The following is a 60,824-nucleotide window of genomic DNA, read 5'->3' as shown; positions in this document are numbered from 1 at the left end:
GAGGAAGGGTCCAGCCCCACCCTTTCCCTACCGTGAGCCTTCTGGAGGCCCCTGAGCTGCTCTGACCTCCAGTTAGACTTCCAAGCCCGGCCAGTTCCAGGTTAGGACCCCAGACTTCGAACGTTCTCGTTCCAGTCCCACTCCATGTCTCTTCCCGGTGTGGGTTGCATCTACGAGCATCATCTTATGATTCAATATTCATTGAGCACCTACTATGTATTGGATACAAGAGGCAATAAAATCACCATTTTATGCTTCAGAGCTTTCACTCTAGAGATTCTGTAGGCACATCGATAGATGACACAAGACAGTAATTGAAAGGTGGGCAGACAGGCAGGCGAATTCTGGTTATGGGCTGAGAATGGAACTAGTCAGCTTAAATGTACCAAATTAGAAGGAAAATATTTTGAATGATGTGGCTTCCACTATTAGCACCCCTTCTGGTCTGGGGACAGGAACCTATCCCTGGGAGTTACCCATCCCTTCTCATTCCTAATCCCCATTTGTGATCCTGTTTCTCTGAGCAATGGATTGCCTCCCTCCCTCCCTTCTCTCCTTCCCGCCCTTGTTTCTTTCCTTCTTTTGTTCTTTTTTTTCATTCTTTCATTCTTGTGCTGGTTCCTCTTCTGACATGATCCACCTTCTTCTCTTTACCTTTGGAAAAATTTGTCTTCCAAGGACCAGTATAATATATTTTTAATTTTTTAATTTTTTATTTATTTTAAATTAATTTTTTTATTTTGGTGTCATTATTAATCTACAACTACATGAAGAACATTATGTTTACTAGGCTTCCCCCTTCACCAAGTCCCTCCCACACATACCCCTTCACAGTCACTGTCCATCAGCATAGTAAGATGCTATAGAATCGCTACTTGTCTGCTCTGTGCTGCACAGCCCTCCCTGTGCCCCCACCCACACACTACACATGCTCATTGTAATGCCCCCTTTCTTTTTCCCCATCCTTGTCCCTCCCTACCCACCCATCCTCCCCAGTCCCTTTCCCTTTGGTAACTATTAGTCCATTCTTGGGTTCTGTGATTCTGCTGCTGTTTTGTTCCTTCAGTTTTCCTTTGTTCTTATACTCCACATATGAGTGAAATCATTTGGTACTTGTCTTTCTCCGCCTGGCTTATTTCACTGAGCATAATACCCTCTAGCTCCATCCATGTTGTTGCAAATGGTAGGATCTGTTTTTTTCTTATGGCTGAGTAATACTCCATTGTGTATATGTACCACATCTTCTTTATCCATTCATCTACTGATGGACATTTAGGTTGCTTTCATATCTTGGCTATTGTAAATAGTGCAGTGATAAACATAGGGGTGCATCTGTCTTTTTCAACCTGGAGTGCTGCATTTTTAGGGTAAATTCCTAGAAGTGGAATTCCTGGGTCAAATGGTAAGTCTATTTTGAGCATTTTGAGGAACATCCATACTGCTTTCCACAATGGTTGAACTAGCTTACATTCCCACCAGCAGTGTAGGAGGGTTCCCCTTTCTCCACAACCTCGCCAACATTTGTTGTTGTTTGTCTATTCGATGATGGCGATCCTTACTGGTGTGAGGTGATATCTCATTGTGGTTTTAATTTGCATTTCTCTGATGACCAGCGATGTGGAGCATCTTTTCATGTGTCTGTTGGCCATCTGAATTTCTTCTTTAGAGAACTATCTATTCAGGTCCTCTGCCCAGTTTTTAATTGGATTATTTGCTTTTTGTTTGTGGAGGTGTGTGAGCTCTTTATATATTTTGGATGTCAACCCTTTATCGGACATGTCATTTATGAATATATTCTCCCATACTGTAGGATACCTTTTTGTTCTATTGATGGTGTCCTTTGCTGTACAGGAGCTTTTTAGCTTGATATAGTCCCACTTGTTCATTTTTGCTTTTGTTTCCTTTGCCCGGGAAGATATGTTCATGAAGAAGTTGCTCATGTTTATGTCCATGAGATTTTTGCCTATGTTTTTTTCTAAGAGTTTTATGGTTTCATGACTTACATTCAGGTCTTTGATCAGTATAACCTTATTTATCTGTAAATTTCCTGACAATGAGAAAATCTTCCAGAGTATGTAATGCTTGCATACATATAATTTATTATCACACAGTTTTTAAAAATGTGAAATTGTAGACATTCAAGTGTGGGGCTATGTCTCACATATCTTCTGTTCACTTTCAGTGTACATGATAGCTCATTGCACATACTAATTATTAGTTTTAAAAAAATCCCTGTCACCAATATTTGAAAAAAAAATACAGTTTACAAAATGCTTTCTAAATGTTATGTCCTGATTTGATTAATTTCAGATGGATATGAACTCAGGCATGACATAATCAGACACTTACAGAGAGGTAGCATTTCTCCATTGCACAGTGGACACCTTGACTACATTTCCTGAATACTATGATATTTTACTTACAAGGTGCCAAGGAACTTAGTTTGGAGGGAGTATTCAGGAAATTTGTGTCATGACTCCCATGACAGGTAGTTCTTATTTCAGAACTCAGTCCTGCTCTTGTCACCTGGTGTGACATCCTTGCTTATAAGCAGGGCACTATACTGGGGTGGCGACCTCTCATCTTCTTGTGTGGCACTGCCCCTCCCACCACAGGTTCCCTACCGAAGTGAGCTGGGGACAGGGGGGCACAGAAGAGACTGACCTCTTTGATGAAGAAAATATTAAAAAAAAAGTTTTTTGAAAAAAAAAGAACAAAAGGACAATGGAACATTAAGTCCATCCTTGCTGACAATTTATTCTACTGATATTGAAACCAAGCATTTAGATGCTTGTCTAGGTTAACAAGCCAGTCATCATAATACTATATTCTTGGGTACAAGTCAGGACAATTATTGACTTGGTTACAGTCTTACTTGGAGGAAAAACCTAGTGCCAGAAGATCTCTTAGCCCTTCTTAAGAAAACAAGAAGAGGTTGTTGGTCCTTGAGAGAAATATGTTAACCCACAGGCAGCTGGTTCACTGGAGAAACCAAGGAAAGTGAGGGTTAAATAGTTCCCTCTTGGGTTCAGAACAAACCCCCAAAACTTGCCTCAAAGACTAACTCTGCAGAGGTGAATCTAATTGGATCAGATCAATGGAAAAATTTGACAGCCCAGAAATAAACCCATCAATGTATGAGCAATTGATTTTTGACAAGGTGTCACGATATTTCATTGAGAAAACAACAATCTTTTCAACAAATGGAAGTGGGCCAGCTACACATCCACTAGCAAAACAATGAAGTCGAGTCCTCCTGCCTATACCACTGAAAAATTAACTCAAAATGGATCAACCTGAGGTGCTAAAAGTGCAAAACTCCTAGAAGAAAATACACAACAAAATATTCATGGCTTTGGAAGGAAACAACCTCCACTTTCAAGGAAATCTGGCCTGAGATACGTGCATAGCACCTGTCATTAGGTGGCATACAGTCTAAGGGGTGAGAGCCCTGGACCTTAGATGCACCTGGTCCCCACAGACACATCACACTTCTCAGGGGTACAAGATCCTCTGTCTGGGAATTCCTGTTTAGATGGCCTGGTGGTTGTGTTTCTTCAGCCACGGCTGACTCCACACTCATCACATGCTCGCTGAGTCTTGTGGAGGAATCCTCAGTATGTGCAGGGTTTGAGCGCCTGTTACTGAGACCAAAGGGCACATGTCCTACTTCCAGCTTCCTGGAATAGCCCAAGCGGGGCCATATGCCAAGGGTCAGCATATATGACACCCCTCAAGGGACTTAAAATTTTGAGTGACAGACTAAAGACACTAAAGAGACACCTAGAGGTCACATTAATCACGGGAGCTGTGAGGTGTGAACTGCATGGTTCCAGTGCTTCTGCTGTCTGCTCCACAGCACACCTGGATATTTTTAAGGATTTAAATATAAATTCAAGGTATTGGCTGCTACCAGATTTATAATAAGACTTTCAAAGCATAATAAACTAAAAGTAAAACTATGACTAAATCTCATGTGAAATTTGTCATTGAAAATATTTTGATGAAAAATCGACTTCTTTACAAAATAAAGAGATGAAATATTTGACCTGAAATATTGGACTTGGGACTTAGGAATAAGAAAGGGAGTGGTGACTGATTTTTTTTTAAGTCCCCGATTCCTTTTACAGGCATTTCAAATTCTTATGATCTGTCACATGTTATATGAATATTTCTAGTTAGAATGAAGTAATATTCATGGTCTACTTTCAGAAATTTTGTGTATAGTTTTCCAAACAAATTTTTTGCCTGAGGAGAAAGAAATTTGAAGGTGAGTTGGGCCTGTATCACAGAATGGAAGGAGGGATGGGGCACCCAGTCACCTCCCTGCTTTGCCCAGGATGGGGCTGACCCTGAAGAAAATCAGGTCCAAGGCACTGTGCTCACGAGAGGCAGCAGGAGGCAGAGCCATTTCCCTTCCCCAACCCCAGTCCCAGCATGTGACTAACACATATTTCATTCCCAAGGTTTCTAGGTGGCAAAAGAATAGAGACCAGTGGAAAGAATATTGGGACATAGGCAGGCAAGAAGCAAGACTGTGGGCACACTTCTTTTATTGTTTCACTGGAGGCCGCCCACTGCTAACAGATTATCTGGGCAGTATACTGGGCTCTGTGGGCTGGGGATCCCAGGGCAGACAACGCAGTGAGTGTCAGATATCAGCACATAGATTTTGGGAGATGATCTAAGCTTCTGAAGCCCAGGGAAGATGAAACTTTAAGCGCAGAGCTCAGAACCTTCCCTGGGACATCTCAGGACCACAGGCAAGAACAGGGAGAGCAGCAAAAGGAAGTGTCTGTCCATTTGCTGCCCCAAGTCTGCTCAGGTTAGCGCAGATCCGCTTCAGCAGCAGCCTCCGGAGGACTGACCCACACCCCCTCCGCAGCAGCTGGAGCCCCCCGAGGGCTGGCTGCAGCAGTCAGCAGGTTTGTGGTGCCTGCGGTGGCAGTGGGCTCTGTGGTGCCTGTGGTGGCCCAGGAAGCAGCCGCCAGCCCCGGAGCTGGGGCCACAGCAGCTCCCTAGGCTGGGGCCACAGCAGTCCCCGGAGCTGACACTACAGCAGGAAGAGGCTGGAGGGCACTTTGGGGGACACTTTGGGGGGCATTTAGGGGCAGGACACTTGGGAGGGGCCTGGCACTGCTGTTGGCTCTGCTGGCAGGACATCTTGGCGGTGAGGGTTCTGGAGCTGGGGGAGAAGCAGACAGCAGGTCAGACCCGGCACACGGGGGACACCCTGCCCCCTCCCTCCAGTGCTCTCAGCAGGAGTTCTTGTCCCTCAGTTTTGGTGTCTGTTCTGTGTAGTCCTGTTAATTCCACGCTCAAAGTTTCATGATTTACAGTAGTTACCCATGAGTTCTCACACCATTTTCTTTGAGTCTCAGAATGTCTATTGAAGATTGGCAGGGATTATTTTATCTTTTACAAAGAAGGAAACAGTGGCAAAAATCAGTAAGAAAATACCTGCCATAATCACATGTCTAATAAGTGAAGGAGGTAATCTCGCCCCTAACGGGAACCTGAAACTCCCATAATCTCTCCCATAACAAGAACCGTGAAAACTGTCCAGTCTGCAGCCCAGTTCAGAAAGTAAATATTCGCTTCAAGAAAGGAAATAAAGGATTGCCACTTCCTACGTGATTTTGCTCTGTAGAGACGTGCAGAGACTGTAAATGGTCTGGGAGGCTGGCTGTCCTCCCTGCTTACTTTGTTACTGGGGAGGCTGACGAACAGTTCGTTTGCACACGTGCGGGGCCTGAGCTTACGTATCCCGCTCCCGGCTGAAGCTCTGCCATTTTCAACATCCCAGGACCTCACACTAAATGCCTTGGCCCAGTGATTCCCAGCTTGTGTCTGGCTTCTTAAACAGAGACCCAATTCCAGTTCAGACACAGAGAGATGTGGTCTGTGGTCAGCCCATGGCACCCTGATGAGCTCTTTCTCTGTTGGCTGAGAACCACTATCCCCAGCTCATCCTTGCAGGGAGGGTGGTGATGTGACTCTGCAAGGTCGCATTCTCTCATGAAAACTGTTCTAGTGCAGCCAGAGGGTCCGTGCTTCTGTTCCCTCTGCCTGGACAGCCCAGCCTGCTCAGCTCAACTTGGTGCAGCACAAAGGCAGAGACATCCACCTACCCCGGTCCCAGTTGGCCCAGTCCCCTGTGCACACCTTCCCTCAGTCTTCCTAAGGCCTCCCTCCTTGTGTCCACGAGGCTGTGGTGCCTCAGGGATCTGCCGCCTGCCCCTGTTCTGGCCTTCCTCCCTCTGGGGAAGGCCCTGCTGTGGTACCCAGGGGACACTTACCAGACACACGGGCCGCAGTGGGTAAGTCAGCACCTCAGGAGGGCGGTGGATGGAGCGGCCCTGCCCCAGCGCCCTTTTATCCTGTCCTCGGGCTCTGCCCAGCCAGTGAGACAGGGCCTGGGCACGGGAGGCCTGCCCGCTGACACCCACATGGTCCTGTGACTGTGACAGGTGATGACTGGCAGCTCCTCCCTGCTGTCCTCCTGGGGCCAGTGCAGCTGCCCCCAGGCAGGAATAGGGCTGCTCAGTAATGGGGTGGGTAGGAAAATCCCTACCATCATTTCCTGCCTTGAGGACACCTCCCTTGAGTGCTCTCACTTCTCATTCTTGGAATTCCTCTCCCACACCAACACTTACTTTCTTTCCTCCCAAATGTTAATTTAATGACTACATACAACCTGGTTTCAACCAAGTTTATAACAATTTCCCTCTTGTTTCATTCCATTCTGATAACCCTGACGCAGTATGTGTTAGAGTGTATGTGGTTCCAACATTGTAGAAATGGCACCATACTTGAGGTGCTCAGCTCTAACTTCCTCTCTTCTTTAGACATTATCTTTCTGAGTCACTCAGGGTGATCCATGTAGTTATAGCTTGTTCATCTTTACAACTGTGTCGCATCCATCTGATGAGCACAGCCTGATTTCTTCCTCACGTCTCTTTTGCATAGGCATTCAGGCACATTTGTGTATGGATATTGCACTAATGGGAATTTGTGTGTTTCTGCTTGCATGTACATTGGAGAGACTCTCTAAGCTCTTACATGTGGAACTGCTGAATTTTACATGGTGCCCATCTCTCCAATTTGCTCTTGTCAATTTCTATTTCCACTAATAAAGTAAAAGAATTACTCTTTCTGCACATAGTTGCTACACCTAAATAATGCCATTCAATGCACATCAATGTTTTCCTGCTTAGAAATGACTGAAAGAAGAGAGGGGATGCGAACTCAACAGTCCAAGCAGGTTTATTGCTAACCTGAGAGGGACCCCTCTGTCCTGGCCAGCAGAACAAAGGAAAAAGAGGGTCTCTGACAGGTCCAATGCTTTTTTTGGCCAGGGATTTTGGCAGGCTCTTTGAGGGGAGGCGTCAGGGGAAAGGTGGGCTTGTGGCTTGCTGATGTGTCCTCTGGAGAATGCTTGTAGCCTAGGTAAGATGACACTTAGGTCTCTCTGGGATGGTGGGTGGGCTTATTCGAGAGGTGCTACTCAGGTCTGGATTCTATCAAACTTTAACTCTAATTATTTAAATTTCCTATAGCAATCATTCCTATGCATGTATTTTTCTTTGCAGAATTTTTTATCCTTTGATTACATTCTTAGAAATTCAATTGCTGGATAAAAGAGTTTGCTAATTTAAATTTTTATTTGTATAAACAACAGTAATTATTTGTTATACAATGAACACTAAATTTCCATCCAGATGTTTATTCCAATTTCTCTTTGCAGCATTTCATAATATCCATTTCGGATCATGGTCAGCAATAGCGAGTTTTTAAAATCTACTGTAAGTCTTCTAGTTCAGTACAAAGAAACAAATCTGATAGGCCTCATTGCTGAAAAGTCTTCCATGTTTTATATGTAGTTCTTTGGTTATTGATATGCAAAAATGCAAAACAAGAAATTTCAAAATTTATTGCTCATTTGTATTTCTTTCTAAACTGTTCATCTGTTTATGAACTAAAAATTAATGGTTTACCCATTAGTTTGTAAATAGCTTTATTTATTTTCCATTAAATTGCAAGACCTTACTGTTTATTATAAATTTTAATTATCTTACTGACTGTGTATTTTATTTTTGCTCATCTGGTTATTTTTGCTTCCATCCTTTTTTTTTTTTTTTATGATTCCTTTCTTCCATACAGATTTTGTTTTCTATGTGCTGAAATAGATCTATTCTTTTTGCCACACTTAAAATATTTTACCCAAATACTAGTATATAAAGAAACAATTAGGTACATATTCTAGTAACTCTGAAGTGTTGATTTATCATTGTTATTATAAATAGAAATGTGCAGTAAAATTCACTAGATCTGAATTCATTCTCACAAGGTCTCAGCACTCTTCCCTCCTGGCTCCTGTGGTTATGAGATCCTGACAACATAACAAACATACTCTTCCAGAAAACCTACCCTTTGCTAGTGCACAATGCTTCTATTGAAACAGTGCCCCAGCCACTGGTCTCTAATGCCAGTCCTCTGGGTGTTACGTCATGCTGCTGTCTTACCACCTAAACCCAAGTCACACTAACTGATGTTGTAGGTGCTGCTCTTCGAGGTGACTGAGGCATGGACAGAATAGCTTCTAAGTCTGATCATCCTTGGAATGCACAGGCTGGGCTTCTGAATCAGATCTACCAGTGGGCGCCGGGTATTCAGTATCTTGGCTACACTCTCATTAAATACACTCTGAAACAAAGTGGGCCCATACCCAGGTAATTCAGTGGCAGACTTCTGCTGGGGGATAAGTGCGCTGTGACATGAATATCTGAGAGTGAGAATTCTGGTGATGATGGCTTAAATCGCAACCAAAGTAAAGTTAATGCTAATAGTAAGGAATAGGTTTTTGAACTCATTACCCACTGAATGAACAGCCCTGTGTTAGGAGCTGATGAGGGATACAGAAACAGAAGACCCAGGCTGAGGATTCAAGGAGAGTTTAAAAGTGTATTGGAGAGAAAAAGACTCATACAGGAAAACACAGCAAGTTATGTTTGGGCAGCACAGTTTGAGAAGTGCTTGAATCATGGAGTAAAGCATAGAGTTTGATAGGAAGGAGCAAATTCAAAGAGAAGAAATAGGCTCTCTCAGCTTAAGAAGCTTTCTAAGAGGAAGTACTAAAACCTGAACTGGAGAGGTAGCAAGATGTCATACTCCACAAATACTAGTGGGTAGAGATTGGAGCTCATGGGGTGGCAGGGACCCGACATGAGGCTTCCTTAGTGGCTGGAGCAGTTATTCGTGAGTGTGGAACAGCCCAGTGAGGAAGGGAAAACCGGAGAAACAAGGCAGAGAAGACGGACAACAATTTAGGGAAGACTGGACACCAGGCAATACCAGAAACTGAGAGTAACGGGGTAGGATAAGTGTGTGTGCTCCCGCACACACACACACACACACACCACACTCACATATAAGAGAAGAAAGAGCTGGAAGAGTCTATGAAACCTGGTTTAAAACAGATTGCTCAGAGCCACTGAACTGAGATTTGGGCGACAAGGAAGGAGAGGCTGGGATTCACACTCCAGAATGAAGCAAGGCTCCAGGGAGAGAGCTGTCGAACAATGGCGGGGAATTTTCTCCCTGTCTCCGTTTCTAAGCAGCCCTATTCCTACCTGGGGGCAGGAGCCCTTGTTGGGAGGGAGGGAGGAGCTGCCAGTCATCACCTGTCACAAGTCACAGGACCATGTGGGCGGCAGGAGGCGGGCCTCCCGTGCCCAGGCCCTGTCTCACTGGCTGGGAAGTGCCCAAGGCCAGGATAAAAGGGCGCTGGAGCAGGACCCCTCCATCCACCGCCCTCCTGAGGAGCTAGCTGACAGACCCGCTGCTGCTCGTGTGCCTGGTAAGAGATCCCTGGGAGTGGAGCAGGGTCTTCCCCAGAGGGATGGCGACCATGGCCGGGGCAGGTGGCAGGGCCCTGGGGGTGGGAAGAGGGTGAGGCTGGTCCATATTAGCAAAAGAACATGTCTGGGAGAAGGGACATTGCGGAAGGCTGGGACATGAGGAGGAGGTGCTGTGTAATTGTGACTTAGTTCGCTAGAGAAATCAAGTCCATGTGTTGGCGCTGGGTCTCTGGACTGTAAGATTTACAGCATTGACTCAAACAGGGACGTTTCTTTGCAACCATAACAGCACCTCCTGAAAGAGCAGAGACTAGAGCAGTGATGCTCAGCCAGGAGGGAGGAAGTCACAGCCAGACAACTGTCCTCAGTGCACAGACTGCTGGGTCTGCAGAGCAGGCACAGCCCAGTGCTGGTGCTGAGGTGTCAGTCGGAGATGAGCACCGCCAAGAGTGTTCAGGTGCTGGGCTGGGTCAGGCCTGGGTGCAGGGGCTGCCTGCACAGCATCCTTCCCCAGCCAGCTCTCCCAGTCAGTGTCCAGCATCTTTCGCACTGGTGAGCTTCTATGCCGCCACGAGGCATCTAGGAAATCCTCCAAGAGGGAACGACTGTGTCCTAAACAAACGATTTCATTTCCAAAATGCTTCCTGCATTGTGTCTGTGATTCTTGTGGTGTAAGTGCAGTAGAATATCTTATCTACATAGTAGGAGTTTGATTTTGAGACTGCTTTCTTTACACCTTCTGGCCTCAGTGTTATAATGCCTAAAAAGAACATGAGGTTCAAAAGAGAGGATATGAAGACATTTGGGCCACAATTGGAAGAATTGAACTTTGAGCGTGGAATTATCTAGGACTACATTGAGCACATACCACAAGAAAGGGGAAAGAACTCCTGCTGAGAGCACCGGAGGGAGGGGGCAGGGTGTCCCCCATGTGCCGGGTCTGACCTGCTGTCTGCCTCTCCCTCAGCTCTGGAACACTGACCGCCAAGATGTCCTGCCAGCAGAGCCAGCAACAGTGCCAGCCCCCTCCCAAGTGCCCTGCCCCTAAATGCCCCCCAAAGTGTCCCCCAAAGTGCCCTCCAGCCTCTTCCTGCTGTAGTGTCAGCTCAGGAGGCTGTTCTGGCCTCAGCTCAGGGGGCTGCTGTGGCCCCAGCCTAGGGAGCTGCTGTGGCCCCAGCTCCGGGGGTGGTGGCTGCTTCCTGGGCCACTACAGGCACCACAGAGCCCACTGCCACCGCAGGCAACACAAACCTGCTGACTGCTGCAGCCAGCCCTCGGGGGGCTCCAGCTGCTGTGGAGGGGGCGTGGGTCAGTCCTCCGGAGGCTGCTGCTGAAGCGGACCTGACCTCCTCTTCCTCTGAGCCCCCTGAATGCAGACAGGTCTGGGCAAAGGCTTGAGCTGCAGCCGGAACATCTCCCTACCTTGGTGTCCAAAAGCCCAAATGATCTCCCTAAATGCCAGTTATTGACATTCGCCTTATCTGTGCCTTCTCTGGGAACTCCAAAGCAGACCTTATGTCCTTAGACAACTTCTGATACTGCCGACTGCTGCCTCAATTGAAACAATAAATATGGAATCTGCTCACTTACTTGGTATTGGCTGGTTTAATTTTCTGTTTTTGTCACCATTGTTCTAGTCTCCTCTCTCCTCTCCTGGTGGTTTCATAAGCTTCAGTGGACAGAGGACAGTGTCAAGGATCAGGAGGGAAAAGTTAATATTTTTGTATGTGTGCATTTTCCCCTAATTCTTTGTTTTCCATTTTAACAAAAGTCCTGAAGCTACCTTAACCGTGAACATTGCTCCAGTGACTTCTGGTCCGCATCAGATGTGTAAGTCTGTCCTTAGGCACAGCCAAGAGACAGACATCATCTCACTGTGATCTCCCCATTCGCCATGTTTCTCCTAATCGGTCTCTACCTGCCACCTTCAACATGCACACACACATACACAGACAAATATGAAATACATCCCTATTTAAGCTTGAAAATCACTTTGACTGATGCATAATTTATACACAATACATTCACTAAGGTTTAATATACAATTTAATGATGTTGTCAAGCATAAGCTGTCGTATAACCACAAATACAATCAATACCCTTAAAGTGTGGTTGTAGTTAATTATTATTCAGAGAAGTTTATGAGAATAAATCAAAATCTACAATATATAAAGGAAAGTGTGGATATACGTAATCAATGGGATTAAATGTGGAAAAATTAAATTCTAAATTGTAGGATGCACCATTTAAAGGGTGGAAGGACACAAAATTAAGTTGGTGCAGAGCTCAGAGCTTTCCATCTCACATAACGTACAAGGCAAGGGTGTGTCCTCCCACAACCTCTCTTCAACACCGTACTGGATTTTCTTGCTGATACAATTAGTCAGGGAAAACAAATAAAAGATATACAGATTGGCAAAGAAGAAGAAGAAGTTACCTGTCTTACCTGTCTTTGTGTTTTATCTGTGTAGAAAACTCTGAAGGAATGAACAAAGAAACCCCTCCCGGTACTGCTAAGGAGTTATAGCAAGGTGCAGTGCACAAGGTTAGGAGGCAGGACTCGGGGACTTTCCTAGATACCAGAAATAAGTAAGTAGAATATGACATTTAAAATACAATTCCATTTACAATAGAAACCCCAACATGAAATACTTAGACAGAAATATAACAAGGTATGTTTAATACCTGTATGAGTAAGACCATAAAACTCTAATGAATGAAATCAAAGAGCTAAGTAAATGGAGAGATATTCCATGTATTTACATAGGAAGACTAAACATTGTGTAGATGTCAGTTCTTCCCAATTTGATCTAAGATTTAATGCATTCCTTATCAGAGTCCCAGCAAATTATTTTGTGGGTATTAACTAACTGAGTCGGAAGTTTACGTTGAGAGGCAAAAGACCCAGAACAACCAACACAATATTGAAGAAGAATGAAGTTGGAGGACTGACACTACCTGACTTCAGGATTTACTATAAAGCTACATAATCAAGATGGTTTGCTATTGGCAAAAGAATAGGTAACAGATAAGTGGAACATAATAGAAATCTCAGAAACAGACCCCATAAATTTAGTCACCTGGTCTTTGACAAAGGAACAAAAGTAAACGATGGAACAAAGTTAGTTTTTCCGACAAATGGGCTAGAAAAACTGGGCATCATGTGCAAAAAAGGGAGTCTAGACACAGGCCTTATGCCCTCCACAAATTAAACTGAAAAGTGGATCACAGACCTACATGTAAAGGGAAAATTTATAAAACTCCCACAAGATAACATAGGAGAAAACTTAGATGACATTGGACATGGTGAGGACTCTAGGTACAGCACCGAAGGCACCAGACATGAAAGAAATGACTGGTAAGCTGGACTTCATTACATTTAAAACTTCTGCTCTGCACAAAACAATGGTAAAAGCTTGAGAACATGAACCACCCACAGAGAGAAAATTTTTCCAAAAGACACATCTGATGGAGGAATATTGGAGATACACAAAGAACACTTAAAGCACAACAACAACAAAAGCCCCAGTAAAAACAATGACAAAAGACCTTAACAGACGCCTCACAAAAAAAGATGTATAGATTGCAGATTAGCATAATGAACAGCTACTCCACATCATGTGTCATCAGGGAAATGCAAATTAAAACAACCAGACAGCGCTGCACACTTGTGTGAATGGACCAAATCCAGAATTCTGAGAACCCCAAATGCAAGCGAGGATGTAGAGTAACAGGAACTCTCATTGTTGGTAGGAATGTACAACGGTGCAGAGACATTAGGAGGCAGTTTGGTGGTGCCTTCGGAAACCAAATGTACTCCCACCATGTGATCCAGCAATGGGTTTAGTGAAACAGACGGCAGTGTAAGAAGGCAGGGCACAAACATCCTCCCAGAATCACGCAGAACACGAAAATACAACCAATGCAACTAACCCTGGAAAGGAACTGACAGCCTACAACTGGGGAAGACAAGACCTCACAGGAGAGGTCCAAGCAGCCAAGCCACGATCCGGCTGGACCCAGGGCTCCCCAACCCCAGACCGCAGGCGGGAGGAAGACAGACGCTCTTGCTTGTGGTATGGCCTGCCGGCTGGCATGAACTCAGGTTTTGCTCCCGGATAGGCAGAGGGAGACCCCCAGCTGTCCCGGCCCTGTCTCGGCAAAGTGGGGCAGTCCTGCGCGAGGGCGCATGGGTTCCCCGCCCTCCCGGCGGGCACAGGTCCCACTCACCTGCGGCCCCACGGTCCCTGCAGCTGGGCGGGGGCGGCTGTGCCCGCAGCCCCAGCAGCGCCACCCAGGGTACCGTCCCTGTGCACTGAGCGGCTGACACACAGCCCGCCTGGAATCAGATCGCTGCAAGCCGGGCAGAGAGGTGCGCCCACCGCACACCAATAGCCGTGCTCCTGCGCAGGAAATTACGCTTCTGGGCCCTAGACGGCGCTCCCTGCACAAAGCTATTATTCCATGAGAAACAATCCAAAAAAATGGAGAGGAATTTCATCCAGACGAAACTACAAGACAGAACAGCAGAAAGAGGGCTGCGGAAAAGTGAAATCACCGGTCTTGATAAAGACTTCAAAGTAAAAGTAGTGGTCCAGCAAGCAGATCATACTCCTTGGTGTTTACCCAGGGGAGATGAAAACTATGTATACACACAAAAACCAACACAGACATGATGTTTAGAGCAGCTTTATTCATAATTGCCAAATCTTGGAAGCAACAAAGAGGTGAATGAATCAAACTGTGGTCCATGCAGACAACGGAATATTATTTGGAATTGCAAACCAATGAGCTATCAAGCCCTGAAAAGCTGTGGATGAATCATAAATACATGTTACCAAGTGAAAGAAGCCAGTCTGAAAAGCCTACATGTTGTGTAGCCTGCTATGTGATCTTCTGGAAAAGGCGAAAGTATGGAGATATTATAAAAGCGTGTCGTTGCCTGGGGTTGCTGGGGATGGGTGTGTGGGTGGAGGAAAGTAAAAGCAGCATACACAGGGTGTTTAGGGCAGTGTGAGTTCTCTGTACTATACCGCAGTGGTGGATACATGTCATTATACATTTGTCCAAACAGGATGTACAACACAGCGAACTGTGATGTAAGCTCTGGACTTTGGATGATAATGACGTGTCACTGTAGGTTCATCAGCTGTAAACAAAGGCATCACTCCAGGGTGGGATATTGATAATCGGGGAGGCTGTGCATAGGTGGATGAAGGGGGAATATGGAAAATGGACCTTTCCCTCAATATTTCTATAAACCTACAGCTACGCTAAAAAGTACAGTTTAATAAAATAATTAGCTTGGGAAGAGAGAATGCATATGGTACTTATTCATATAAACAAATAAACATTCCTATAAAACATCTGGAAAAGTCTTGGATGGTCAATTCTAAAAAAAGAGAGAGATGGAAAAATCTGTAGGTTCTAAATCTAATTAAAAAATTTAAATTAGATTGGAGAGAAATTCTACCTCACTAACAATGAAGAAATGGAACCCACTTCATTAGGAGAGAACATTTAGATGCATAATACATTGTCAGTTATTAAACAGGCTCACAGAACTCAGTGTGGGTGACATTATGTGCAAGTGGTCACTTATGCTTTTATATTGGGAATGCAAATTAGCTTGACGTTTTGGGTGATTCATTCATTTGTTCAACAAATATTTATTGGTGCACAACAATTAACATTTAAAATGGATGTACCGTTTTATAAGAATGAAAGTTTTTTAGCATTTAGCCAAAGGAGATAAAAGTATAAAAATGAAAGAATAGATGCCTAAGAATATTCACTGCAACCATTTAAAAATACGAGGAGAGTTCAGCACAGTTGCAGTTTGTGAGGTAAATATTAAAGAATCCCATCACTAGCAGCACTCAGGAAAAGTAACTTCAAAAGGTGGTATTTTGAATTGTTTGAATTGTTTCCAGTTATCTCTCAGCAGTATTTCCTTCCATTCCATGAGAAAATGGAATGTAGGCCATGTGCAAGTCCTGGGAAAGGCCATCTCCCCAGCTGAGCCTCTTAAAATGGGCCTTGTTCCTGGGACAGCTCCTCAGCAGGAGGAAAAGAGCAGACACAGCCTGCGTGGGGCTTACCACCTGGTGCAGGAGTACCTGTCCCTGCCTCACACACCACGCGCCCTCTCTCGTCTCTGAGTAAAGCATGTGCATCATGCGGACCAGGTCAACCCTCTATTGAACGTGTCCTCTAAGAGAAGGGGCAGCATGTGGGCCAACTGCCCTCTGTCGGCCGCTGCTGGGAGAGCCCACTGGCCATGGGGGACCGATGCCTGCTCTTGAGGCTGGTCTCCCTCTGTCTCTCCTCTGTGTGAGGAAGATGTCATTCTATCCGGTGCTTGACCATGTTGTGCTTTCCTTGGCATCTTCAGTACCAGACGCAGTGGGCAGAAGTGTGGAGAGCGCCCCTGGGACTGGTAATCCATACATGCAACTGTGCTCGACAAAAAGACGCAAGCAGCCTGACAAATAGGGGACCTTGGAAAGCCAAAGCTTTGCTGGCCACAATGCTTGTACTGAACTTGTAGCAAAGCCATGAGATCTCCTAGGCAAGGGTTACCATACTCTTTTCATGATCCTACTGTGCTTTTGTGTCCTCACCTACATCCAAGTCAGGTCAACGGACGGTTTGGGTGTTGCTCTGCATAGAGGTGGAAGCAAGGACCAGATGGCATTTCAACTCTATCATCACAGAAAGCAGACACAGGAATCCACTTCCCCATTACTAAGCCCTTTGGAATAAACCGAGCAGAAAACATGTCATACCTAGGTGACACGGGCAGATCTGAGGATGATGTGGCCAATACACCTCACTGAACCTGTCTCAGAGTGTGATTCCTCTGACAGTGGCCTAAGTCACAAGGAATAGCTATTTGTCAACTGCAACGTCAATGTGAATGCTAGAAATAGCATATCAAATTAGCATTAGGTAATAGCGTAGCATATTAACCACTTACTCTGTGTATGGCCCAATACGAGCTAAGAGAAGTAGGGAAATAGAAGACTCAAGCCAGAATATCAAGGGATTTATCACAATCTCGTTTAAATAGTATGTCACATGAAGATAAATGAGCAGTTGAGATTTGCACTGCACTGTTGGTGCATAATCAGGTCCAGAAAATGTGTAGGTTACTTTCAGGATATTCCTATGGTCCTTAAACTACAGATAGTACATAGATTCGTTTTCCACTGTAGGGTTTTGATTGGTTTCATGGTGTGCAGCCATGAACATAAGTATTTGTTAATGACTTGCTATTAATTATTTATGGGGATGAGAGGAGCTTTCTTTGAACTCATAGTGGAACAGACGGAAGGAGAATCTTTCATCCTGGCCTCAGGCTCTGTCCAGTGAGTGTGACAGAGCCTGGGCATGGGAGGCCCACCTGTTGACACCCACATGGTCCTGTGACCTGACAGGTGATGCCTGGCAGCTCCTTCCCTCCCTCTGTGGGGCCCAGGACATTCCCACCAGCAGTGCCACTCTTTCTCCGTCAGCTGTGCGTCCCTCATGCTCTTTCATGGAATTTGGCCTCCCACCCCTCCCGTCCTATTTTCCTGGTGGTCTGCTTTGAACTAGGACTCACAGAGGCCTCTCTGTGGCCCTGCTAGTGTCCCAGCTACACCGGCTGACCCTGAGGGCGTGTGTGCATGGGTGTGTCTGCACCATCACAGCTAAAGACCTGGCTGGGATTGGGACACACCTGGGACAGAATCCTGGCCATGCCACCCACTGTCCATGTGATCTAGTGAAAATCATCTAACTGCAGTTTTCATACTAAGTTTCTTCAACTTCAAAATGTACGATAAAAATTGCTTTCAATGGTGCCGTGAGGGTCAATAGGATCAGGGAGGAAAACTCAGTGGACCTTCATAAGTGGACTCCCTCTGCATTGGGAGGTAAAAGGGAGTGGAGGTTTTTAGATCTCTGCTATATTCTAGAAGCTGACATCTCACTTGTAAATGCCATTTTTTCAGCTGCTAATAGGAGTAATAGCAGTGGTAACAGTAGTAGATATGGACGTAAAGTAACAGAAGTAGCTACCATTTAATGAGGAGTTAACATACCCTGGGTAGTAAGCTATGGATACTAAACTCTAGTGCTTCCCAGGTAAAAAGGCATCAGGATGCCCAAGGCTAAGATTCAGTCAGTTGTGGCAGGAAAGTGGTGTTTCAGGGGACAGTATGAGTGGGAAATCCTAGAAATTAAGTTAGAAACACATTGTGTTGGGTCTTACGTACTGTATTTGAGAAGGATGTGCATTACTCTGTAGAGAGCAATAGCTCTGCGTAAGTGGAGTGACAAGTCCATAAAAGTGGCTCAGGGAGCGGGTTTGGGAAGAAGTGCACAGGATTCGAAGGAGCCGTTAGGGGACGAAAGAGGCACCTCACCGGGAGGTGATCACAAAGCAATTGTTACACCCAAATGTGAGTGGAACTAAACTCATCACACAAGTGGTGAGCAGGAAATGTGTATTTGGAAAATACATTTCCTTTTCGTGTTATTGATTTATTCATTCATTCATTTTCTTTTGTTTTCTCTGAGTGTGTGAAGGAGGATGGCGGATGTTTGCTGGGGTGGCTCAGAGTAGGAGAAGGAGTACATGGAGGCGGGAACACGGAGGGACTGGGTTGGGGCCTGGAAGTGTCCAGAAACCAAGAATGTAGGTATATGGAAAGGCAGTTAGGACTTGGGCTCAGTGATGTGCTTCAAGGCCCGGGTGACACAGGACAAAGCCCAGTTGCCGGCCTCTGTGTCCCTCACCCTCTCCCACCCTCCGCCAGAGTGTCACTCTGGCCCCTGAGGCCCCAAGCCCAGCACCACCGAGGGGACGGGAGAGGAGAACAATGGGCCCCGAGAGGAAGGGATCCTCTTGGAAATATGCTGAGCAGGTTTCTGGTTTTATTGCTGGAAGAAGGTACAGCATGGAGAGACACAGGGCTCTGACATGGGAATGTGCGTCCTAGGCCAGACGATGGGGCTGCAGGAGAAGATTTGTTTCAGGAACCCAGGGAGGAGCTACTGTCTGTGCAAGTTCAGTGTCTCCTCTGGGACGTGTCAGACGCTGAGGAGGGCCTCTGAGGAGAAGGACAAAGTGCCAGCAGTTCCCTGCCCCAAGTCTGCTCTGGTTGGCGCAGGTCCGTTTCAGCAGCAGCCTCCGGAGGACTGACCCACGCCCCCTCCGCAGCAGCTGGAGCCCCCCGAGGGTTGGCTGCAGCAGTCAGCAGGTTTGTGGTGCCTGCGGTGGCAGTGGGCTCTGTGGTGCCTGTGGTGGCCCAGGAAGCAGCCGCCAGCCCCGGAGCTGGGGCCACAGCAGCTCCCTAGGCTGGGGCCACAGCAGTCCCCGGAGCTGACACTACAGCAGGAAGAGGCTGGAGGGCACTTTGGGGGACACTTTGGGGGGCATTTAGGGGCAGGACACTTGGGAGGGGCCTGGCACTGCTGTTGGCTCTGCTGGCAGGACATCTTGGCGGTGAGGGTTCTGGAGCTGGGGGAGAAGCAGACAGCAGGTCAGACCCGGCACACGGGGACACCCTGCCCCCTCCCTCCAGTGCTCTCAGCAGGAGTTCTTGTCCCTCAGTTTTGGTGTCTGTTCTGTGTAGTCCTGTTAATTCCACGCTCAAAGTTTCATGATTTACAGTAGTTACCCATGAGTTCTCACACCATTTTCTTTGAGTCTCAGAATGTCTATTGAAGATTGGCAGGGATTATTTTATCTTTTACAAAGAAGGAAACAGTGGCAAAAATCAGTAAGAAAATACCTGCCATAATCACATGTCTAATAAGTGAAGGAGGTAATCTCGCCCCTAACGGGAACCTGAAACTCCCATAATCTCTCCCATAACAAGAACCGTGAAAACTGTCCAGTCTGCAGCCCAGTTCAGAAAGTAAATATTCGCTTCAAGAAAGGAAATAAAGGATTGCCACTTCCTACGTGATTTTGCTCTGTAGAGACTTGCAGAGACTGTAAATGGTCTGGGAGGCTGGCTGTCCTCCCTGCTTACTTTGTTACTGGGGAGGCTGACGAACAGTTCGTTTGCACACGTGCGGGGCCTGAGCTCATGTATCCTGCTCCCGGATGAAGCTCTGCCATTTTCAACATCCCAGGACCTCACACTAAATGCCTTGGCCCAGTGATTCCCAGCTTGTGTCTGCCTGGCTTCTTAAACAGAGACCCAATTCCAGTTCAGACACAGAGATGTGGGCTCTGGTCAGCCCATGGCACCCTGATGAGCTCTTTCTCTGTTGGCTGAGAACCACTATCCCCAGCTCATCCTTGCAGGGAGGGTGGTGATGCTACTCTCCAAGGTCACATTCTCTCATGAAAACTGTTCTAGTGCAGCCAGAGGGTCCGTGCTTCTGTTCCCTCTGCCTGGACAGCCCAGCCTGCTCAGCTCAACTTGGTGCAGCACAAAGGCAGAGACATCCACCTACCCTGGTCCCAGTTGTCCCTGTCCCCTGCGCACACCCTCCCTCAGTCTTCCTAAGGCCTCCCTCCTTGTGTCCACGAGGCTGTGGTGCCTCAGGGATCTGCCGCCTGCCCCTGTTCTGGCCTTCCTCCCTCTGGGGAAGGCCCTGCTGTGGTACCCAGGGGACACTTACCAGACACACGGGCCGCAGTGGGTAAGTCAGCACCTCAGGAGGGCGGTGGATGGAGCGGCCCTGCCCCAGCGCCCTTTTATCCTGTCCTCGGGCTCTGCCCAGCCAGTGAGACAGGGCCTGGGCACGGGAGGCCTGCCCGCTGACACCCACATGGTCCTGTGACTGTGACAGGTGATGACTGGCAGCTCCTCCCTGCTGTCCTCCTGGGGCCAGTGCAGCTGCCCCCAGGCAGGAATAGGGCTGCTCAGTAATGGGGTGGGTAGGAAAATCCCTACCATCATTTCCTGCCTTGAGGACACCTCCCTTGAGGGCTCTCACTTCTCATTCTTGGAATTCCTCTCCCACACCAACACTTACTTTCTTTCCTCCCAAATGTTAATTTAATGACTACATACAACCTGGTTTCAACCAAGTTTATAACAATTTCCCTCTTGTTTCATTCCATTCTGATAACCCTGACGCAGTATGTGTTAGAGTGTATGTGGTTCCAACATTGTAGAAATGGCACCATACTTGAGGTGCTCAGCTCTAACTTCCTCTCTTCTTTAGACATTATCTTTCTGAGTCACTCAGGGTGATCCATGTAGTTATAGCTTGTTCATCTTTACAACTGTGTCGTATCCATCTGATGAGCACAGCCTGATTTCTTCCTCACGTCTCTTTTGCATAGGCATTCAGGCACATTTGTGTATGGATATTGCACTAATGGGAATTTGTGTGTTTCTGCTTGCATGTACATTGGAGAGACTCTCTAAGCTCTTACATGTGGAACTGCTGAATTTTACATGGTGCCCATCTCTCCAATTTGCTCTTGTCAATTTCTATTTCCACTAATAAAGTAAAAGAATTACTCTTTCTGCACATAGTTGCTACACCTAAATAATGCCATTCAATGCACATCAATGTTTTCCTGCTTAGAAATGACTGAAAGAAGAGAGGGGATGCGAACTCAACAGTCCAAGCAGGTTTATTGCTAACCTGAGAGGGACCCCTCTGTCCTGGCCAACAGAACAAAGGAAAAAGAGGGTCTCTGACAGGTCCAGATGCTTTTTTTGGCCAGGGATTTTGGCGGGCTCTTTGAGGGGAGGCGTCAGGGGAACGGTGGGCTTGTGGCTTGCTGATGTGTCCTCTGGAGAATGCTTGTAGCCTAGGTAAGATGACACTTAGGTCTCTCTGGGATGGTGGGTGGGCTTATTCGAGAGGTGCTACTCAGGTCTGGATTCTATCAAACTTTAACTCTAATTATTTAAATTTCCTATAGCAATCATTCCTATGCATGTATTTTTCTTTGCAGAATTTTTTATCCTTTGATTACATTCTTAGAAATTCAATTGCTGGATAAAAGAGTTTGCTAATTTAAATTTTTATTTGTATAAACAACAGTAATTATTTGTTATACAATGAACACTAAATTTCCATCCAGATGTTTATTCCAATTTCTCTTTGCAGCATTTCATAATATCCATTTCGGATCATGGTCAGCAATAGCGAGTTTTTAAAATCTACTGTAAGTCTTCCAGTTCAGTACAAAGAAACAAATCTGATAGGCCTCATTGCTGAAAAGTCTTCCATGTTTTATATGTAGTTCTTTGGTTATTGATATGCAAAAATGCAAAACAAGAAATTTCAAAATTTATTGCTCATTTGTATTTCTTTCTAAACTGTTCATCTGTTTATGAACTAAAAATTAATGGTTTACCCATTAGTTTGTAAATAGCTTTATTTATTTTCCATTAAATTGCAAGACCTTACTGTTTATTATAAATTTTAATTATCTTACTGACTGTGTATTTTATTTTTGCTCACCTGGTTATTTTTGCTTCCATCCTTTTTTTTTTTTTTATGATTCCTTTCTTCCATACAGATTTTGTTTTCTATGTGCTGAAATAGATCTATTCTTTTTGCCACACTTAAAATATTTTACCCAAATACTAGTATATAAAGAAACAATTAGGTACATATTCTAGTAACTCTGAAGTGTTGATTTATCGTTGTTATTATAAATAGAAATGTGCAGTAAAATTCACTAGATCTGAATTCATTCTCACAAGGTCTCAGCACTCTTCCCTCCTGGCTCCTGTGGTTATGAGATCCTGACAACATAACAAACATACTCTTCCAGAAAACCTACCCTTTGCTAGTGCACAATGCTTCTATTGAAACAGTGCCCCAGCCACTGGTCTCTAATGCCAGTCCTCTGGGTGTTACGTCATGCTGCTGTCTTACCACCTAAACCCAAGTCAGAGTAACTGATGTTCCGGGTGCTGCCCTTTTTGGCGACTGAGGGATGCATGGACAGAATAGCTTCTAAGTCTGTTCATCCTTGGAATGCACGGGCTGGGCTTCTGAATCAGAACTACCAGTGGGCGCCGGGTTTTCAGTATCTTGGCTACACTCTCATTAAATACACTCTGAAACAAAGTGGGCTCATACCCAGGTAATTCAGCGGCAGACTTCTGCTGGGGGATAAGTGCGCTGTGACATGAATATCTGAGAGTGAGAATTCTGGTGATGATGGCTTAAATCGCAACCAAAGTAAAGTTAATGCTAATAGTAAGGAATAGGTTTTTGAACTCATTACCCACTGAATGAACAGCCCTGTGTTAGGAGCTGATGAGGGATACAGAAACAGAAGACCCAGGCTGAGGATTCAAGGAGAGTTTAAAAGTGTATTGGAGAGAAAAAGACTCATACAGGAAAACACAGCAAGTTATGTTTGGGCAGCACAGTTTGAGAAGTGCTTGAATCATGGAGTAAAGCATAGAGTTTGATAGGAAGGAGCAAATTCAAAGAGAAGAAATAGGCTCTCTCAGCTTAAGAAGCTTTCTAAGAGGAAGTACTAAAACCTGAACTGGAGAGGTAGCAAGATGTCATACTCCACAAATACTAGTGGGTAGAGATTGGAGCTCATGGGGTGGCGGGGACCCGACATGAGGCTTCCTTAGTGGCTGGAGCAGTTATTCGTGAGTGTGGAACAGCCCAGTGAGGAAGGGAACCCCGGAGAAACAAGGCAGAGAAGACGGACAACAATTTAGGGAAGACTGGACACCAGGCAATACCAGAGCCTGAGAGTAACGGGGTAGGATATGTGTGTGTGCACACGCACACACACACACACACCACATTCACATATAAGATCCACACTCACATATAAGAGAAGAAAGAGCTGGAAGAGTCTATGAAACCTGGTTTAAAACAGATTGCTCAGAGCCACTGAACCGAGATTTGGGCGACAAGGAAAGAGAGGCTGGGATTCACACTCCAGAATGAAGCAAGGCTCCAGGGAGAGAGCTGTCGAACAATGGCGGGGAATTTTCTCCCTGTCTCCGTTTCTAAGCAGCCCTATTCCTACCTGGGGGCAGGAGCCCTTGTTGGGAGGGAGGGAGGAGCTGCCAGTCATCACCTGTCACAAGTCACAGGACCATGTGGGCGGCAGGAGGCGGGCCTCCCGTGCCCAGGCCCTGTCTCACTGGCTGGGAAGTGCCCAAGGCCAGGATAAAAGGGCGCTGGGGCAGGACCCCTCCATCCACTGCCCTCCTGAGGAGCTAGCTGACAGACCCGCTGCTGCTCGTGTGCCTGGTAAGAGATCCCTGGGAGTGGAGCAGGGTCTTCCCCAGAGGGATGGCGACCATGGCCGGGGCAGGTGGCAGGGCCCTGGGGGTGGGAAGAGGGTGAGGCTGGTCCATATTAGCAAAAGAACATGTCTGGGAGAAGGGACATTGCGGAAGGCTGGGACATGAGGAGGAGGTGCTGTGTAATTGTGACTTAGTTCACTAGAGAAATCAAGTCCATGTGTTGGCGCTGGGTCTCTGGACTGTAAGATTTACAGCATTGACTCAAACAGGGACGTTTCTTTGCAACCATAACAGCACCTCCTGAAAGAGCAGAGACTAGAGCAGTGATGCTCAGCCAGGAGGGAGGAAGTCACAGCCAGACAACTGTCCTCAGTGCACAGACTGCTGGGTCTGCAGAGCAAGCACAGCCCAGTGCTGGTGCTGAGGTGTCAGTCGGAGATGAGCACCGCCAAGAGTGTTCAGGTGCTGGGCTGGGTCAGGCCTGGGTGCAGGGGCTGCCTGCACAGCATCCTTCCCCTGCCATCTCTCCCAGTCAGTGTCCAGCATCTTTCACACTGGTGAGCTTCTGTGCCACCACGAGGCATCTAGGAAATCCTCCAAGAGGGAACGACTGTGTCCTAAACAAACGATTTCATTTCCAAAATGCTTCCTGCATTGTGTCTGTGATTCTTGTGGTGTAAGTGCAGTAGAATATCTTATCTACATAGTAGGAGTTTGATTTTGAGACTGCTTTCTTTACACCTTCTGGCCTCAGTGTTATAATGCCTAAAAAGAACATGAGGTTCAAAAGAGAGGATATGAAGACATTTGGGCCACAATTGGAAGAATTAAACTTTGAGCGTGGAATTATCTAGGACTACATTGAGCACATACCACAAGAAAGGGGAAAGAACTCCTGCTGAGAGCACCGGAGGGAGGGGGCAGGGTGTCCCCCGTGTGCCGGGTCTGACCTGCTGTCTGCCTCTCCCTCAGCTCTGGAACACTGACCGCCAAGATGTCCTGCCAGCAGAGCCAGCAACAGTGCCAGCCCCCTCCCAAGTGCCCTGCCCCTAAATGCCCCCCAAAGTGTCCCCCAAAGTGCCCTCCAGCCTCTTCCTGCTGTAGTGTCAGCTCAGGAGGCTGTTCTGGCCTCAGCTCAGGGGGCTGCTGTGGCCCCAGCCTAGGGAGCTGCTGTGGCCCCAGCTCCGGGGGTGGTGGCTGCTTCCTGGGCCACTACAGGCACCACAGAGCCCACTGCCACCGCAGGCAACACAAACCTGCTGACTGCTGCAGCCAGCCCTCGGGGGGCTCCAGCTGCTGTGGAGGGGGTGTGGGTCAGTCCTCCGGAGGCTGCTGCTGAAGCGGACCTGACCTCCTCTTCCTCTGAGCCCCCTGAATGCAGACAGGTCTGGGCAAAGGCTTGAGCTGCAGCCGGAACATCTCCCTACCTTGGTGTCCAAAAGCCCAAATGATCTCCCTAAATGCCAGTTATTGACATTCGCCTTATCTGTGCCTTCTCTGGGAACTCCAAAGCAGACCTTATGTCCTTAGACAACTTCTGATACTGCCGACTGCTGCCTCAATTGAAACAATAAATATGGAATCTGCTCACTTACTTGGTATTGGCTGGTTTAATTTTCTGTTTTTGTCACCATTGTTCTAGTCTCCTCTCTCCTCTCCTGGTGGTTTCATAAGCTTCAGTGGACAGAGGACAGTGTCAAGGATCAGGAGGGAAAAGTTAATATTTTTGTATGTGTGCGTTTTCCCCTAATTCTTTGTTTTCCATTTTAACAAAAGTCCTGAAGCTACCTTAACCATGAACATTGCTCCAGTGACTTCTGGTCCCCATCAGATGTGTAAGTCTGTCCTTAGGCACAGCCAAGAGACAGACATCATCTCACTGTGATCTCCCCATTTGCCACGTTTCTCCTAATCGGTCTCTACCTGCCACCTTCAACATGCACACACACATACACAGACAAATATGAAATACATTCCTATTTAAGCTTGAAAATCACTTTCACTGATGCATAATTTATACACAATACATTCACTAAGGTTTAATATAAAATTTAATGATGTTGTCAAGCATAAGCTGTCATATAACCACAAATACAATCAATACCCTTAAAGTGTGGTTGTAGTTAATTATTATTCAGGGAAGTTTATGAGAATAAATCAAAATCTACAATATATAAAGGAAAGTGTGGATATACGTAATCAATGGGATTAAATGTGGAAAAATTAAATTCTAAATTGTAGGATGCACCATTTAAAGGGTGGAAGGACACAAAATTAAGTTGGTGCAGAGCTCAGAGCTTTCCATCTCACATAACGTACAAGGCAAGGGTGTGTCCTCCCACAACCTCTCTTCAACACCGTACTGGATTTTCTTGCTGATACAATTAGTCAGGGAAAACAAATAAAAGATATACAGATTGGCAAAGAAGAAGAAGAAGTTACCTGTCTTACCTGTCTTTGTGTTTTATCTGTGTAGAAAACTCTGAAGGAATGAACAAAGAAACCCCTCCCGGTACTGCTAAGGAGTTATAGCAAGGTGCAGTGCACAAGGTTAGGAGGCAGGACTCGGGGACTTTCCTAGATACCAGAAATAAGTAAGTAGAATATGACATTTAAAATACAATTCCATTTACAATAGAAACCCCAACATGAAATACTTAGACAGAAATATAACAAGGTATGTTTAATACCTGTATGAGTAAGACCATAAAACTCTAATGAATGAAATCAAAGAGCTAAGTAAATGGAGAGATATTCCATGTATTTACATAGGAAGACTAAACATTGTGTAGATGTCAGTTCTTCCCAATTTGATCTAAGATTTAATGCATTCCTTATCAGAGTCCCAGCAAATTATTTTGTGGGTATTAACTAACTGAGTCGGAAGTTTACGTTGAGAGGCAAAAGACCCAGAACAACCAACACAATATTGAAGAAGAATGAAGTTGGAAGACTGACACTATCTGACTTCAGGATTTACTATAAAGCTACATAATCAAGATGGTTTGCTATTGGCAAAAGAATAGGTAACAGATAAGTGGAACATAATAGAAATCTCAGAAACAGACCCCATAAATTTAGTCACCTGGTCTTTGACAAAGGAACAAAAGTAAACGATGGAACAAAGTTAGTTTTTCCGACAAATGGGCTAGAAAAACTGGGCATCATGTGCAAAAAAGGGAGTCTAGACACAGGCCTTATGCCCTCCACAAATTAAACTCAAAAGTGGATCACAGACCTACATGTAAAGTGAGAACTTATAAAACTCCCACAAGATAACATAGGAGAAAACTTAGATGAGATTGGACATGGTGATGACTCTCTAGGTACAGCACCAAAGGCACCAGACATGAAAGAAATGACTGGTAAGCTGGACTTCATTACATTTAAAACTTCTGCTCTGCAAAAAACAATGGTAAAAGCTTGATAACATGAAGCACAAACAGGGAGAAAATATTTCCAAAAGACCCATCTGATGAAGGAATATCCGAGATACACAAAGAACACTTAAAGCTCAACAACAACGAAACCCCAGTAAAAACAATGACAAAAGACCTTAACAGACGCCTCACAAAAAAAGATGTAGAGATTGCAGATAAGCATAATGAACAGCTACTCCACATCATGTGTCATCAGGGAAATGCAAATCAAAACAACCAGACAGCGCTGCACACTTGTGTGAGTGGAACAAATCCAGAATTCTGAGAACCCCAAATGCAAGCGAGGATGTAGAGTAACAGGAACTCTCATTGTTGGTAGGAATGTACAACGGTGCAGAGACATTGGGAGGCAGTTTGGTGGTGCCTTCGAAAACCAAATGTACTCCCACCATGTGAACCAGCAATGGGTTTAGTGAAACAGATGGCAGTGTAAGAAGGCAGGGCACAAACCTCCTCCCAGAATCACGCAGAACACGAAAATAAAAAAAATGCGACTAACCCTGGAAAGGAACTGACAGCCTACAACTGGGGAAGACAAGACCTCACAGGAGAGGGCCAAGCAGCCAAGCCACGATCCAGCGGGACCCAGGGCCCCACCACCCCAGCCCGCAGGCTGGAGGAAGATAGACCCTCCTGCCTGTGGCACGGCCTGCCGGCTGGCATGAACTCAGGTTTTGCTCCCGGATAGGCAGAGGGAGACCCCCAGCTGTCCCGGCCCTGTCTCGGCAAAGTGGGGCAGTCCTGCGCGAGAGCGCATGGGTTCCCCGTCCTCCCGGCGGGCACAGGTCCCACTCACCTGCGGCCCTGCGGTCCCTGCAGACCGGGCGGGGGCGACTCTACCCGCAGCCCCAGCAGCGCCTCCCAGGGTACCGTCCCTGTGCACTGAGAGGCTGACACTCAGCCCGCCTGGAATCAGAACGCTGCAAGCCGGGCAGAGAGGTGCGTCCACCGCACGCCAATAGCCGTGCTCCCGCGCAGGAAATTGCACTTCTGGGCCCTAGACGGCGCTCCCTGCACAAAGCTATTATTCCATAAGAAACACTCCAAAAAAATAGAGAGGAATTTCATCCAGATGAAACTACAAGACAGAACAGCAGAAAGAGGGCTGCGGAAAAGTGAAATCACCAGTCTTGATAAAGACTTCAAAGTAAAAGTAGTGGTCCAGCAAGCAGATCATACTCCTTGGTGTTTACCCAGGGGAGATGAAAACTATGTATACACACAAAAACCAACACAGAGATGATGTTTAGAGCAGCTTTATTCATAACTGCCAAACCTTGGAAGCAACAAAGAGGTGAATGAATCAAACTGTGGTCCATGCAGACAACAGAATATTATTTGGAATTGCAAACCAATGAGCTATCAAGTCCTGAAAAACTGTGGAGGAATTATAAATACATGTTACCAAGTGAAAGAAACCAGTCTGAAAAAGCTACATGTTGTGTAGCCCGCTATGTGATCTTCTGGAAAAGGCGAAAGTATGGAGATATTATAAAAGCGTGTGGTTTCCTGGGGTTGCTGGGGATGGGTGGGTGGGTGTAGGGAGGTATAAGCAGCATACACAGGGTGTTTAGGGCAGTGTGAGTTCTCTGTACGATACCGCAGTGGTGGGTACATGTTATTATACATTTGTCCAAACAGGATGTACAACACCAAGCTGTGATGTAAGCTCTGGACTTTGGGTGATAATGACGTGTCAGTGTAGGTTCAACAGCTAAACAAAGGCATCACTCCTGGGTGGGTTATTGATAATGGGGGAAGCTGTGCATAGGTGGATGAAGGGGGAATATGGAAAATGGACCTTTCCCTCAATATTTCTATAAACCTACAGCTACGCTAAAAAGTACAGTTTAATAAAATAATTAGCTAGGTAAGATAGAATGCATATGATACTTATTCATATAATCAAATAAACATTCCTGTAATACATTTGGAAAAGTCATCGATGGTCAATTCTAAAAAAAGAGAGAGATGGAAAAATCTGTAGGTTCTAAATCTAATTTAAAAATTTAAATTAGATTGGAGAGAAATTCTACCTCACCAACAATGAAGAAATGGAACCCACTTCATTAGGAGAGAACATTTAGATGCATAATACATTGTCAGTTATTAAACAGGCTCACAAAATTCAGTGTGGGTGTGGTTATGTGCAAGTGATCACTTATGCTTTTATATTGGGAATGCAAATTAGCTTAACATTTTGGGTGATTCATTCATTCGTTCAACAAATATTTATTGGTGCACAACAATTAACATTTAAAATGGATGTACTGTTTTATAAGAATGAAAGCTTTTTTGCATTTAGCCAAAGGAGATAAAAGTATAAAAATGAAAGAATAGATGCCTAAAAATGTTCACTGCAACAATTTAAAAATAAGAGGAGAGTGCAGCACAGTTGCAGCTTGTGAGGTAAATATTAAAGAATCCCATCACTAGCAACACTCAGGAAAAGTAACTTCAAAAGGTGGTATTTTGAATTGTTTGAATTGTTTCTAGTTATCTCTCAGCAGTATTTCCTTCCACTCCACGAGATGATGGAATGTTGGCCATGTGCAAGTCCTGGGAAAGGCCATCTCCCCAGCTGAGCCTCTTAAAATGGGCCTTGGTCCTGGGACAGCTCCTCAGCAGGAGGAAAAGAGCAGACACAGCCTGCGTGGGGCTTACCACCTGGTGCAGGAGTACTTGTGCCTGCCTCACGCTCCACGCGCCCTCTCTCGTCTCTGAGTAAAGCATGTGCATCATGTGGACCAGGTCAACCCTCTATTGAACGTGTCCTCTAAGAGAAGGGGCAGCATGTGGGCCAACTGCCCTCTGTAGGCCAGTGCTGGGAGAGCCCACTGGCCATGGGGGACCGATGCCTGCTCTTGAGGCTGGTCTCCCTCTGTCTCTCCTCTGTGTGAGGAAGATGTCAGTCTATCCGGTGCTTGACCATGTTGTGCTTTCCTTGGCATCTTCAGTACCAGACGCAGTGGGCAGAAGTGTGGAGAGCGCCCCTGGGACTGGCAATCCATACATGCAACTGTGCTCGATAAAAAGACGCAAGCAGCCTGACAAATAGGGGACCTCGGAAAGCCAAAGCTTTGCTGGCCACAATGCTTTTACTGAACTTGTAGCAAAGCCATGAGATCTCCTAGGCAAGGGTTGTCATCTTCTCTTCATGATCCAACTGTGCTTTTGCCTCCTCACCTACATCCAAGTCAGGTCAACTGACGGTTTGGGTGTTGCCCTGTATAGAGGAAGAAGCAAGGACCAGATGGCATTTAAACTCTATCATCCCAGAAAGTGGACACGGGAATCCACTTCCTCATTACTAAGCCCTTTGGAATAAACTAAGCAGCAGACATGTCATACCCAGGTGACACGGGCGGATGTGAGGATGGTGTGGGCAATACACCTCACTGAACCTGTCTCAGAGTGTGATTCCTCTGACAGTGGCCTAAGTCACAAGGAATGGCTATTTGTCAACTGCAAAGTCAATGTGAATGCTAGAAATAGCATATCAAACTAGCATTAGGTAATAGCATAGCATATTAACCACTCACACTGTGTATGGCCCAATATGAGCTAATAGAGGTAAGGAAATAGAAGACTCAAGCCAGGATATCAAGGGATTTATTACAATCTCATTTCAATAGTATGTCACATGAAGATAAATGAGCAGTTGAGATTTGCACTGCACTGTTGGTGCATAATCAGGTCCAGAAAATATCTAGGTAGCTTTCAGGATATTCCTATGGTCCTTAAACTACAGATAGAACATGCATTTGTTTTCCACTGCAGGATTTTGGATGTCGCCCTATAAATAGTGTGCAACCATGAACATAAGTATTTGTTAATGACTTGCTATTAATTATTTATGGGGATGAGAGGAGCTTTCTTTGAACTAATAGTGGAACAGACGGAAGGAGAATCTTTCATCCTGTCCTCAGGCTCTGTCCAGCGAGCAAGACAGAGCTTGGGCACCGGAGGCCCACCTGCTGACACCCACATGGTCCTGTGATCTGACAGGTGATGCCTGGTGGCTCCTCCCCTCCCTCCGAGGGGCCCAGGACATTCCTACCATCAGCGCCATTCTTTCTCCATCAGCTGTGCATCCCTCACACTCCTTCATGGAATTTGGCCTCCCAGCCCTTCCTGTCCTATTTCCCTGGTGGTCTGCTTTGAACTAGGACTCACAGAGGCCACTCTGTGGCCCTGCTAGTGTCCCAGCCACCCCAGCTGACCCTGAGTGTGTGTGTGCATGAGCGTGTCTGCACCATCACAGCTAAAGGCCTGGCTGGGGAGTGAGACACACCTGGGACAGAATCCTGGCCACACCACCTCCTGGCCATGTGATCTAGTGAAAATCATCTAAGTGCAGTTTTCATACTTAGTTTCCTGAACTTCAAAATGGATGAAAAAAAATTGCCTTCAATGGTGCCCTGAGGGTCAACAGGATCATGGTGAAAAATCAGTGGACCTTCATAAGTGGACTCCCTATGCCTTGAGAGGTAAAGGGGGGTGGAGTTTTTTAGATCTCTGCTATTTTCTAGAAGCTGACATCTCACTTCTAAATGCCATTTTTTCAGCTGCTAATAGGAGTAATAGCAGTGGTAACAGTAGTAGATACAGATGTAAAGTAACAGAAGAAGCTACCATTTATTGAGGACTTAACATATCCTGGGTAGTGAGCTACGGATACTAAACTCTAGTGCTTCCCAGGTAAAAAGGCATCAGGGTGTCTGAGACTAAGTTTCAGCCAGTCGTGGCAGGAAAGTGGTGTTTCAGGGGACAGTATGAGTGGGAAACCCTAGAAATTAAGTTAGAAGCACATTGTGTTGGGTCTTACGTACTGTATTTGAGAAGGATATGCATTACTCTGTAGAGAGCAATAGCTCTGCATAAGTGGAGTGACAAGTCCATAAAAGTGGCTCAGGGAGCGGGTTTGGGAAGAAGTGCACAGGATTCGATGGAGCCGTTAGGGGACGAAAGAGGCACCTCACCGGGAGGTGATCACAGAGCAATTGTTACACCCAAATGTGAGTGGAACTAAACTCATCACACAAGTGGTGAGCAGGAAATGTGTATTTGCAAAATACATTTCCTTTTTGTGTTATTGATTTATTCATTCATTCTTTCATTCATTCATTTTCTTTTGTTTTCTCTGTGTGTGTGTAGGAGGATGGCGGATGTTTGCTGGGGTGGCTCAGAGTAGGAGAAGGAGTACATGGAGGCGGGAACACGGAGGGACTGGGTTGGGGCCTGGAAGTGTCCAGAAACCAAGAATGTAGGTATATGGAAAGGCAGTTAGGACTTGGGCTCAGTGATGTGCTTCAAGGCCCGGGTGACACAGGACAAAGCCCAGTTGCCGGCCTCTGTGCCCCTCACCCTCTACCAACCTCCGCCAGAGTGTCACTCTGGCCCGTGAGGCCCCAAGCCCAGCACCACCGAGGGGACTGGAGAGGAGAACAATGGGCCCCGAGAGGAAGGGATTCTCTTGGAAAGATGCTGAGCAGGTTTCTGGTTTTATTGCTGGAAGAAGGTACAGCATGGAGAGACACAGGGCTCTGACATGGGAATGTGCATCCTAGGCCAGATGATGGGGCTGCAGGAGCAGATTTGTTTCAGGAACCCAGGGAGGAGCTACTGTCTGTGCAAGTTCAGTGTCTCCTCTGGGACGTGTCAGACGCTGAGGAGGGCCTCTGAGGAGAAGGACAAAGTGCCAGCAGTTCCCTGCCCCAAGTCTGCTCTGGTTGGCGCAGGTCCGTTTCAGCAGCAGCCTCCGGAGGACTGACCCACGCCCCCTCCGCAGCAGCTGGAGCCCCCCGAGGGTTGGCTGCAGCAGTCAGCAGGTTTGTGGTGCCTGCGGTGGCAGTGGGCTCTGTGGTGCCTGTGGTGGCCCAGGAAGCAGCCGCCAGCCCCGGAGCTGGGGCCACAGCAGCTCCCTAGGCTGGGGCCACAGCAGTCCCCGGAGCTGACACTACAGCAGGAAGAGGCTGGAGGGCACTTTGGGGGACACTTTGGGGGGCATTTAGGGGCAGGACACTTGGGAGGGGCCTGGCACTGCTGTTGGCTCTGCTGGCAGGACATCTTGGCGGTGAGGGTTCTGGAGCTGGGGGAGAGGGAGACAGCAGTTCAGACCCGGCACATGGGGGACACCCTACCCCCTCCCTCCAGTGCTCTCAGCAGGAGTTCTTGTCCCTCAGTTTTGGTGTCTGTTCAGTGTAGTCCTGCTAATTCCACGCTCAAAGTTTCATGATCTGCAGTAGTTACCCACGAGCTCTCACACCATTTCCTTTGCGTCTCACAATTTCTATTGAAGATTGGCAGGGATTATTTTATCTTTTACAAAGAAGGAAACAGTGGCAAAAATCAGTAAGAAAATACCTGCCATAATCACATGTCTAATAAGTGAAGGAGGTAATCTCACCCTTAACAGGAACCTAAAACTCCCATAATCTCTCCCATAACAATAACCGTGAAAACTGTCCAGTCTGCAGCCCAGTTCAGAAAGTAAATATTCGCTTCAAGAAAGCAAATAAAGGATTGCCACTTCCTACGTGATTTTGCTCTGTAGAGACTTGCAGAGACTGTAAATGGTCTGGGAGGCTGGCTGTCCTCCCTGCTTACTTTGTTACTGGGGAGGCTGACGAACAGTTCGTTTGCACACGTGCGGGGCCTGAGCTCATGTATCCTGCTCCCGGATGAAGCTCTGCCATTTTCAACATCCCAGGACCTCACACTAAATGCCTTGGCCCAGTGATTCCCAGCTTGTGTCTGCCTGGCTTCTTAAACAGAGACCCAATTCCAGTTCAGACACAGAGATGTGGGCTCTGGTCAGCCCATGGCACCCTGATGAGCTCTTTCTCTGTTGGCTGAGAACCACTATCCCCAGCTCATCCTTGCAGGGAGGGTGGTGATGCTACTCTCCAAGGTCACATTCTCTCATGAAAACTGTTCTAGTGCAGCCAGAGGGTCCGTGCTTCTGTTCCCTCTGCCTGGACAGCCCAGCCTGCTCAGCTCAACTTGGTGCAGCACAAAGGCAGAGACATCCACCTACCCTGGTCCCAGTTGTCCCTGTCCCCTGCGCACACCCTCCCTCAGTCTTCCTAAGGCCTCCCTCCTTGTGTCCACGAGGCTGTGGTGCCTCAGGGATCTGCCGCCTGCCCCTGTTCTGGCCTTCCTCCCTCTGGGGAAGGCCCTGCTGTGGTACCCAGGGGACACTTACCAGACACACGGGCCGCAGTGGGTAAGTCAGCACCTCAGGAGGGCGGTGGATGGAGCGGCCCTGCCCCAGCGCCCTTTTATCCTGTCCTCGGGCTCTGCCCAGCCAGTGAGACAGGGCCTGGGCACGGGAGGCCTGCCCGCTGACACCCACATGGTCCTGTGACTGTGACAGGTGATGACTGGCAGCTCCTCCCTGCTGTCCTCCTGGGGCCAGTGCAGCTGCCCCCAGGCAGGAATAGGGCTGCTCAGTAATGGGGTGGGTAGGAAAATCCCTACCATCATTTCCTGCCTTGAGGACACCTCCCTTGAGGGCTCTCACTTCTCATTCTTGGAATTCCTCTCCCACACCAACACTTACTTTCTTTCCTCCCAAATGTTAATTTAATGACTACATACAACCTGGTTTCAACCAAGTTTATAACAATTTCCCTCTTGTTTCATTCCATTCTGATAACCCTGACGCAGTATGTGTTAGAGTGTATGTGGTTCCAACATTGTAGAAATGGCACCATACTTGAGGTGCTCAGCTCTAACTTCCTCTCTTCTTTAGACATTATCTTTCTGAGTCACTCAGGGTGATCCATGTAGTTATAGCTTGTTCATCTTTACAACTGTGTCGTATCCATCTGATGAGCACAGCCTGATTTCTTCCTCACGTCTCTTTTGCATAGGCATTCAGGCACATTTGTGTATGGATATTGCACTAATGGGAATTTGTGTGTTTCTGCTTGCATGTACATTGGAGAGACTCTCTAAGCTCTTACATGTGGAACTGCTGAATTTTACATGGTGCCCATCTCTCCAATTTGCTCTTGTCAATTTCTATTTCCACTAATAAAGTAAAAGAATTACTCTTTCTGCACATAGTTGCTACACCTAAATAATGCCATTCAATGCACATCAATGTTTTCCTGCTTAGAAATGACTGAAAGAAGAGAGGGGATGCGAACTCAACAGTCCAAGCAGGTTTATTGCTAACCTGAGAGGGACCCCTCTGTCCTGGCCAGCAGAACAAAGGAAAAAGAGGGTCTCTGACAGGTCCAGATGCTTTTTTTGGCCAGGGATTTTGGCAGGCTCTTTGAGGGGAGGCGTCAGGGGAAAGGTGGGCTTGTGGCTTGCTGATGTGTCCTCTGGAGAATGCTTGTAGCCTAGGTAAGATGACACTTAGGTCTCTCTGGGATGGTGGGTGGGCTTATTCGAGGGGTGCTACTCAGGTCTGGATTCTATCAAACTTTAACTCTAATTATTTAAATTTCCTATAGCAATCATTCCTATGCATGTATTTTTCTTTGCAGAATTTTTTATCCTTTGATTACATTCTTAGAAATTCAATTGCTGGATAAAAGAGTATGCTAATTTAAATTTTTATTTGTATAAACAACAGTAATTATTTGTTATACAATGAACACTAAATTTCCATCCAGATGTTTATTCCAATTTCTCTTTGCAGCATTTCATAATATCCATTTCGGATCATGGTCAGCAATAGCGAGTTTTTAAAATCTACTGTAAGTCTTCCAGTTCAGTACAAGGAACAAATCTGATAGGCCTCATTGCTGAAATGTCATCCATGTTTTATATGTAGTTCTTTGGTTATTGATATGTAAAAATGCAAAACAACGAATTTCAAAATTTTTTGCTCACTTGTATTTCTTTCTGAACTGTTTGTTCATTTGTTTATGAACTAAAAATTAGTGGTTACCCATTAGTTTGTAAATAGTTTTATTTATTTTCCATGAAATCGTAAGACTTTACTGTTTATTATGAATTTTAATTCTCTTAATGACTGTGTATTTTATTTTTCCTCATCTGGTTATTTTTGCTTCCATCCTTTTTTTTTTTATGATTCCTTTCTTCCATACAGATTTTGTTTTCTATGTGCTGAAATAGATCTATTCTTTTTGCCACACTTAAAATATTTTACCCAACAACTATATATAAAGAAACAAGTAGGTACATGTTCTAGTAACTTTGAAGTATTGATTTATTATTGTTACTATGAATAGAGATGTGCAGTAAAATTCACTAGATCTGAATTCGATCTCACAAGGTCTCAGCATTCTTCCCTCCTTGCTCCTGAGGTTATGAGATCCTGACACATAACAATCCAACGTTTTTATTGTTGACACAAAAAGATCCAACGTAACAAACATACTCTTCCAGAAAACCTGTCCTTTGCTAGTGCACAATGTTTCTATTGAAACAGTGCCCCAGCCACTGGTCTCTAATGCCAGTCCTCCGGATGTTATGTTATGCTGCTGTCTTACCACCTAAACCCAAGTCAGAGTAACTGATGTTCCGGGTGCTGCCCTTTTTGGCGACTGAGGGATGCATGGACAGAATAGCTTCTAAGTCTGTTCATCCTTGGAATGCACGGGCTGGGCTTCTGAATCAGAACTACCAGTGGGCGCCGGGTTTTCAGTATCTTGGCTACACTCTCATTAAATACACTCTGAAACAAAGTGGGCTCATACCCAGGTAATTCAGTGGCAGACTTCTGCTGGGGGATAAGTGCGCTGTGACATGAATATCTGAGAGTGAGAATTCTGGTGATGATGGCTTAAATCGCAACCAAAGTAAAGTTAATGCTAATAGTAAGGAATAGGTTTTTGAACTCATTACCCACTGAATGAACAGCCCTGTGTTAGGAGCTGATGAGGGATACAGAAACAGAAGACCCAGGCTGAGGATTCAAGGAGAGTTTAAAAGTGTATTGGAGAGAAAAAGACTCATACAGGAAAACACAGCAAGTTATGTTTGGGCAGCACAGTTTGAGAAGTGCTTGAATCATGGAGTAAAGCATAGAGTTTGATAGGAAGGAGCAAATTCGAAGAGAAGAAATAGGCTCTCTCAGCTTAAGAAGCTTTCTAAGAGGAAGTACTAAAACCTGAACTGGAGAGATAGCAAGATGTCATACTCCACAAATACTAGTGGGTAGAGATTGGAGCTCATGGGGTGGCGGGGACCCGACATGAGGCTTCCTTAGTGGCTGGAGCAGTTATTCGTGAGTGTGGAACAGCCCAGTGAGGAAGGGAACCCCGGAGAAACAAGGCAGAGAAGACGGACAACAATTTAGGGAAGACTGGACACCAGGCAATACCAGAGCCTGAGAGTAACGGGGTAGGATATGTGTGTGTGCACACGCACACGCACACACACACACACACCACATTCGCATATAAGATCCACACTCACATATAAGAGAAGAAAGAGCTGGAAGAGTCTATGAAACCTTGTTTAAAACAGATTGCTCAGAGCCACTCAACCGAGATTTGGGCGACAAGGAAAGAGAAGCTGGGATTCACACTCCAGAATGAAGCAAGGCTCCAGGGAGAGAGCTGTCGAAAAATGGCGGGGAATTCACTCCCTGTCTCCGTTTCTAAGCAACCCTATTCCTACCTGGGGGCAGGGGTCCTTGTTGGGAGGGAGGGAGGAGCTGCCAGTCATCACCTGTCACAAGTCACAGGACCATGTGGGCGGCAGGAGGCGGGCCTCCCGTGCCCAGGCCCTGTCTCACTGGCTGGGAGGTGCCCAAGGCCAGGATAAAAGGGCGCTGGGGCAGGACCCCTCCATCCACCGCCCTCCTGAGGAGCTAGCTGACAGACCCGCTGCTGCTCGTGTGCCCGGTAAGGGATCCCTGGGAGTGGAGCAGGGTCTTCCCCAGAGGGATGGCGACCATGGCCGGGGCAGGTGGCAGGGCCCTGGGGGTGGGAAGAGGGTGAGGCTGGTCCATATTAGCAAAAGAACATGTCTGGGAGAAGGGACATTGCGGAAGGCTGGGACATGAGGAGGAGGTGCTGTGTAATTGTGACTTAGTTCGCTAGAGAAATCAAGTCCATGTGTTGGCGCTGGGTCTCTGGACTGTAAGATTTACAGCATTGACTCAAACAGGGACGTTTCTTTGCAACCATAACAGCACCTCCTGAAAGAGCAGAGACTAGAGCAGTGATGCTCAGCCAGGAGGGAGGAAGTCACAGCCAGACAACTGTCCTCAGTGCACAGACTGCTGGGTCTGCAGAGCAGGCACAGCCCAGTGCTGGTGCTGAGGTGTCAGTCGGAGATGAGCACCGCCAAGAGTGTTCAGGTGCTGGGCTGGGTCAGGCCTGGGTGCAGGGGCTGCCTGCACAGCATCCTTCCCCAGCCAGCTCTCCCAGTCAGTGTCCAGCATCTTTCGCACTGGTGAGCTTCTATGCCGCCACGAGGCATCTAGGAAATCCTCCAAGAGGGAACGACTGTGTCCTAAACAAACGATTTCATTTCCAAAATGCTTCCTGCATTGTGTCTGTGATTCTTGTGGTGTAAGTGCAGTAGAATATCTTATCTCCATAGTAGGAGTTTGATTTTGAGACTGCTTTCTTTCCACCTTCTATCCTCAGTGTAATAATTATAAAGGAACTGAGAATGCCTAATTAGAACATTAGATTCAAAAGAAAGGGTATGAAAACATTTGGGCCAGTATTGGAAAAATTAAACTTTGGGCGTGGAATTATCTAGGTCTACATTGAACAGATACCAAAAGAAAGGGGCAAGAACTCCTGCTGAGAGGACAGGAGGGAGGGGGCAGGGTGTCCCCCGTGTGCCGTGTCTGACCTGCTGTCTGCCTCTCCCCCAGCTCCAGAACCCTGACCACCAAGATGTCCTGCCAGCAGAGCCAGCAGCAGTGCCAGGCCCCTCCCAAGTGTCCTGCCCCTAAATGCCCCCTAAAGTGCCCTCCAGCCTCTTCCTGCTGTGGTGTCAGCTCTGGAATCTGTTCTGGCCTCAGCTCAGGGGGCTGCTGTGGCCCCAGCCTAGGGAGCTGCTGTGGCCCCAGCTCTGGGGGTGGTGGCTGCTTCCTGGGTCACCACAGGCTCCACAGAGCCCACTGCCACCGCAGGCACCACAAACCTGCTGACTGCTGCAGCAAGCCCTCGGGGGCCTCCAGCTGCTGCGAAGGGGATGTGGGTCAGTCCTCTGGAGGCTGCTGCTGAAGCGGACCTGACCTCCTCTTCCTCTGAGCCCCCTGAATGCAGACAGGTCTGGGCAAAGGCTTGAGCTGCAGCTGGAAGATCTCTCTACCTTGGTGTCCAAAAGCCCAAATGATCTCCCTAAAGGCCAGTTATTGACGTTCGCCTTATCTGTGCCTTCTCTGGGAATTTCAAAGCAGACCTTATGTCCTTAGGCAACTTCTGATACTGCCGACTGGTGCCTCAATTGAAACAATAAATATGGAATCTGCTCACTTACTTGGTAATGGCTGGTTTAATTTTCTGTTTTTGTCACCATTGTTCTAGTCTCCTCTCTCCTCTCCTGGTGGTTTCATAAGCTTCAGTGGACAGAGGACAGTGTCAAGGATCAGGAGGGAGAAGGATCAGAAGTAAAAGAAGTGATCCAGCAATCAGATCACACTCCTTGGTGTTTATCCAGGGGAGATAAGAACTATGTATACACACAAAAACCAACACAGGTATTTGTATGTCTGTCTTTTCCCCTAATTCTTTGTTTTCCATTTTAACAAAAGTGCTGAAGCCACCTTAACTGTGAACATTGCTCCTGTGACCTCTGGTCCCCATCAGATGTCTAAGTCTGTTGTTAGGCATGGCCAAGAGACATACATCATCTCACCATGATCTCCCCATTCGCCACGCTTCTCCTAATCGATCTCTACCTGCCACCTGCAACGCGCACACACACATACACAGACAAATAAGAAATAAATGCCTATGTAAGTTTTAAAATCACTTTCATTGCTGCATGATTTATACATAATACATTCAGTAAGGTTTAATATACAATTCAATGACTGTTGTCAAGCATAAGCAGTCCTATAACCACAAGTACAATCAACACCCTAAAAGTCTAGCTGTAGTTAATCATTATTCAGAGATGTTATAAGAATAACTCATGACTGCCCTTGTACTGCTCACCATGTAACTTATTCAATATGTAAGAATTTGTTCTCCATGTAAGAACTTGTTCGTTATGCTTCAGAAGATTGGAGACTGACGAAAATTAGGCTTGGGGTGAATTAATGATTGTGCATTGAGCATTGACTCCCCTATACAGAATTTTATTGTTGTTAACAACCATATGATCAATAAATATGAGAGATGCCCTCACAAAAAAAAGTACACACTTCCAATTGTAAAATAAATAAGTAACTGGGATGTTATGTATAGCATAAGGAATATAGTCAAAATATGGTAACAACTTGGTATGGTTATAGCTGGTACCTAGAATTATCATGTATATAAATGTTGAATCACTGTGTTGTACACCTGAAACTAATGTAATGTAATACTGTGTGTCAACTACCCTTCAATAAAAAATAATTATCTACAAAAAAAAAAAAACGGGACTGACTCAAGTGCTAGATAAGAGAATTATTTATCTCAGGAAACTCGACTTAGGTAGAACCTGGATTTTATCAGGGGGAAGAAAGACATGAAACTAAAAAACTGTATATGAACTATGTCCGGAAATAATGGAGAAAAAGGCAAAGAAATATTAAAGAGATAGGAGTTAGCATTATTTATCCTAAAATAATAAAAGATAAGATTGGATATAAAAAAAAAAGAATAAATCAAAATCCACAATACATAAAGGAAAGTGTGGATATATGTAATCAATGGGATTGAAATGTGTAAAAATTAAATTCTAGATTGTAGGATGCACCATTTAAAGGGTGGAAGGATACAAAATTAACTTGGTGTGGAGCTCAGAGCTTTCCATCTCACATTAAGTACAAGGCAAGGGTGTCTCCCCCACAACCTCTCTTCAACGTGATACTGGAATTTCTAGCTGATACACTTATATAAGGACAGCAGATAAAAGGGGTATAGATTGGGAAAGAAGAAGAAGAAATCACCTGTCTTTGTGTTTTATCTGTGTAGAAAAATCTGAAGGAATCAATAAAGAAACCCCTCCCGGTACTGCTAAGGAGTTATAGCAAGGTGCAGTGCACAAGGTTAGGAGGCAGGAATCGGGGACTTTCCTAGATACCAGAAATAAGTAAGTAGAATATGACATTTAAAATACAATACCATTTACAATAGCAACCCCAACATGAAATACTTAGACATAAATATAACAAGGTATGCTTAATACCTGGATGAGTAAGACCATAAAACTCTAATGAATGAAATCAAAAAACTAAATAAATTGAGAAATATTCCATGTATTCACATTGGAAGACACAATATTGTCTAGATGTCAGTTCTTTCCAATTTGATCTAAGATTTAATGCATTCCTTATCAGAGTCCCAGCAAATTATTTTGTGGGTATTAACTAACTGAGTCGGAAGTTTACGTTGAGAGGCAAAAGACCCAGAACAACCAACACAATATTGAAGAAGAATGAAGTTGGAGGACTGACACTACCTGACTTCAGGATTTACTATAAAGCTACATAATCAAGATGGTTTGGCATTGGCAAAAGAATAGGTAACAGATAAGTGGAACATAATAGAAATCTCAGAAACAGACCCCATAAATTTAGTCACCTGGTCTTTGACAAAGGAACAAAAGTAAACGATGGAACAAAGTTAGTTTTTCCGACAAATGGGCTAGAAAAACTGGGCATCATGTGCAAAAAAGGGAGTCTAGACACAGGCCTTATGCCCTCCACAAATTAAACTCAAAAGTGGATCACAGACCTACATGTAAAGTGAGAACTTATAAAACTCCCACAAGATAACATAGGAGAAAACTTAGATGAGATTGGACATGGTGATGACTCTCTAGGTACAGCACCAAAGGCACCAGACATGAAAGAAATGACTGGTAAGCTGGACTTCATTACATTTAAAACTTCTGCTCTGCAAAAAACAATGGTAAAAGCTTGATAACATGAAGCACAAACAGGGAGAAAATATTTCCAAAAGACCCATCTGATGAAGGAATATCCGAGATACACAAAGAACACTTAAAGCTCAACAACAACGAAACCCCAGTAAAAACAATGTCAAAAGACCTTAACAGACGCCTCACAAAAAAAGATGTAGAGATTGCAGATAAGCATAATGAACAGCTACTCCACATCATGTGTCATCAGGGAAAAGCAAATCAAAACAACCAGACAGCGTTGCACACTTTTGTGAATGGACAAAATCCAGAATTCTGAGAACCCCAAATGCAAGCGAGGATGTAGAGTAACAGGAACTCTCATTGTTGGTAGGAATATACAACGGTGCAGAGACATTGGGAGGCAGTTTGGTGGTGCCTTCGGAAACCAAATGTACTCCCACCATGTCATGCAATGGGTTTGTTGAAACAGATGGCAGTGTAAGAAGAGGCAGGGCACAAACCTCTTCCCAGAATCACGCAGAACACGAAAATAAAAAAATGCGACTAACCCTGGAAAGGAACTGACAGCCTACAACTGGGGAAGACAAGACCTCACAGGAGAGGGCCAAGCAGCCAAGCCACGATCCAGCGGGACCCAGGGCCCCACCACCCCAGCCCGCAGGCTGGAGGAAGATAGACCCTCCTGCCTGTGGCACGGCCTGCCGGCTGGCATGAACTCAGGTTTTGCTCCCGGATAGGCAGAGGGAGACCCCCAGCTGTCCCGGCCCTGTCTCGGCAAAGTGGGGCAGTCCTGCGCGAGAGCGCATGGGTTCCCCGCCTTCCCTGTGGGCAAAGGTCCCGCTCACCTGCGGCCCGCGGTCCCTGCAGACCGGGTGGGGCGGCTCTACCCGCAGCCCCAGCAGCGCCGCCCAGGGTACCGTCCCTGTGCACTGAGAGGCTGACACTCAGCCCGCCTGGAATCAGATCGCTGCAAGCCGGGCAGAGAGGTGCGTCCACCGCACGCCAATAGCCGTGCTCCTGCGCAGGAAATTGCGCTTCTGGGCCCTAGACGGCGCTCCCAGCACAAAGCTATTATTCTATAAGAAACACTCCCAAAAAATGGAGAGGAATTTCATCCAGATGAAACTACAAGACAGAACAGCAGAAAGAGGGCTGCGGAAAAGTGAAATCACCAGTCTTGATAAAGACTTCAAAGTAAAAGTAGTGGTCCAGCAAGCAGATCATACTCCTTGGTGTTTACCCAGGGGAGATGAAAACTATGTATACACACAAAAACCAACACAGAGATGATGTTTAGAGCAGCTTTATTCATAACTGCCAAACCTTGGAAGCAACAAAGAGGTGAATGAATCAAATTGTGGTCCATGCAGACAACGGAATATTATTTGGAATTGCAAACCAATGAGCTATCAAGTCCTGAAAAACTGGAGGAATCATAAATACATGTTACCAAGTGAAAGAAACCAGTCTGAAAAAGCTACATGTTGTGTAGCCCGCTATGTGATCTTCTGGAAAAGGCGAAAGTATGGAGATATTATAAAAGCGTGTGGTTTCCTGGGGTTGCTGGGGATGGGTGGGTGGGTGTAGGGAGGTATAAGCAGCATACACAGGGTGTTTAGGGCAGTGTGAGTTCTCTGTACGATACCGCAGTGGTGGGTACATGTTATTATACATTTGTCCAAACAGGATGTACAACACCAAGCTGTGATGTAAGCTCTGGACTTTGGGTGATAATGACGTGTCAGTGTAGGTTCAACAGCTGTAAACAAAGGCATCACTCCTGGGTGGGTTATTGATAATGGGGGAGGCTGTGCATAGGTGGATGAAGGGGGAATATGGAAAATGGACCTTTCCCTCAATATTTCTATAAACCTACAGCTACGCTAAAAAGTACAGTTTAATAAAATAATTAGCTAGGGAAGATAGAATGCGTATGATACTTATTCATATAATCAAATAAACATTCCTGTAATACATTTGGAAAAGTCATCGATGGTCAATTCTAAAAAAAGAGAGAGATGGAAAAATCTGTAGGTTCTAAATCTAATTTAAAAATTTAAATTAGATTGGAGAGAAATTCTACCTCACCAACAATGAAGAAATGGAACCCACTTCATTAGGAGAGAACATTTAGATGCATAATACATTGTCAGTTATTAAACAGGCTCACAAAATTCAGTGTGGGTGTGGTTATGTGCAAGTGATCACTTATGCTTTTATATTGGGAATGCAAATTAGCTTAACATTTTGGGTGATTCATTCATTCGTTCAACAAATATTTATTGGTGCACAACAATTAACATTTAAAATGGATGTACTGTTTTATAAGAATGAAAGCTTTTTTGCATTTAGCCAAAGGAGATAAAAGTATAAAAATGAAAGAATAGATGCCTAAAAATGTTCACTGCAACAATTTAAAAATAAGAGGAGAGTGCAGCACAGTTGCAGCTTGTGAGGTAAATATTAAAGAATCCCATCACTAGCAACACTCAGGAAAAGTAACTTCAAAAGGTGGTATTTTGAATTGTTTGAATTGTTTCTAGTTATCTCTCAGCAGTATTTCCTTCCACTCCACGAGATGATGGAATGTTGGCCATGTGCAAGTCCTGGGAAAGGCCATCTCCCCAGCTAAGCCTCTTAAAATGGGCCTTGGTCCTGGGACAGCTCCTCAGCAGGAGGAAAAGAGCAGACACAGCCTGCGTGGGGCTTACCACCTGGTGCAGGAGTACCTGTGCCTGCCTCACGCTCCACGTACACTCTCTCGTCTCTGAGTAAAGCATGTGCATCATGCGGACCAGGTCAACCCTCTATTGAACGTGTCCTCTAAGAGAAGGGGCAGCATGTGGGCCAACTGCCCTCTGTAGGCCAGTGCTGGGATAGCCCACTGGCCATGGGGGACCGATGCCTGCTCTTGAGGCTGGTCTCACTCCGTCTCTCCTCTGTGTGAGGAAGATGTCAGTCTATCCGGTGCTTGACCATGTTGTGCTTTCCTTGGCATCTTCAGTACCAGACGCAGTGGGCAGAAGTGTGGAGAGCGCCCCTGGGACTGGCAATCCATACATGCAACTGTGCTCGACAAAAAGACGCAAGCAGCCTGACAAATAGGGGACCTCGGAAAGCCAAAGCTTTGCTGGCCACAATGCTTTTACTGAACTTGTAGCAAAGCCATGAGATCTCCTAGGCAAGGGTTGTCATCTTCTCTTCATGATCCAACTGTGCTTTTGCCTCCTCACCTACATCCAAGTCAGGTCAACTGACGGTTTGGGTGTTGCCCTGTATAGAGGAAGAAGCAAGGACCAGATGGCATTTCAACTCTATCATCCCAGAAATCAGACACAGGAATCTACTTCCTCATTACTAAGCCCTTTGGAATAAACTGAGCAGAGGACATGTCATACCCAGGTGACATGGGCAGATCTGAGGATGGTGTGGGCAATACACCTCACTGAACCTGTCTCAGAGTGTGATTCCTCTGACAGTGGCCTAAGTCACAAGGAATGGCTATTTGTCAACTGCAAAGTCAATGTGAATGCTAGAAATAGCATATCAAATTAGCATTAGGTAATAGCATTGCATATTAACTACTCACGCTGTGTATGGCCCAATATGAGGTAAAAGAGGTAGGGAAATAGAAGACTCAAGCCAGGATATCAAGGGATTTATTACAATCTCATTTCAATAGTATGTCACATGGAGATAAATGAGCAGTTGAGATTTGCACTGCACTGTTGGTGCATAATCAGGTCCAGAAAATGTCTTGGTAGCTTTCCGGATATTCCTATGGTGCTTAAACCACAGATAGAACGTAGATTCATTTTCCACTGCAGGATTTTGGATGTCGCCCCATAAATAGTGTGCAGCCATGAACATCAATATTTGTTAATGACTTGCTATTAATTGTTTATGGGTATAGAAAGCTCCTTTCATACTTTTCTCACTCTGTTTCTCCTCTGTGTGAGGAAGATGTCAGTCTATCCAGTGCTTGACCATGTTGTGCTTTCCTTGGTATCTTCAGTACCAGACAGAGTGGGCAGAAGTGTGGAGAGTGCCCCTGGGACTGGTAATTATTTATTATTGTTATTAATTATTTATGGTATAGAAGCTTTCTTGGAACTCATAGTGGAACAGAATGAAGGAGGATGTTTCATCCCGGGCTCAGGCTCTGTACAGCGAGTGAGACAGAGCCTCACACGGGAGGCCCACCTGCTGACACCCACATGGTTCTGTGACCTGTCAGGTGATGCCTGGAGGCTCCTCCCCTCCCTCCTTGGGGCCCAGGACATTCCCAGCAGCAGTGCCACTCTTTCTCTGTCAGCTGTGCGTCCCTCAAGCTCCTTCATGGAATTTGGTCTCCCAGTCCCTCCCATCCTATTTTCCTGGTGGTCTGCTTTGAAGGCCTCTCTGTGATCCTGCTAGTGTCCCAGCCACCCCGGCTGACCCTGAGTGTGTGTGTGCATGAGCGTGTCTGCACCATCACAGCTAAAGGCCTGGCTGGGGAGTGAGACACACCTGGGACAGAATCCTGGCCACGCCTCCCACTGGCCATGTGATCTAGTGAAGATCACCTAACTGCAGTTTTCATACTCAGTTTCCTCAACTTCAAAATGGATGATAAAAATTGCCTTCAATGGTGCCCTGAGGGTCAACAGGATCATGGTGAAAAATCAGTGGATCTTCATAAGTGGACTCCCTATGCCTTGAGAGGTAAAAAGGGGTGGAGTTTTTTAGATCTCTGCTATTTTCTAGAAGCTGACATCTCACTTCTAAATGCCATTTTTTTCAGCTGCTAATAGGAGTAATAGCAGTGGTAACAGTAGTAGATACAGATGTAAAGTAACAGAAGAAGCTACCATTTATTGAGGACTTAACATATCCTGGGTAGTGAGCTACAGATACTAAACTCTAGTGCTTCCCAGGTAAAAAGGCATCAGGGTGTCTGAGACTAAGTTTCAGCCAGTCGTGGCAGGAAAGTGGTGTTTCAGGGGAGGGACAGTATGAGTGGGAAACCCTAGAAATTAAGTTAGAAACACATTGTGTTGGGTCTTATGTACTGTATTTAAGAAGGTGTGCATTACTCTGTAGAGAGCAATAGCTCTGCATAAGTGGAGTGACAAGTCCATAAAAGTGGCTCAGGGAGCGGGTTTGGGAAGAAGTGCACAGGATTCGATGGAGCCATTAGGGGACGAAAGAGGCACCTCACCGGGAGGTGATCACAGAGCAATTGTTACACCCAAATGTGAGTGGAACTAAACTCATCACACAAGTGGTGAGCAGGAAATGTGTATTTGCAAAATACATTTCCTTTTTGTGTTATTGATTTATTCATTCATTCTTTCATTCATTCATTTTCTTTTGTTTTCTCTGTGTGTGTGTAGGAGGATGGCGGATGTTTGCTGGGGTGGCTCAGAGTAGGAGAAGGAGTACATGGAGGCGGGAACACGGAGGGACTGGGTTGGGCCCTGGAAGTGTCCAGAAACCAAGAATGTAGGTATATGGAAAGGCAGTTAGGACTTGGGCTCAGTGATGTGCTTCAAGGCCCGGGTGACACAGGACAAAGCCCAGTTGCCGGCCTCTGTGCCCCTCACCCTCTACCAACCTCCACCAGAGTGTCACTCTGGCCCGTGAGGCCCCAAGCCCAGCACCACTGAGGGGACGGGAGAGAAGAACAATGGGCCCCGAGAGGAAGAGATTCTCTTGGAAAGATGCTGAGCAGGTTTCTGGTTTTATTGCTGGAAGAAGGTACAGCATGGAGAGACACAGGGCTCTGACATGGGAATGTGCGTCCTAGGCCAGACGATGGGGCTGCAGGAGCAGATTTGTTTCAGGAACCCAGGGAGGAGCTACTGTCTGTGCAAGTTCAGTGTCTCCTCTGGGACGTGTCAGACGCTGAGGCGGGCCTCTGAGGAGAAGGACAAAGTGCCAGCAGTTCTCTGCCCCAAGTCTGCTCTTTTTGGCGCAGGTCCGTTTCAGCAGCAGCCTCCGGAGGACTGACCCACACCCCCTCCGCAGCAGCTGGAGCCCCCCGAGGGCTGGCTGCAGCAGTCAGCAGGTTTGTGGTGCCTGCGGTGGCAGTGGGCTCTGTGGTGCCTGTGGTGGCCCAGGAAGCAGCCGCCAGCCCCGGAGCTGGGGCCACAGCAGCTCCCTAGGCTGGGGCCACAGCAGTCCCCGGAGCTGACACTACAGCAGGAAGAGGCTGGAGGGCACTTTGGGGGACACTTTGGGGGGCATTTAGGGGCAGGACACTTGGGAGGGGCCTGGCACTGCTGTTGGCTCTGCTGGCAGGACATCTTGGTGGTGAGGGTTCTGGAGCTGGGGGAGAAGCAGACAGCAGGTCAGACCCGGCACACGGGGGACACCCTGCCCCTCCCTCCCGTGCTCTCAGCAGGAGTTCTTGTCCCTCTGTTTTGGTCTCTGTTCTGTGTAGTCCTGCTAATTCCACGCTCAAAGTTTCATGATCTGCAGTAGTTACCCACGAGCTCTCACACCATTTCCTTTGAGTCTCACAATTTCTATTGAAGTTTGAGAGGGATTATTTTATCTTTTACAAGGAAGGACACTGTGGCAAAAAATCTGTAAGAATATACCTGCCGTAATCACATGTCTAATAAGTGAAGGAGGTAATCTCACCCTTAACAGGAACCTGAAACTCCCATAATCTCTCCCATGACAAGAACCATGAAAACTGTCCATTCTGTAGCCCAGTTATGAAAGTAAATGTTCGCTTGAAGGAAGGAAATTAAGCATTGCCACTTCCTACGTGATTTTGCTCTGTAGAGACTTGCAGAGACTGTAAATGGTCTGGGAGGCTGGCTGTCCTCCCTGCTTACTTTGTTACTGGGGAGGCTGACGAACAGTCCATTTGCACACGTGTGGGGCCTGAGCTTACGTATCCCGCTCCCGGATGAAGCTCTGCCATTTTCAACATCCCAGGACCTCACACTAAATGCCTTGGCCCAGTGATTCCCAGCTTGTGTCTGGCTTCTTAAACAGAGACCCAATTCCAGTTCTGACACAGAGAGATGTGGGCTCTGGTCAGCCCATGGCACCCTGATGAGCTCTTTCTCTGTTGGCTGAGAACCACTATCCCCAGCTCATCCTTGCAGGGAGGGTGGTGATGCTACTCTCCAAGGTCACATTCTCTCATGAAAACTGTTCTAGTGCAGCCAGAGGGTCCGTGCTTCTGTTCCCTCTGCCTGGACAGCCCAGCCTGCTCAGCTCAACTTGGTACAGCACAAAGGCATAGCCATCCACATCCTCTAGTCCCAGTTGGCCCAGTCCCCTGCGCACACCCTCCCTCAGTCTTCCTAAGGCCTCCCTCCCCATGTCCACGAGGCTGTAGTGCCTCAGAGTCCTACCCCCTGCCGTTTTTCTGGTCTTCCTCCCTCTGGAGAAGGCCCTGCTGTGGTACCCAGGGGACGCTTACCAGGCACTTGGGCTGCAGTGGGTCTTTCAGCACCTCAGGAGGGTGGTGGATGGAACAGCCCTGCCCCAGCGCCCTTTTATCCTGTCCTCAGGCTCTGACCAGCCAGTGAGACAGGGCCTGGGCACAGGAGGCCCGCCTGCTGACACCCACATGGTCCTGTGACCTGACAGGTGATGCCTGGTGGCTCCTCCCCTCTCTCTGTTGGGCCCAGGACATTCCCACCAGCAGTGACACTCTTTCTCTATCAGCTGTGTGTCCCTCACTCTCCTTCAAGGAATTTGGCCTCCCAGCCCCTCCCGTCCTATTTCCCTGGTGGTCTACTTTGAACTAGGACTCACAGAGGCCTCTCTGTGGCCCTGCTAGTGTCCCAGCCACCCCGGCTGACCCTGAGTGTGTGTGTGCATGAGCGTGTCTGCACCATCACAGCTAAAGGCCTAGCTGGGGAGTGAGACACACCTGGGACAGAATCCTGGCCATGCCACCTACTGGCCTAGTGATCTAGTGAAAATCATCTAACTGCAGTTTTCATACTCAGTTTCCTCAACTTCAAAATGTATGATAAAAATTGCTTTCAGTGGTGCACTGAGGATCAAGAAGATCATGGAGGAAAACCCAGTAGACCTTCATAAGTGGACTCCCTATGCCTCGGGATGTAAAAGGGAGTGGAGTTTTTTAGATCCCTCCTATTTTCTAGTAGCCAGTATCTCACTTCTAAATGCCATTTTTTTCGGCTGAGGCCTCTCAGTTCCTTTTCACATGAAGTCTTCCTGTAAAGGAGCTGGATGGAAACGTGGCATTGCCTTGCATAGCAGGGTGAGAATCTGTTTTCCAAAGATCTTACATGGAGGGAGCCTGGTCCTGAGGGTGGGAAAGCAGCAAGGAGACGAGACAGAGAGAGGGTGGCGGTGGGGTTCATGGTGGGGGTGGCCCGAACACAAGTCCCGGTTCGAGGAGGTGGATGACCTTCCAGCACAAAGCCCTGCAGTTCAGAGGGGATCTCCAGTGTTCCTGCTTTGCTTCCACGTGGACACAGTCCTCCATGCAGTGTTTCCTTCCTTTGTGTGTGGAAACTTCTAGGCCATTGAGATACAGGCTGATGTCAGCTTGGTTTGTAGTGAGCGCCCCTTACTGGAGGGCAACATTATAAACCAAAACAGCCAACTGGGTGATGGCAGATCTGAGCTGGGGGTGATCCTGGGAAGAAACCTCTCCCTCCAGGAGCATCCAGAGTGGATCAGAGTGGAACAGATATGACTCAGTGGCTTCTGTAGCTACGTCATACTGGGCTTCCTTATGGTAGAGTGGCCAGGATGTCTGCACTGTGGCTCACACAGAAGCCCAGCAGCTGATTCCTAGAATGATAGGGTGAAGAGGTCATCTGGTCCATGCCTCCGCCTCAAGGTAGGGCAGCCCCTGATGTACAGTCTGCTCAGACTTCGGGGATGACTTACAGCGTGTTGCACTACAGCCCTTGGACTGACCCTCTGGCCTTGGCCATTAGCAGTCAGCGGCTCTGGTCCCTTCAGCAAATGTGTCTGGGCAGTGCCTGCTTTCTCAGGGCCCCTGCTCTCTCACACAGTGATTCTCTCCTCTTCCCAGGGAGCTGGAGGGGCACTTCAACACCTTATGAGAAATAATTCAGACCGAGTTAAATTTTCTTTGTGCCTCCCCACGCTCCTTCCTTCTGGGCTGTGAAGTGGCACAATAGCAAACTTTGGGTCTTTTCCCCTCTCTGTAAATCTTTCTTTTGATTATAAATGATGAGACAATACTCTAAAGAATTAGAAAATATAGATGTCTGTTGCTCTAATTACCAAATGAGGTAAGGTATTTTAAGAGTGGCACAAATACCATGATATAAAAGGGAATAGATTGATACATTAAATGACACAATAATTAAATGTTACGTAGCACAAAATACTGCATGTAGGGTGAAGAGACAAATGATCAACTAGAGAATAATATAGCAGAAATGTCTGGTAAATAATTAATATCCATAACATATAAATAATTCTTCCAAAATGAAAGTAAATCAACATACAAAGACCCAGACATCCCTGTCTGCCCCTTCTCCCCCTCCTCTCTCCCTCATTCACACACACTGAGTTAGGCAGAGCTCCTCCGAGAAACAGAATCACTAGGATGCCTCAGTACATGTTTTTTAAGGAAATGTCTTAAACAGTTGTGGGAGCCAGCAAATTTTAAATCTGCAGAGCAAGGTGGCAGGTGGAAGATGAAGGGGGAGTGGGGTCTGCAGCCTTCAGTCTGAAGGAGGAATCTCCTCTATCCAAGGCCTCAGTCTTTTCTTCTAAGGCTTTCAGTTGACTGGATGAGGTCCACCCACACCATGGAAGGTTTTATCGAAAGTCTACTGATTTAAATGTTAATCACATCTAAAAAGTACCTTCATAGCTACATCTAGACTACTGTGTGACGTAAAATATTGTCCAGGCCAAGCTAACCCTTAAAATCAACCATCACAGTTCATCCATGTCAACTTGGCACCCATACACATCTCCTTAAACCAAATTAATCTCAAAGTAAAGACAATGACAAGGTCACATTTCCAGCTAACATAGTATAGCTGTGCTGTGTACACCAGAAAACACCCTCACCCCTTCCCCAGAAGAGGATGCAAGGTCCCTCAGTGACGTTAGTCTTCTCCTTCATATCGTTAATGAAATACTACAATATCAAGTTGACCAATACTTAAAGACATCAGTCAATGCATCTTATTCACAGGATAAGGAGATAGGAAAGGTAAGAAAGCAAGGATTCTTAAGATATATGCACACATACACACCCATATGCATGATTAACAAAACAAGGAAGAGATACTCATAATACTTGCAGTCCTGGTTATGAAGTATTTTGATTGGTGGGGTGACCTAGCATTCATTCATGAAGGGCTCGGCCCACTCATAGTCCTGTCCGAACCAGGTTGTAGTCTCCCTGATTCAATCAAAGCACAGCAGGCCCAAGGGAAGCCCCAAGGGATCGCCCATGCTCCAGATGTGCTCCCCCCCATGGTGCTCAGTGTCAGTCACCCACCCAGCACAGTGACTTCCTGCTTTGCCTGTTGGTCCCGCAGCGTGATGGGGCCAGAGTGGTGGCCAGGTGGCAGTCTTAGTTTCCTGTTTGATGGAATCACTGCAGCCTGGTGGAATCTTGCCTCCCTTTGGAGCCAAGACCTCTAGGCCAGCAGAGCGGAAGGTCACAGTGATGGGAAGCAAGCATTTTGCTAGTAGATTTCTAGGAGTAATGAAGAGTGGTGCCACCCCCATTTCTATCATTTGATTCCTGGGCCTGTATATTCTGGCTCTAGTAGAAACAGAGCCATATATTGGATGCTCACTTGGAGCACATATAGCCTGCTGAAGAGCCTTGCCCTGGCCATTCAGGGTATCACCACCTGGATGGCAGTGTAACTAGGTCTATAAAGGTCATTCCACCGTTCATCAAGCCAGCTGCTTGAGGATGATGGCATGTGTGGAAGGAACAGAGAATTCCGTGAGCATGGGTCTGCTGCCACACCTTATCTGCTGTATTAGGGATTGCTAGAGAAATGGAATATCTACTTACATATTATATATATATATATATATATATATATATATATATATATATATATATATATATTTTCAAGAATGTGCTCATGCAATTAAGGAGGCTGACAACTCCTACAATCTGTTGCCTGTAAGTTGGAGACACAGGAAACCTGGTGGTGTGATTCAGTCGAAGTTTGAAGGACTGAGAAGCAGGGAAGCCAGTGGGGCAGGTCACAGTCTGGGTGAGGAGGCCCGAGAGCCAGGAGCTCTAAGGGCAGAAGACTGACATCCCATCCCAAGAAATAAGGCAGGAATAAAAAAAGAGGAAGATTCTTCCTTCCTTTGCCTTTTGTTCTATTCAGTTCCTTAAGAGACTTGCTGATGCCCACCCACACTGGGGAGAGTAATCTACTTTACTGCATACACCAATTCAAATACTAATCTCATGCAGAAGGACCCTCACAGACATACCCAGATATAGGGTTTAATCTGGGCACTCTGTGGCCACTCAAGTTAAGACATAAAATTAACCATCGCAGAAAAGATGCTTTGTGGAATACCATGACGATGGATAAGGCATTTCTCAAGTCCATGGATGAGAGCTTTGACAGAATAATTGCATGCAGGGAAGGCAAATCTATATCCAGAGTAAGTTCCTATTCCAGTGAGAACACAAATTGTCCCTTCCATGATGGAGGTGGCCCAATAGAGTCAGCCTGAGAGCAGGTAGCTGTCTGACCACTCTGGGTAATAGGGCCATTATGAGGACTCTGTGGTCTTTACTGATGGCAGATTGGACACCTAACATGTCCTATAGACAGTGTTGCTGAGGCCATGCATAACCTCCACCCCTGCCATAATGGCCACCTTGATTGTGAGTTCACTGGGCAATGGCATGAGTGCCAGGAGAGGGAGGCTGTCCAGTACCTGTGGAATGGGTCCTCCTGTTAAGTTGATCATTTGAGTCCTCTGCTGAGGTCATAATTTGGGGCACATTCACTTGACTGTCTTTGCCCACTTGAGAGGTCTATCCACATACCTACTCTCCAGCCCTCCTTGTCACCAGTTTTCCAGTCATGTTTTTCCCAAGGCCCTGGCCATCCACACAAACCACGGGCCACAGCCCGTGTGTCAGCATGCAGTTGCATGTCTGGCCATTTCTCCTCCCAAGCGAGATGAACAACTGGAGGCACAGTTTGCACTTCCTCCCACCATGAAGATGTCCTTTTACCACTGTCCTTCCGGGGGGCATCCTTCAGGGCTATACCACTGCCCTTGTCCACCGTCAGTGGGTACTTTCATATTTGTAAACCAGGCCGGACTTTTCTCCTCTGTAACCGATTATAAGAAAGTCCCATGAGGACACAGGTGGAGGCTGGGAGAGACAGGTAACATAGCAGGAGAAAACATGGGTATTTGGGCCATTTTTGGGACCCCAAAAACTTACTTTTTCTTTCAAGATCTGCTGAAGCCTCATCTTGCATTTACCAATTCCATTTGATGATGAAGTTCTGCTATGAGACCTTAACTGTTTGGTTCAGTTCATGAAAGGCAGCTCGGGACCCAGCCTGCCATTCACTCAGAGTCCTGGGTCTGTAGTTCTCATGGCTGGGAATGGCTCTAGGAGGCATGATTCTCTGTTGTTATAATTCAGAGTTTTGCTCACTTGAAATGCACCTCTTCCACTCACAAACAGTAAGTATGCATTCAGTAGACCTGGCATCTATTTCACTTCCAAGTTCACCGCGATCAACTAGCCATAGTCATAGCTCTCTGAATCAGAATATTCTGATGGCTGCTTTGACTCTGCCATTCATCAGAGTAACTACACCCACTTGGCCTTTGTTCCCACTTGGCCTCTGCCTCCCTGGGGTCTGTTGTCCCAATTGCATTTAGGTCTCCCAATTCAGTGACACCAGATCCCACTGTAGTTTCTAAGCAAAGAACAATCACAGAGCTCTTCAAGGATGCTGCAGCTCACAAATTTATTTCTCATGCTCATGGTGAAAGATGAGTTCTCTGGACCTTTCCAGGGTGGAGGAGCAGATCTTCAGTGAAAAGCCCACTCTAACAGTCCAATTACCTGAAGCATTTGGATCCCTCCTCCTATGGTAGGCCAGGGAAGCTCTGTCCTCTCATTGCCGTTTGGTGTAGGCCACTCTTTGGTCCATGTTTCAGCCCACCACCCACACTGTTAGAGCCATATCCAATCACCCAAGCCATGACCTTTAGCCTGCAATATCTTTGTGGTGGGCCTATGTCAATCAACTTGGTCTCGCCCAACTTTCTGTTCCATCTGCAGTTATCCCACACCCTTAATATCATTTCACACATTTCCTAGGTTTATGTCTGTATTAACCAGAAAAATTCATCTAGTTCGTTGCAGTATAGTGTACATGTTCATGTGTCCATTTTAAACCTCACCTTTCAGGGCTTAACAGGACTTGAATCCAGGGATTTCACTAGAAGCAAAGAGACAAGGCTGGGGATGGGTCCTGAACAGAGCCAGCAGCGTCTTGCAAGGCAGCTACTTCAGTGAAGGCCACTAGAGTTTCCTTGAGCCATGCAGGGTTACTGTCCTCACATGGGGACAGAGAGGCTGCTTCTACTGGCTGAATAAACTGGGAGGGATTTATAAATTCAAGGTCCCAGCTTTATCAGGATCTTCCCAAATGGCCCCATTCCAATGTTCAGAATCCCAGAAATGGGACATTTAGACATTATGTGAGGCCTGATATCAGGCTCTGGAAGGACACAGCACCACTTCTGTGGGATCCCTGCAAAAATGTGCAACTGAATCTAGTCCAGAAGAAACACCAGAGGAAACTGAATTGAGGGGCACTATAAAAAGCTAATGGCCCATTAAGAATTTAAAAGCATGAAAGACAGAGAAAGCCTGAAGGACTGTCATAAGAAGGAGGAGACAAACTAATCATGGCAGCTAAAGGCAAAAATGCTGGGTCCTAGATTGGATTCATAACCAATCTAATTTTGTTTTGCTATAAAGGACATCAGTAGAACAAGTGGCACATGTGAACAAGCCTGTAGCTATTATGGGCTCACGGGAGCTGGGATTTGAGGACAGAGTGTAAGAAAGCTGGTGTAGGTATACAAGTCAGTCAAGGCAAGAGGGAATGCTGATTTCCACTTTATTGTTTCACATCAGGCTGGGCTATGAAAAGACAAGCTGCAGGGGAACATGGGGCGTGTGCCTTGAGTTTCCCAGGGCAGCACACATATGGGAAGAGAGGTCAGTAAATGGATTTGGGGAAGTGGATTAGGGCCCATGGACACCAGGGACAGGGATCCAGTGGGTCAGACTCAGAGGTCTCACCCAGATCTCTCAGCCCAGCACCCTGGGCAGGCCCAGTAGGAGGAGCCAGAGGAGAAAGTGTCTGTCCATTTGCTGCCCCAAGTCCACTTCTGGTTGGTGCAGGTCCGCTTCAGCAGCAGCCTCCAGAGCGGCCCTGCCCCAGCGCCCTTTTATCCTGTCCTCGGGCTCTGCCCAGCCAATGAGACAGGGCCTGGGCACGGGAGGCCCCCCTGCTGACACCCACATGGTCCTGTGACTGTGTCAGGTCCTGTGACTGTCAGCTCCTCCTTCCCTGCACACCGCCCTTCCTCTGTAGTGGCCCAGCGCAGGTGCTCCCAGATAGGAAAAAGGCCACTTAGAAATGGGTGTGTGGGGTGGATTCTTTCTATCATCTGCCAACGTATTATCCTTATTGGAATCTTCCTCTCATTTTTCTTTCTTGGAGTGTGGCCCCCAACCTTCCCCCTGTCGCTCCTGCGATGTCAGTTCATTAGCCCAGTCTTGGATTGAACAAAGAAGTGACATGGATGCCTCCAAGCTTTTCTATACACACTGCCTCTGGGAGTGAGTAGATATGCACCTGTTTCTAATTGTGGTACATGAATTGGATGTATGTGTTGGGTGAAGTTCACATTCCAAAGTAGATGTACCTCTGAAAATAACCTGAGCTTGGAAAAATTGTTTAGAGGTTAGGTTTGTGGCCCCAGGACTTTCCTCCTGGCACTGGCGGGAGCCAGGATTCCTTGGGCCCACTGTGGCTCTGGGGCACCTCTGGCCGTGTCTGCAGTGATGGCTTGGTTCCCTGAGGACCTGAGGAGGGAAAGGAGAGGAGAGGCTCCCCGTGCACTGTCTGAGGACTCCCCTCCTGGGGCCAGGGGAGGAAGGGCCCGTGGTGGGGAACAGGGTCTGTGCAGAGTTTGGGGGTGAGGTGAGCCTGGGTGAGTTCTGGCCGCGGGTGCGGCAGGGCTGGGGGTGGGTGCACGGCATCCAGCGCATCTCTGGAAGCCTGTGTCTCCATGCCGCGTGCCCCAGGTCCCCGTGTGGTGGGTGGATTGGCCGCACCTGCGGGATGCCCTCCGGGGCTCCAGGCGTCCTTCCTAATGAGGTTCTGAGATGGGAATGAGGTGGAGGGATCTTTGTTGCTGGCTGGCCCGTTTACTGGGGTGTAGGCTTTGCTGTGCGCTGAGCACATGGAGTGGGTTCCTGGGAAGGGTCCCCGGTGTGGGGGCCGCCTGGGAGGCCCCCTGGGTGCAGCGTGGTGCTGACCCAGCCTGGCTTCTTGAGGGCGGTGCCCACCTGTGGTCTGGGCACCGGGGCTTTGTGAGCTGGCTCCTTGGGCAGAGTGGGTTTGGGGGTTGGAGGGCGCCCGGTGTCCTCTTTCCACACCCGTGTCTGCTTGTGCGCCACACGGGATCTCAGTTGCTGCAGTGGGAGGTCTGGGCATGATGCGCTGGCTCGGCTTTTGCAGGATTGCTGTGGGGATGGGGTCCCGTGTGGTTCCGTCCAAGCTGTAGAGTGTTTGCTTCTGTGAGAAGTTGATGGAATTTCGGTGGGGGTGGCATGGAGTCTGCACATTGCTGTGGGTGGAGGGGACTTGTAATAACCTAGCTGTGGGGAAGTTGGGGTTCCTATGGCCAGGATACTCACTGAACTTTAACCACCTGATGATGTAACTGGCCTGTTGCTAGGCTACCGCTTCCACACCTTTAGGCAGTAAGGTATTATTGTGTTATATAGAGAGCTCGGCCCAGTGCTCTGGGCAGAGGCAGAGGCACTAGTGCTCGACCTACAGCCCGGAGAACAAGCCGGGTAATAAACCGTTTCACCTCAAAGAACGTTTTGCTGTCAATTTCTTTGGTCACATTCCATAGTGAACTTGCCCAGGGCTGGAACCCATTGGCAATCACATCGCAGTGTCCGCAGTTTTCAGAGCTCAGGCCTCCACCCACTTGGTTAAGTTTGTTCTTAGATACTTTATTCATGATGCAGTTGTAAAGGGCATGTTTTCTTAATCTCTCTTTCTGATGGTTGGTTATTAGTGAACAGAAGCAAATGACTTTTGTATGTTGATTTCACATCCTGCAAGTTTATTGAACTGCTTTTTAGTTCTAACAGTTGTTTGGTGGTGTGCTGTGGAAACTGGAATTAAAAAATTCCACTCTTTTTACTCCAGGTCGTCCCAGCATCCAAGGCCCAGTGGCCACAGAGGAATCTTCCCAGATACCTCCTAATTACACCTGAACCCCTGCAAGGTGAGTAGCACCCCACTTCAGGTGAACTGGGCTGGGGAGGGCTTGGCCTCTGTGACCGGGTGTGATATCTGCTCTGCTTTTCTGGTTATTCTGCAAAGTAATTTACTTTCCAGCAATTTCAAGCATACAGAAAACTTACAGTGTCAGTACAAACACTCTTTACACAAATTCTCCAGCCTCCCACTTTAGCACACCCATACACTACATCCTCTTGGCCCCTACCCCAAATAGAGACACATTTCCAGCGATCCATCATCTGACCCCAAATGAAGAACTTATTAGGGCCTCCACATGATAATTCCATGCACAGACCCCCTGCAGCTGTCACCTCCTGCCCCAGCTGTGTGCACACATCTTTCCATTCTGATCCCATTTCTTTTTCCTGGAACTGTTCTGGAGACTTCACCTCAGTTGGGATCTCCAGGACCTCATGCATGTGGGATCACATACTATTTGTCCGTGTGGTGCTCTTCACTGAGCATAATGGCTTTAGGGTCCATCCATGCAGCAGGTGCCATGACTTCCTTGTTGACTCCATTGTGTACAGACAACACTTTGTTCATCAGTCTGTCTGTCTGTGGACACCTGGGTCATCTGCACCTTTTGGCTGTTGTGAGTCATGCAACTGTGAACATGTGTGTGCAAATATCTAAGTCCCTGATTTCATATGTTTTGGGCAGATGTCCTTGTTGATATGGAATTGCTGATCATATGTTAATTTTATGTTTGAGTTTCTGGGAACACGCTCCCCCCAGTACTATTTTCAAAGTGGTGGACCATTTTTATTTACTTCATTATGTCTTATTAATGCAGTTTATGGATCAACCCCATTTTGTCCATCCATTCACACCCTGATAGGCATTTGAGTTGTTTCTACCTTTTTGCTGTGGTGAGCAGTGCTGTCAAGAACTCATGGGCCAGGTTCTGTCTGAACAGCATTTTAATTTCTTTGGGGTATTTATCTAGGGGTGGATGTGTAATTACAATCAGGTAATTGTATTTTATCTTTATCAGGAAAAGCCAAGCTATTGTACACAGGCTGCACGCCTTACATTTCCACAAGCAAAGTTTAGGGGCTCCAATTCCTCTACATCCTTGGCAACATGATTTTCAGTTTTCCTGAGTGTGGCCATTCCATATGTGTAGGGGTGTCACTGTGGTTTAATTTGCATTTCCATAGCGTCTAATGCTGTGTGATGCCTGTTCACGAGCTTGTTGAATGTTTGTATATCTTACCTCAAGTCTTTTGTCTACTTTAAAAATGGGGATGTTGTCTTGTTTCCCTGTACGAGTTTGTGGTGTTTTCTGGATAACAGGCTCTTGTCAGATGTACTATACATAGATTTTTCTTCTATTCTGATTTTTTTTTCATGTTGTACTTGGTGACTTTTCATGTAGAAAAGTTTTTAATTTGGGGTAACTCTAATGTATGCTTTCTTATGTTGCTTGCCTTTGGTGTCAGATCTGAGAAGTCATGGCTAAATGCAAGATCATGAACGTTTATCTTCATGTGTTATTCTAGAGTCTTTAATTTTACCTGTTACATTTAAGCCCTTTATATATTTTGAGTTACTACTTGTATGTGATGTGTGTTAAGGATTTAGTTTCATTTCTATGCATGTGAAGAGCCAGTTTCCCCACACTGTTCACTGAAGAGACACATTCTTTCCCTGATTTAATGTTGTTCACCATTGTCAGAAATCAGTTGACAGTTTGTGGTCATTTTTGGGCTTTCCATTCAGCTCCATTCATCTGTATATACATTGGACCCTTGAACAACATGGGAATTAGTGTTAATGACA

At 46.6% G+C, this 60,824-nt stretch overlaps 8 long non-coding RNA genes across 8 annotated transcripts in view; 4 read left to right on the top strand and 4 right to left on the bottom strand.

The window, feature by feature from the left end:
• Positions 1-4,536: 4,536 nt before the first annotated feature.
• Positions 4,537-6,733, bottom strand: LOC118920474 (uncharacterized). The gene is made up of 2 exons (XR_005027929.2): positions 6,300-6,733; positions 4,537-5,185 (listed from the first exon to the last, which is right to left on the bottom strand). It is a non-coding gene; the product is annotated as an uncharacterized LOC118920474 (long non-coding RNA).
• Positions 6,734-8,208: 1,475 nt separating this feature from the next.
• LOC130681708 (uncharacterized) lies at positions 8,209-11,449 on the top strand. The gene is made up of 2 exons (XR_008994974.1): positions 8,209-9,859; positions 10,828-11,449. It is a non-coding gene; the product is annotated as an uncharacterized LOC130681708 (long non-coding RNA).
• Positions 11,450-18,762: 7,313 nt separating this feature from the next.
• On the bottom strand, positions 18,763-20,675 carry LOC130681707 (uncharacterized). Its single transcript, XR_008994973.1, has 2 exons — positions 20,484-20,675; positions 18,763-19,368 (listed from the first exon to the last, which is right to left on the bottom strand). It is a non-coding gene; the product is annotated as an uncharacterized LOC130681707 (long non-coding RNA).
• Positions 20,676-22,936: 2,261 nt separating this feature from the next.
• Positions 22,937-25,652, top strand: LOC118920465 (uncharacterized). Its single transcript, XR_005027926.2, has 2 exons — positions 22,937-24,062; positions 25,031-25,652. It is a non-coding gene; the product is annotated as an uncharacterized LOC118920465 (long non-coding RNA).
• Positions 25,653-32,983: 7,331 nt separating this feature from the next.
• Positions 32,984-34,897, bottom strand: LOC130681709 (uncharacterized). The gene is made up of 2 exons (XR_008994975.1): positions 34,706-34,897; positions 32,984-33,589 (listed from the first exon to the last, which is right to left on the bottom strand). It is a non-coding gene; the product is annotated as an uncharacterized LOC130681709 (long non-coding RNA).
• A 3,125-nt stretch (positions 34,898-38,022) lies between these two features.
• Positions 38,023-39,926, top strand: LOC118920478 (uncharacterized). The gene is made up of 2 exons (XR_005027930.2): positions 38,023-38,330; positions 39,317-39,926. It is a non-coding gene; the product is annotated as an uncharacterized LOC118920478 (long non-coding RNA).
• An 8,263-nt stretch (positions 39,927-48,189) lies between these two features.
• Positions 48,190-49,988, bottom strand: LOC118920471 (uncharacterized). The gene is made up of 2 exons (XR_005027927.2): positions 49,910-49,988; positions 48,190-48,795 (listed from the first exon to the last, which is right to left on the bottom strand). It is a non-coding gene; the product is annotated as an uncharacterized LOC118920471 (long non-coding RNA).
• A 7,147-nt stretch (positions 49,989-57,135) lies between these two features.
• The window catches only part of LOC130681710 (uncharacterized), a 4,322-nt gene continuing 633 nt past the window's right edge, over positions 57,136-60,824 (top strand). Inside the window, exons 1-3 of the long non-coding RNA XR_008994978.1 lie at positions 57,136-57,334; positions 58,944-59,022; positions 60,037-60,824. The exon at positions 60,037-60,824 is cut by the window's right edge and continues 633 nt beyond it. This is a non-coding gene — a long non-coding RNA (uncharacterized LOC130681710). The remainder of the gene's footprint in view (positions 57,335-58,943; positions 59,023-60,036) is intronic.

The sequence above is a fragment of the Manis pentadactyla genome, chromosome 19, assembly GCF_030020395.1.
Source record: "Manis pentadactyla isolate mManPen7 chromosome 19, mManPen7.hap1, whole genome shotgun sequence".
NCBI lineage: Eukaryota > Metazoa > Chordata > Mammalia > Pholidota > Manidae > Manis > Manis pentadactyla.
This window is presented reverse-complemented; position numbering and strand designations above follow the sequence as displayed.